At 29.9% G+C, this 72089-nt stretch overlaps 4 protein-coding genes and 1 pseudogene across 6 annotated transcripts; 2 read left to right on the top strand and 3 right to left on the bottom strand.

Moving 5' to 3' along the window:
• The first annotated feature begins 31887 nt into the window (after positions 1–31887).
• LOC118057185 (polypyrimidine tract-binding protein homolog 2) lies at positions 31888–39359 on the top strand. Of its 2 annotated transcripts, none has more exons than XM_035069685.2 (11): positions 31888–32045; positions 32507–32724; positions 32808–33017; positions 34278–34340; positions 34425–34498; positions 34839–34934; positions 35158–35215; positions 37337–37441; positions 37533–37614; positions 38295–38407; positions 38627–39359. In XM_035069685.2, the coding sequence occupies exons 2-11, from the start codon at positions 32539–32541 to the stop codon at positions 38981–38983; spliced, it is 1344 nt and encodes a 447-aa protein (XP_034925576.1). In that variant the 5' UTR covers positions 31888–32045; positions 32507–32538; the 3' UTR covers positions 38984–39359. The 2 variants fall into 2 exon arrangements, with proteins under 2 accessions (XP_034925576.1, XP_034925577.1); XM_035069686.2 differs by having other exon boundaries at positions 31892–32045; positions 32498–32724.
• Positions 39360–42560: 3201 nt separating this feature from the next.
• LOC118057186 (ATP-dependent zinc metalloprotease FTSH 11, chloroplastic/mitochondrial) lies at positions 42561–50830 on the top strand. 2 transcript variants are annotated; one of them, XM_035069688.2, is made up of 17 exons: positions 42573–43359; positions 43938–44091; positions 44197–44289; positions 44440–44525; positions 44616–44739; positions 45112–45231; positions 45586–45636; positions 46012–46073; positions 47287–47344; positions 47947–48072; positions 48151–48231; positions 48514–48643; positions 48741–48889; positions 49218–49499; positions 49638–49727; positions 49827–49880; positions 50382–50830. In XM_035069688.2, the coding sequence occupies exons 1-17, from the start codon at positions 42779–42781 to the stop codon at positions 50535–50537; spliced, it is 2397 nt and encodes a 798-aa protein (XP_034925579.1). In that variant the 5' UTR covers positions 42573–42778; the 3' UTR covers positions 50538–50830. The 2 variants fall into 2 exon arrangements, with proteins under 2 accessions (XP_034925580.1, XP_034925579.1); XM_035069689.2 differs by lacking the exons at positions 49638–49727; positions 49827–49880 and having other exon boundaries at positions 42561–43359.
• A 1614-nt stretch (positions 50831–52444) lies between these two features.
• LOC118057209 (F-box protein SKIP22-like) lies at positions 52445–54176 on the bottom strand (annotated as a pseudogene).
• Positions 54177–54357: 181 nt separating this feature from the next.
• Positions 54358–54692, bottom strand: LOC118057210 (uncharacterized). Its single transcript, XM_073405054.1, has one exon. It carries the CDS (start codon positions 54586–54588, stop codon positions 54358–54360), a length of 231 nt encoding a protein of 76 aa, XP_073261155.1. The 5' UTR covers positions 54589–54692.
• A 2602-nt stretch (positions 54693–57294) lies between these two features.
• LOC118057228 (abscisic acid receptor PYL8) lies at positions 57295–59910 on the bottom strand. The gene is made up of 3 exons (XM_035069743.2): positions 59548–59910; positions 58304–58519; positions 57295–57791 (listed from the first exon to the last, which is right to left on the bottom strand). Exons 1-3 carry the CDS (start codon positions 59686–59688, stop codon positions 57573–57575), a joined length of 576 nt encoding a protein of 191 aa, XP_034925634.1. The 5' UTR covers positions 59689–59910; the 3' UTR covers positions 57295–57572.
• Between the last annotated feature and the right edge of the window lie 12179 nt (positions 59911–72089).

Here is a 72089-nt window from a genome sequence, read left to right as displayed (position 1 = left end):
GTGGACCCAGTTTGGATTGTAGCATTTTTGTTTTATTCAGACAAGAAGATAAGGATTTTCACCAAGTTAAAAGTTGGCCACCCACTCAACAATTAGTCATCAAATCAATAATTTTGAATTTTGGCCTATAAAAGGAGGCATTTGCCATGCATTTGGTTGGCTTGGTTGTTCAGATCAAGTTCATGCTCTTTATTTCTCTCTTTATATTTTTTGTAATTTTTAAGTTTTGCTTTCATTAATATCTTGTTTATGCTTTTCATTTCCTTTCCTTTACTTAGTTAACTTGTATTTTTTTTATGTTCTTGTTTTGTTTATTTATGTTTCTTTTCTTCATTATGTTTAGCTAAGTTTATTATGTCAAGGTGAAAAGGTTACACTAATGGTGTAAGAATAAGTATGGTGTAAACTCAACATGGACCTTAATGTTTAATATTAACATGTCTTATCTTTTTATCTTACTAATTCTTAATACCTTGCTTGTTAAACGGTTAATCTAGATTTGTGTTGTATAACATTTGGTACAACAAATGCTTGACACTCTCATAGCCCAACCGTATGGTATTACCTACACCTAGGCTATGAAAGGAACTTGATTTGTTGTTAACATCAGTTAATATCATGAATTCCTGATAACATTTAAAAGTTTGGTGTTATGTAAATAAGATAATTAATATGATCATGTTAATAATTTATAATGAGCTATTAATGACAAATCATCCGATTGGAACCTTCTCCGTGTGAGGTTTTCAAATTAAGTAATAAGAGTTTACACTATACTTGTTTGAAATACTATTAGTGGATCCTCTAACCTTGACATTTGTTTTTATCATTGTTTAATCCTTACATTAATCTTCCATCTCAAAGTTCTCATTAATTTCTTCATCTTCTTCTTTTATTCGTACTACTACTACTATTAGTATTAGTATTAGTATTAGTATTATTAATAATATTATTATTATTTACATTCTGTTTATATTATATAATATATCTCTTTGATCTTTTCATACACTCAGTATATAGGCTGGAAACTTGTGACCCGATCTTTTAGATCATTCTCAGGTATAACAACGCCACGTACTAGGTATTATTATTATTGTTATTGTTATTATTGTTGTTATTAATTTTGTTGTTGTTGTTTTGTTCTTTATAATTTATACAATCAACCTCTCTGTGGTTCGACCCCGGTTTTGCCGGGTTATTTATTACTTCGACACTCCTGCACTTGGGAGAAGACATCAATCTTTTGGTCGTTTCAAATGCCACAGTTTAAAGGAGTAGTTTTCTACAATAAACTAGTTACATTACTCGCGCGATGCCGCGGGTCAATTATTTTTTACATTTAAAAAAAAAAACTAAGATCTAAAAGTGTTAGGTCTTTCTATAAAGTTATACCCAAAAATCTTAGATTTGATTGCAACGCCTGACCCAAAAGTAATATTTATAATATTAATAATAACATTAAACTTGCATGACCTAAATTTAAATGGGTTTGGCTGCAATACCATACCCAATAGCATGGGACGTGGGCCTGGTTGTAAGGTTGTGTCATAAAAATATAATAATAAAATAGATTCATTAAAAAGAAAAAAAAGAAAAAAAAATATATGAATTAACTAGGTTAACCCTTTTAAACCAAGTTAACCCGTCAACCCTGGATTCGCGTCGTGAAAGTTTGATAACTAAATAGAAAAAAACAAATTAATGGGTTAACCCAGAATTAACTGGGATAACTTGTCAAACCAGGTTAACCCGCCAAACGACTCAAACCCGGAATCCGTGTCATGAAAGTTTGGCAACTAAATAATAATAATAAAAAACTAACATTAACAATCTAAATTAAACGAAAAAAATTAATTAAAAAGAAAAAAACAAAAAAAAAACAAAAGGCATCAGTCTTTTCACTGTGGACTGCATTGTGCAGTCCACAGTCAAAGGCATAAAAACAACAACAAAAAAAAAAACTAAAGGCATCAGCCGAGAACTACATAGAAAAAAAATTAGTATTAATAAACTAAATTAATTAAATAAAATTAATTAAAAAGAAAAAAAAAACCTCTAAAAAGAAAAAAAACTAAACAGAAAGAAATTTAACATTAACAAACTAAACTAAATGGAAAAAAAAATAATTAAAAAGAAAAAAAAGTAAAAAAAAAAAATCTAGGTTAACTCATCAAATCAGGTTAACCCTTTAAATCCGAGATTCGTGTCATGAATGTCTGGTAACTAAATAAATAAAAAAATAAACGTTAACAAATTGAACTAAGCCAAAAAATTAATTAAAAAGAAAAGAAACAAAAAAAAAAATCTGAGTTAACTCATCAAACCATGTTAACTCGTTAAACTTATGATCTGTGTCATGAAAGTTTGATAACTAAATAAAAAAAAAATTAACATTAACTAACTAAATTAAACAAAAAAAATTTATGAAAATAAAAAAACAAAAACAAAAATTGACGAGTCAACCCAGAATTATCTAGGTTCACCCGTGAAACCAAGTTAACTCGTGAAACCCGTGATATGTGTCATGAAAGTCTGATAACTAAATAGAAAAAAATTTAACATTAACAAACTAAACTAAATAAAAAAATTAATTAAAAAGAAAAAAAGCAAAAAAAAAAACTATGGGTTAGCTTGTCAAACCAGGTTAACCCATTAAACACGAAAAAACGTATCATGAAAGTCTGATAACTAAATAAAAAAAATTTAACATTAATAAACTAAATTAAACAAAATTTTTTTGTTAAAAGATAAAAAAAAAAAAAAACCAAAAAACAAAATTCTGAAAGGCTTAAAAAAGAACAAGCTAAAAATAAAGACAGCTAAAAAAAAAAAAAAACAAAACATAAGGCATTTGTGTTTTACTGTGGACTGCACTATGCAATCCACAATAAAACACTGTTACATTTTAGTATTTGTTATGAGTTTTTTCTGATTTTAAATTTTTCTATTAATTCGTTGCAATCTATTTGTATTTTCTTTAGACTACTTCGATATAATAATTTTAATATAAACTTTCTCAAGTCTTATGCAATACATATCTTTCTTTCAATTTATTCTTTTATAAGTTTATTGTTTTTAACTTCGATATGCTTTTTTCATTACGTAATTTATTCGTCTTCTTTACAATTTTATTTACAACTTCATTTATCATCTCTGCATGATTATTTAATTTTCTTCCCATGCAATCTAACAATTTTTTTTTTGTTTTGCAAGTTTCTCGCTAAGTGCAAGCCTTCAATGGTTTAATAACATAAATATTTGCCTTATTCGATGTTGGCATGACCTTGATGAGGACAGTTTAGGAGTTCAAAAAAAACTAAAAAATTAATTAAATTAAGAAAACCAAGAAAAAAATAACAGAAAAAACCAAACTGTTCGATTTCAGTTTTATAAGCATGAAACAGAAAAAACTAAACCGAACCAAATCCAAACCAAAAAAACCAAGTCAAACCAGAAAAAACCAAGCTAAAACCGAAAAAACCAAGGCAAACCGATTTGAACCTATTTTTGTTCTAAAAAACTGAATTGAACTGAAACCGGTCGATTTAAATTGGTTTCACTTTAAAAAAAAAAATTTGGTTTGGTTATTTTTTTATATAAAAATTGAACAAAAAAATAATTACTCCTAGAACAGTTTATTAAAATTTCTTCTTTTTATTTTATTTGTTTTTAGAAAAAACGTAAAACTATTACGACAAGACTACACCTCAACAATTATTTGGTGAAGCACACAGATCTTCGATTTGTAGAATTGAGAATCAGCATGGATGACGAGAGGGTGCATGTTTTTGTACAACTCAAAAAAAAAAAAAAAAACAGAGAGATTACTCAGCGTTTTACTGTTGATTGCTACAGTAAAACGCTGAGCAGTTTTAGCTATTGTTACTAGTTAGATGACCCGCGTGATGTCGCGGGTCAATTTATTTTTGTATAAAAAATATTGAAAAAAAAATAATTTTAAAAGTATTAGGTCTTTCTGCAAAGCTATTGGCTATAACGCTTGACCCAAGAGTAATATTTATAATATTAATAATAATATTAAACTTGCATGATCCAAGTTTAAGTGTGTTTGACTGCAATATCAAACCCAATAGCCTTAGATGTGGGTTTGGTTGCAAGGTGTGTGATAATTAAATAGATTAAGCAAAAAGAAAAAAACATAGAAAAAAAAACCAACATAAAGAAAATAACTAATGAAGAAAAAGAAAAAAAAATCTAAATTAACTGGCTTAACCCTTCAAACCAAGCTAACCCGTCAAACATTGGATTCGTGTCGTCAAAGTTTGATAACTAAATGGAAAAAAAAAATTGACGGGTCAACCCAGAATTAACTGGGCTAACCTGTTAAACCCGGGATACATGTCATGAAAGTTTGATAATTAAATAGAAAAAAAATTTAACATTAATAAACTAAAAAAAACAAAAACAATTAATTAAAAAGGAAAAAAAAAACAAAAACAAACAAAAGGCATCGATTTTCACTATGGACTGCACTCTGGAGTCCATAGTCAATGGCATAAAAAAAAGCAACAAAGCAAAAAGAAAAAAACTAATTGGGTTAAAAGAAAAAAAAAACCCTACTGGGAGAAAAAAAAACTAATGAAGAAAAACAAAAAAAAAATCTAAAATAACTGGGTAACCCGTCAAATCTGAGATTCGTGTCATGAAAGTCTAATAACTAAATAGAAAAAATTTTAATATCAACAAACTAAACTAAAAAATTTTAGTTAAAAAGGGAAAAACAAAGAAGAAAAAACCTGTACGAAGAAAAAACTAATGAAAAAAAATGAAAAAAAATCTGAATTAACCGGGCTAACCTGTTAAACATGAGATTCATGTCATGAAAGTCTTATAACTAAATAGAAAAAAATTTAACATAAACAAACCAAATTTTTTTAAAAAAACTAAAAAGCAAAAAAAAAAAAAAAAACGCATAAGCCTTTTCACTGTGGACTGCACTGTGCAGTCCATAGTCAAAGACATAAAAAGGGCAAAAAAAAGAAAAAAAAAACTAAAGGCATCAGTCGATAACTAAACAAGAAAAAAATTTAATATTAATGAACTAAATTAAAAAAAAAATATTAATTAAAAAAAACTATAAGAAGAAAAAACTAATGAAGAAAAAGGAAAAAAAAATATAAAGTAACTGGTTCAACCCTTTAAACCAGGTTAACCCATCAAACTTAAGATTCACATTATGAAAGTTTGATAACTAAATAGAAAAAAAAAAATTAACGGTTTACCCAGAATTAACTCGATTAACCTGTGAAACCAAGTTAACCTGTCAGACTCGAGATATGTGTCATGAAAGTCTGATAACTAAATAGAAAGAAATTTAACATCAACAAACTAAACTAAACGAAAAAAATTAATTAAAAACAAAAAAAAAGCAAAAAAAACTTCGGGTTACCTTGTCAAACCAGGTTAACTCGTTAAAACCCGGAATTCGTGTTATGAAAGTCTGATAACTAAATAAAGAAAAAATTAGTATTAACAAAAGAAAAAAAAATGGATGGTTTAACCCAGAATTAACTGGGTTAACCCGTAAAACCTGAGATACGTGTCATGAAAGTCTGATAACTAAATAGAAAAAAATTTAATATTAACAAACTAAACTAAACAAAAAAAATTAATTAAAAAGAAAAAAAAAAAGCAAAAAAAACAAAATTTGGGTTAACTCGTCAAACCAGGTTAACCTGTTAAACTCGGGATCTGTGTCATAAAAATCTGATAACTAAATAAAAAAAAATAACATTAACATTAACAAAAAAAAAGGATAGGTTAACCCAGAATTAACTGGGTTAACCCGTGAAATCTGAGATATGTGTCATGAAAATCTGATAACTAAATAGAAAGAAATTTAACATTAACAAACTAAAATAAGTGAAAAAAATTAATTAAAAAGAAAAAAAATCCGGGTTAACTCGTAAAACCAAGTTAACCAGTTAAATTCGGGATCAGTGTCGTGAAAGTTTAATAACTAAATAAAAAATTAACATTAACAAACTAAATTTAAAAAAATTATTAAAAGAAAAAAAACAAAGAAAGAAGAAAAAAAAACTAAAAGGCATAGAAAATAAAAAAAATAAAAAAAAAACAGTTTTTTTTTTAAAAAACAACTTAAAAAAAAAAAAAGACAACTCAGCCTTTTACTGTGATTGCTACCGTGAAAGGCAAAAAAAAATTAACATTAACAAACTAAATTAAAAAAATTATTAAAAAAAATGAAAGGCATAGAAAATAAAAAAATAAAAAAAAAATAAAGAAAAAAACAGCTTAAAAAACGAAAAAAAAAAAGAAAAATGAAAAAAAAAAAAAACACAACGCAGCCTTTCATTGTGAATTGTTATAGTAAGAGACTGAGGAATTTTAATATATTTATAATGTATATATATAATATATAATAATCTTTCACTTTCAGGTGTTCGAAAGTAATTAGTGGAGAAGAACAGAACTCAGCTGATGATGATTGGTCAGAATTAGACAAGGAAAGAGAGAAGTGTTCAAAAAAGTGGGTAAAGTGGTCTTTGTGATTTTAGCGTCCAATTTAAGTACTTCTGAGGCATGGACCCTCGAGTCTCAGTTGAATTTTTTCACACCCTCCTGCGCACCTAATACTCCTCCACGCTATTATGGTGCGCGTTGCCCTAACTTGCCTTAAAAGAATTTTTTAAACTGTGAATTCCCGTTGCTCAGCCTTTCACTGTGGATTGCTACAGTGAAAGGCTGAGCAATTTTAGTATATTTCTAATAATCTAATCTAATAATTGCATGCACACACACTAACAGCCAACAATTGCAAATAAAGAAAGACTCTCTCTGTCACAAACCAAAATGACAATATTCAAATGCAATCCTTTAGTTGGGGCCATCGTTGGTTTATTATTATTAGTCCAGTATTAGTCAAAGGCATTGCGTCTTGATCCCACGCTGGCACACCTGATCCAATGAAAATTCTTCAACCTCAACATTGGTTTTAATTTCTTAAATGGGAAATATTTAACTAAAATTTGAAAAATATTTGATGAGATGCCGACTTGAGGCATAGGTTTCATTCCTGAACACCGAATCAAGTGGACACAGACGCGTGGGACCGCATTAAAAACCTTGCGAAAACTAATCGATGGTCAAAACTGCAGTCAATATTAGCATTACCACAATTATTATTATTATTATTATTATTATTATTAGAAATATTCACAATAAAAGGCTGAGCTATCTCTTTTTTTTATTTTAATTGTTTTTTTTTTTAAAAAAAACTGTTTTTTTTTTATATTTTTTTTTTGTTTTCTATGCCTTTCAGTTTTTTTTTTTCTTTTTTTGTTTTTTTTTCTTTTAATAATTTTTTTTAATTTAGTTTGTAAATGTTATTTTTTTTTATTTAGTTATACAACTTTCATGACAGTGATCCCGGATTTAACAGGTTAACTTAGTTTCACGACTTAACCCGATTTTTTTTCTTTTTAATTAATTTTTTTTGTTTATTTTAGTTTGTTAATATTAAATTTCTTTATATTTAGTTATCAGACTTTCATGACACATATCTCAGGTTTCACGGGTTAACCCATCCATTTTTTTTGTTTTTTTTTCTTTTGTTGATGTTAATTTTTTTTTATTTAGTTATTAAATTTTCATAACACAGATCTCAAGTTTAACGAGTTAACCTGGTTTGACGAGTTAACCCGAAGTTTTTTTTTTTGCTTTTTTTTCTTTTTAATTAATTTTTTTTGTTTAGTTTAGTTTGTTAGTATTAAATTTCTTTCTATTTAGTTATCAAACTTTCATGACACATATCTCCAGTTTTACGGGTTAACCTGGTTTTACGAGTTAACCCATCCTTTTTTTTCTCTCTTTTTTTCTTTTATTAATACTAAAAAAATTTTTATTTAGTTATCAGACTTTCATAACACGAATCCCGGGTTTAACGAATTAACCTGGTTTGACAAGGTAACCCGAATTTTTCTTTTTTTGCTTTTATTTTTCTTCTTAATTATTTTTTTTTTGTTTAGTTTAATTTGTTAATGTGAAATTTCTTTCTATTTTAGTTATTAGACTTTCATGACACATATCCCGAGTTTGACGAGTTAACTTGGTTTCACAAGTTAACCGAGTTAATTATGGGTTAATCCGTCAATTTTTTTTTTCTATTTAGTTATCAAACTTTCATGAAGTAAATCCTAGGTTTGATGGGTTAGCATGGTTTGAAGGGTTAACCTGGTTAACTTACTTTTTTTTTTTTTTTTTTTTTCCATTTTATTCATTAGTTCTTTCATCTTATAGCTTTTTTTTCTTTTTTTTTAATTAATATTTTTTTGTTTAATTTAGTTCATTAATATTAATTTTTTTTTTCTATTTAGTTATCGATTGATGCCTTTAGTTTTTATTTTTATTTTGTTTTTTATGTCGTTGACTCTTGACTGTACAGTGCAATCCACAGTGAAAAGGATGATGGGTTTTTTTTTTTTAATTTTTAAATTTTTAAATAGTTTTATTATGTTTTTAAAATTCTTTTAATATGTTGATATAAAAAACAAATTAAAAATAAATTATTTTTATATATTTTAATAAAAAATATTTTAAAAACCAACATTTATACTGCTCTAAAAAAGAACTCTTAAATATCAAATTATTCTATATACATGCTTATTATACACGAGGAGTCTAATATTTTTTTTTTATCCGCTGCATTGAAATTTTAGAGTCTATTAAAAAAAAACATGTATAAATGTTTAGGAAAGCGACCTGGAGGTGTTAACGCGTAGCGACCTGGAGGTGTTTAGCGTAGCGACCTGGACCTGGAGGTGTTAAAGCAACTCTTTCAAACATTTGGTGGACTGCTCCTATATGCTGTTGGCTCGATAAGATGGATAAGTGTGGATTCTTATATCCTTATCTCCTCATGCTGAACCAGAACCAGGCCTCTTGGGCATTTTAAAATGATAAAAGTGTGGATTCTGCCTTTCTTAATAGATGCGTGAAAAAAAGAATAAAATTTTTATTAATTGTTTTAAAAAATTCATTTTAAAAAAACAAACACAAATAAAAAACAGAATAAAATTTATAATTCACTAAAAATAATAAAAATATATCTCACCTAAATTTTTTTTTTTTTTTTAAGTGGAGTCCAAGATATAAATAATAGAATGACTTTAGTTACTAGCTCACCCACAAAGGATTATAAAATTTATTTGGATATGCCCAAATTTTATATATATATATATATATTTCCTCTTTAGAAACAAAATTAAAAAGAAAAAAAGTTTGGTAATTATTTAAAAAGTTTTGTTAAAAAACTACTTTGATTTTTAATTAAATATTAATGGTAATATCTAGAATTCAACGTTAAGAATCGGCACCAGTGCTCATAAAATATAGTTTTGTTCTCTGCATGTGTTCTTATATTATTTTTCTGGGAGTGATCAGAGTAGTGATGATCATCTGGTTCAGCCGATTTTTTCCCTTTTTTTATCTTTGAAGTTTCTTAATGTATGAAGACAAGTTTATTAATAAGAAAATACAACAATCAGATCTAAGAACTTTGCAAGTAACTAAGTTTTTGTACCCAAAAAATTAAATTAAAGCAGCAGTTGAGAAGGTATGTATAGAACTCGCGATCAGCCATAAGCCCTTTACCACAGGAAAAACCCAAATCAAGAATTGATACAATTAAGACAGGATATTTAAAAAGAGAGAAAAGAAGGGACGACGGGAACATGCCTTGAATAAAAATGAAAAGAGATAAGGGTTGCGAATATAAGCAAATAAAGACAAAAGGATATTGCATAAAATATTTTTATTTGATGGCTAATTCAAAGTTTATTTCTCTGTGTTTTTATACTTTTGATTATTTTTAAAATGTTATGCTATAAAAAAATTAAAATTTCGGTCATTAATTTTCTTAAAAATTAAAGGATGCACTATTTGAAGAGATAGAAAGTTTGATAAAAAAAAAAAAAAAAAAACTACTCTCACAATAAAATGAACTGTTCAAACCCCACCTTTTAGTTTCTTTTAATTTTAAGTTTTGTTAATAAATATATGTAATGGTGCTGCTAACGGGATGGGTTTCAAATCAGTGCTTCGGTTTCCTAATTGCATTACCAAATTAAATTAATTCTACTTTCTAGATCATTGATTCTGTTGATAAAATTTATTTTTTTTATTCTAATTTTGTTGGATGTTAGATAATAATATTTTTGCAAACTTAAAATAGAATTTTATTTTTAGACTACAATAATGCAACGTGATGCGTGTAAGTTTGTAACAATGACTATCCCTTGTAGCTTTAATTAACGTCATATTTAGCTATTGATTCAAAATAAAAGAGTAAGATATTTAGGATTAAAGGGACATCCTAAATAAATGATAAAAACTTTTTATAAAACTATTTGAAAGATAAATTTATTTTTATATTTTTATTTCTATCCATTTAACTAAATACTAATTATTTGACTAGTGCTTGTTAAGGATCGGTTAATGTTTTGGAAAAAAATAAATATACAAGCTTTTAATTTTTAAAAAAAATTGATTATAAGTGAAAAGATATAAACATGTATTTAATTAAATACATTGAATTATTTATGTCAATAAATAAAAAAATAAAGTATTAACATGTTTATTCAACTTGCTTAGCTAAAGGTTAAATAATTTTTTTTTGATCAAAAACATTGAGCAATCTTCCCATCTCTTCTCGCTCACGCTATTTGATCACATTGAGCAATCTTGATCAAAACTTTCAAATTAATATACTTCTCAATCTTTCTAATGTTTTACTACTTTTGAATCTCTTGTGTCATTCTAGCATTACCAATAGATTGTCAATTTTTAATGGGAAGTTTGCTATTCTTGGTTGGTTCCATTCTCAATATTCATGAGCAAGCAGGACGGGGCCATCATAGACTGAAGCTATTGGTAAGCTGTAAATTTGTTTAGTTATAGTTTAAGCAATCTGCTCGGGTTTTGGAAATAGCAGCAGTCTAATTGGATAGAAAAAACGATGGTTTTAACATCACAATCTAAATAGAAAATCTTGGAATCTTTGAGTACTTTTGCATGGTAGCTTTTTAACGCAAAACAAAGTTTCTTGATTAATGCAGGGCAAGACTTGGGTCTGGACAGGCATCTGTGGAAGTCTAATGATTTTTAAATGATATCTTTTCTTTCTTCTACTTGTTTTTTAAAAAAATATATATATATTTCTCTGCTCTTATAGTTTCCCATCTTTGGCCTCTGGCATATTACATGCTATTTGTCCGATTCCTATTCATGTTACAGGTGGCACGGATTTTCATCAATAGACATATGTGGAATTTTATAATGCGAACTATTTGTGTCTCTTGACATGGTGTTGCTGTGGGAATGGAAAAATTTTTGGATTTAATCATAAAATTATGATTAAAATTTAAAAGTTGTTATTTAGTATTATAATTACTAGGAATTTATGATTTGCAAAAATTTGGATAAATAACTAGTTATACAAAGAAAAGACCCATCACCCTCACTGGACCACCTTACCTAAGGTAAGTTGCATTATTATTTGATTATTTTTTTAAGTCGAGTTTCTATATATTCATTGGTTTTTTTCTAAGTCTAAAGTAGATCTTTCTTTGTGAGAGAATCTCTACTTTATCGAGTTTAATCATAACTATTCTAAAGTTTAAATTTTAGCATCGCGTTTATTTTACACCTTGTATTTTTAATACATGTGAGTGTACTCTATTGTGTAGTTTTACGCACCACTGATATTAAAGTTTACATCTAAATCCTAAAAAAATGATTAGTAAAAAAAGCTTTTGATATTTTTGTTCATCTATTTAAAAAAAAAAAACATGAGAAAGATGCAATATTTTTATGAAAAATATAATTTTGAAAAACATTTTAGGATTTGACCGTATGCACAAAAATAAAAATATTATTTATTTATTTTTTTTTAGGGAAATTAATTTAAAAGTTTTGAGATTTTTTTTAAATTTTTTTAAAAGTATTTGGGAGAAAACCAGGTATTTTAATACTGGATTTATATCATATAATGTAAAAAATACAACCCAATATTAAACAAAATTGGTAAAACAAAAAAAATGCAAGAAAATCACAAATTTTTTTAAGAGGATTGTTGAAATTTTTAAGAAATATAATATTATAATATATAATATAATATTATTATAATTAAATATATTATAAAATATATGGGTTGGGTCGGGCCAGCTAGCTAACTGGACCGAGCCCAGCCAGGTTGGGTTAAAATTTGTCAAAAAAGTTGGACAAAGATCGGCCCAACATATCTAACTTTTGTTTTTTTGATGGGTTAAACTTGGCTTAGCCATATTGATTGAGCTGAAACAAGTCCAGCCCACTCAATTTAGAAGGAAAATGCCATCTGCATGCAGAATTTCAGCATGCAAATGGCTATTCAGCAGTTTTCAAGGGGACAAAAAGAAGAGCAACCTTGCTTGGTTAGGGGTGAAGAGAGGTTGGGGCCATTCATGGTGTTGAAGGGAACATCATGCATGGTGGCCAGAGGTGGTAGTGTCGCCGGAGATGGAGGAAAAAAGGGGAAAGTATGGCCGGCAAAGGAGAAGAAAAAATCTGGAGATTTTAAGATTTTACTATTTATACTTAATTTTTAATAATTTTAGACAATTTATTGATGATTTGAATAAAAAATACATAGCTGAAAACTTTTTCAATCCTCTTTCTTATTTCTTCAGCTTTTTTTCTTCTCTTTCTTTAGCTTCTTCGTTGCGCTTTTTTCTTATCTTTCTTCTTTAACTTCTTTATCAAGTATCAGAGGCTTTTAGTTACACCCAAAATAGGTAGAGCCATACAATCTGCTGTGAGTCCAAGAACAACCTTGTCATCGCGTTCTAGCCCTTTTGCCTTGAATACACAAACGAATACGTATGCATAAGCTAGCAAGAAACTAGATAAATGCATTGGTCTTGTTTCCGTATCTAGGTGGAGTTTCTCAATCTGACAGAGAACCCTTTTCCTCAGATTCTTTATGTCTTCGCGAGACAACCTGACCAAGGCCCGAACTTTGCTGTAAGGATCTGTTATAGCTTGCTTAAAAGGCTTCAAGCTTCTATGATTGGTGTCCAAACCTGGCAGGTTGAGTCCCAACCAGCTGTTCAAGTACAGCATGTCAATCCCATCTGGATCTTCGATGATTGTGCGAGCAAGAAAAGGGGTTAGTTCGGGTGGCAAAGTGATTAGATCGGCATTTTCGTTTTCGCTAAATTGTTTGTGCACATGAGCCTACGTTTTTAGCATCAAGAACTCCATGGTGTACAGTGGCACCAATGGAAACGCCTTCATTAGGAAATAATTATTAATTGAAAAAAAAATCAGCCAGTACTAGCATTACCATTGTAAACTAAATGGCTTAGAATTTTTAAACAATGCATGAAAAGTTTATATACTCATGAAATAGTATTCACTTATTAATATTATTTATGAGATACGCTTATTATATTTTAATTTTTATAGTCTTAAAAGCTAATGTTTTGGTTATAAAATTTCATTTTTTATATGTTTCCACGAAGGATCCGAGCTATCAGTAGATTTTTCGAGTCAATGGAACAAGATAGCAAATTCCCCAGAATCATAGAGATAAGAGAAAGGAGGAAGGCCCCATTGCAAGGAAAAGACTTTTCTGCATAGTTTTGCTGGTCCCATTTGACCATCGAAGAATAACCTTGACTCCTGCTGGCAAGGCACCAAGGATTATACTTTTGCGGCTAATTTGGACACTTTCTGTAAAATTTATTGCAACTTTCCACTGCAACAAAAATAAAGGTCACATTATGTTTTTTGTTCTTTGAGAAAATATGTATTTCTTCAAAATGAATGGAAACTTTCCTCCCTGGTATATAAAATACGATAAATAAAATAAAATAAAATAACAAGAATTACCATACATTTGCATTCCTTTTTTTTTTTTTTCAAAAAAGTCTTATCTTATCCCTAAAAAAATATTCATTTTTGCCAATTATTAATAAAAAGAATTTCTTGGCCGCCCGTTTGTCTTCAATCCTGGATTATCATTTTTCTCAAATAGAAAACATTCCTCCCTTGAAAAAAATACGGTACACGACGTTTTGAAATAAAAACCATGCGTACACATAAGCTATTAATGTTCATGATTATTAGAAGTTAATTAGGGTAAGCATATTTTGTTATTCTAAGAATAGATCAAATAAAGACAAAAGGATCACATCATTAATTCTATTAAAAGAAACCAGATCAACCATACAGAAAACAAATTTGAAGATACCGCAGCAAACTGTCAAGTCTTGACTGCTAAGGTAGGCTTGCTGCTGCTATCAAATTTATTCATGTCGGAAAACAAAGAAACATAAGATTTACTTCACACAAGTTGCGTCCTTGATGAAGACCACTCCTCCTGCAATATATACACGTCAAAATAAATAAAAGTTTTAATTGGAACATAACCAATTCAATCATTTGTATGAAACAGAAGAGACATGCCTTAAATAAAAATTAATGAAACGAGAGAGAGAGAGTTCCAAATATAAATAAATAAATAAACACAATAGGATCTAAACATTCCATTACGATAAATACGATTAAATTTTTCAGTGTAACCATAAAAACACAAACATCAAGGTACTAGCTTCTTCAAACTGCCATTTTCGCATGGCAAAGCTGCTAAACAAGTCATTCTTAACAGAAACATCAAACATTACTTCATCCTTGAAGTCCTTTGATATATATATGTATAAGCCAGCTTGTTATCAGTATATCCTACGTACCTCCTTGTTTCAGGCTTCTTCCACTGGCCTGCTGGAAGCATCATCAGCTCTCACCTTGAAGATGATGGTGCAGTCGCACCTCTTGAGGAACACGTAGATTATGAAAGCAAGTAGAAAGAGCAGGCTCCCAGCAGCTCCTCCTTTAAGAGCCAAAGATTGGCCTCCGATGGTGGAGTCCTGGGCAGGCGGGTGATTGTTGTAGCCGTCCATAACTCAACTAGTTAAGAAAGAAAAAAAAGGAAACGATTAAAAGACAGTTAGTAATGTTCAAAGTGAGATCAGAAATCGATAGGATGCATTACCTAATTGAGGCAAATGCAGACCGGTTAGCAGAAGCAAAGAGTATAGACCAGAGAGGGTGTTGATAAATATTGGCACAGAAGAGAGGTCACAACGTCTATCTATATATAAGCCATGGGTTAGACTCGGCAGTAACCTGTAAAAATTGCAAGCTTGTGTGCGAATATTTTATTTTATTTTTTTTAAGGGGGAGACAGTCTCCCATGAAATAACAGCGAAACTTCAGTTCGATGAAACTGGACTTCAGTTTGATGACAAGAGAGTATTTGTTGATGTGTAAGTTAAATAAATAAATAAAAAAACCTTTAAAAAAAAATGAAATTTATCTTTTAAAGTATTTTTAATCATTTTAATATATTGATGCTAAAAAACAACTTGTATTACATATATGTTATGTAGTCTGTCATAACTTATTTCTGAATTATTCTCTAAATTTATTTATTTTTCTTTCTAAATACAATAATAATAACAAGGCTGGTTCTTTGACAAAAATAAGTTAAGAAGATTTTAAGTGTAGAGAAAGACCAAGCTAAATTAGAAATTTAATTGTATCTCATTGTACTAAAAAATAAAAGGATATTACAAATTCAAGGTTAAATAAAATGATTATTGAATGAATCTATATAAAAATTAAGCTCAGAGACATAATTAGATTTTTAAGATGCTAATTTGATTTAATCATGGGTCAAATTAAAAAAATTAATCATATTTAAGAGTTAATTTAGATCAAATTAAAAGATTCAATTATGTGTAAGGATTTAATTATACTTTAAATGAGTCAAATTAACTTTATTATAGACTTAATTGATAAATAATTAAGTTTGGGAGCTTAATTTAAACTTAATTAAAAAAATTAAAACTTTAAAAAATCAAACTTAGTTTTTACAAAGTTAATTAGTTAAAATTAAAGGTAAAATCATAAAAAAAATTAAAATTTAAAGTTGATTAGGGATTAAATAAAAAAAATTCATAGGAAAAAACTTTATTAAAAAAAAGTCAAACTCTAAAGATAATGGATTGGAGTTAGGATGAAATTAAAAAATAATAATAATAATTAAGAATTAATCTATATAAATCCAAGACTCAGGGTTGAAAAGGAGGTAGAAATTCAGAAAGATAGCAAATTTTCCAATGAGAGAGATAGAGAAAAGAGGAAGGCCCCCGTTGAACGGGAAAGCACCGCATTGCTATCATGACTTTTTATTGAAAGGCCCCCGTTGATAGGGAATCCTACTTTTTTTATTATTATTATTTACATGTCTTGATTCCTTGTTCCACCAGCTCTGTGCTCAGCATTATGTTCTCAAAGTGTTTTTAAAAGGATTTTAAAATTTTTATAAAAAAAAATTAATATATATTTTAATATTTTTATATTATTTTAACATACTAATATTAAAAATAATTTTTAAAAAATAAAAAAATATATTTTCATATATTTTAAAATAAAAAATATTTTAAAAAGTAATATTTACCATATTTTCAGACACCTAAATGCTTTTTTGAATACATTTCTCTGGTTATTAAAATGAATTCCAAGAATAACCTTGACTCCTGCTGGCAAGGGACAAAGGATTATACTGTTGCATTTAATTTGAACACTTTCTGTAAAATTTATTGTAACTTTCCACTACAAAAACATTATGTATTTCTTCAAGAAGAATGGAAACTTTCCTCCCTGGTAAAATTACGATACATCCACGATAAAAAACAAAAAAAAACAAAAATTACAATACATTTTCATTTTATTTCTCTAAAAAAATATTCATTTTTGCCTCCGAAATGCTCTTTTATTTTATTTTTATTAAATTACAACAAATTAAGAAGAATTTGATACTGATGGGGCCAGTCCCTATGGGCCCTCTCACTCAAAAGAGCCCGATATAATTCTCCTAGGACAGACCGAGCATGGACTTGTGTCAAGAGAACCCAAAGGTGATCAGTTGAGGGATTGGAACATCTCAATGGCCTGTATAAAGGAAATTCTATTGATAAAATTATTAAAGTTTTGAATCTCTAAAATTATAAAATAAATGAAGTTTCAAATTAATAAAAACTATGACTTTATAAATTTTTTTAGATTTAAAATACAAAAATGATCCAAAACCTTATATAACCAAAATTGTCTGATCTTTTCGATTATTGTCTGATTATTTTAATTAAATATTTAGTCGTTTCTCAAAACAATCTATTTATCAATATCACGGTTCTAAACCACGAAAATAAATTAGATATCATGGTTCAAAAACATAATATTTTATTAATATTGAGGTTTACAACCGTGACATGTGATACATACTATAATTGTAGACCACCATGTTAATTATTATAGTTCTAAAACATAATATATATCAAATACTATAGTTCTAAATTATGATATTATCGTATGACATTTTATTATATTTTGGTGTTGATTACCCAATTTATCCTATATTAGTGCTCAAAATTATTATTTTGTTCTCTGCATGTTTTTTTTATTTTATTTTTTTTGGGAGTGATGGTGTTGATTATGAGAATTTTAATATGTTTTTTTTTTTTATTAACATAAGTGTTTAGATAATTTTTGTGCACCTCAACTAATTCTATGAGCCTTGAAGTTAACAATCATATAAGTTTCCAGTGATTTTGAAGTTTTCGAGACTCGAATTAATAACCTTTAACGAATAAATTTAAAATTTAACCAATTAAACTATACCCTTTAATTATTTTAATAGGTTTTTTAATTAGATCTGTTGGCTCTCTGATTTTGGCTGGCGTTGGTGGCTATTTGTCTTGTTTATTAATGGTTGGTTTTCTAGTACTTTCAAATATTTCATTCTTTGACCCCTTTTCTAGAAGTTTTCAATTCAGTCCTTGTAAACTTTATATTTTGACCGTGTTTTTTTTTTTTTTCTTGGAAACTTGTATTTTCAATGAATTTCACTTGCATTTGGATTTAAATTTTCATCTCTTCCTTTAAAAAAATGCGAGACATCCGGTTTGTTTTCTCAAAAAAGTTTCGCATTGATCTAGAATAAAAAATTCATTTTTTTTGTTTATATAAAGAAAAAGAATTTTCAATCCTTTAATTATTAACTTAGATTGAATTAATGGATTAACCAACTTGATTTGAATTGATTTTAAAATTAAATTAGATAAAATTTAACCTGGTTAATTTTATTTAATTTAAAAAGTTAATCCATAAAAAAATTAAATTTATTTTATTTTTCAACAAATTTAAATTACTTTAATTTGTACAAAAATTCTAAATTATATCAATTTGAATTTACTCCTATTAATTTAATCATTCCTCCATGCTTAGATTGGATCATGAGACTAGTGAATTTGGATTTAGGTTCCGTTTGGTATTATAGCTGGGGCTGTGTATTGCCCCAAACATAATTTATACCTATTTTATTAAGAATTTAATGTGTTATTTAAAGATAAATCCCACTAAAAATTGAGGTTAAATCACATGTTTTACTAAAGCTAACAATTACTATTTCTCGTTACTTTACCCATCATTCCAACCAACCCCCTTATTACTGCTAATAAAGTCATGGCTCGACAAAAATCACCCCCTACATTAAACATATCCCATGCTTTGATGCTTGTTCCAAAAGCATGTTTTGGTCTAAATATTAGTTTATATATATTTTTATTGTGTATTTATTTGTATTTTTAGATTATTATAAAAAATAAGTCCATGGCCCACAAGGATCTTGATATTGTTTTGCTCTAATTTTTTTTATGTATTAATAATCATATACTTATGTAATTTAACATTATAAAAAAAATAGTTTTTTAGTTATTTTATTATCAACAACATTTTCAACAGAAAATTTAATTAAATATCGTTGAAATATTTTTTATTTTACTGAAATTTTAGTTTTAATTTTAACTAAATATATATTTAAATTTAACTAGCAGCAACTAAAGTATTTTTTTAATCTATTTTTTCAAGCTTTTATACTATAATGTTAAACACACACTCCATAAAATTAAAATTAAATATATATTTTAATTTAACTAGCAGCAACTAAAGTATTTTTTAATCTATTTTTTCAAGCTTTTATACTATAATGTTAAACACGCACTCCATAAATTACGCTAAGTATTAGTGACACGTAGGCTACTCGTCGTCTAGCGAGTCAAAAACATTAAAAATCTCCCTGCCCACCTTCTTTCTCGGTGCAAAAGTACATGCAAGACAACGACAAAAACTCGTAACTTCATCCAATCTTCATATACACGTGTCTATTATATAATTGACTACCATCCATATACACGTGTTTATTATATAAGATTGAGGTCCTATTGTCAGGGTGACTCAGCACTTTTTAGAAATTTTTGAAAGCATTTTTAATTATTTTTTTTATATTTTTAAAATTATTTTAATATATTAATATTAAAAATAAATTTTTAAAAATTAAAAGAACCTTTACAACACTTAAAGTCTCTTAACTATCAAATTATCCAATACACATGTTTATTATAATAAGAGGCGTCTAGTATTTTTGTTTTATCCGCTGCATCAAAATTTTAGAGGCTATTCAACTGTAAATATGGAATTGGTGTTCTATTCATTATTTTATGAATTTCACTTTTAAAAAAATAAAAATAAAACATATAATTCACTAAAAATAATAAAAATATATCTCCCCTAAGATTTTTTTTAAATCATTATTAAGTGGACTCTAAGATATAAATAATAAGATTACTTTAGTTACTCACCAACTAAAGATTATAAAATTTATCTGGATCAATGTGTGATGCCCAAAGATTTTTAAAATTCTTTATATTTCCTTTTTAGAAAACCAAAATTAAAAAAGAAAAAAAGTTGATAATTATTTTAAAAAATTGCTCAAAATCTACTTTTATTTTTAATTAAATATTAATGGTAATTAGTTTAACTTTGATATTATCAACTCAAAAAAACTCAAATTTTCTATTTTTATATTTTGAAGCAATGAACCCCACACGAAAGAGCCTTGGCCCCAAAGGATTGCTGCGGCTGGGAAACATCTAGAACTTGGAATATTTGATGGGCATGTCTTGCTGCAGTGGCAGCTTTGCTCTCTTTCGTTTTTTTCTTTAGGAAATGGTCTTGATTTCCCACTTGGTCTTCACTACTCGGTTATGCTTTTTGATTCGGGTATTATTTATTTTTATGTTTTAAAAAATATTTTTTATTTTTTATTTTAAATTAATAGTTTTTTTATGTTTTTTAAATTATTTTAATATATTAATATCAAAAATAATTTTAAAAAAATAAAATATATTATTTTAATATATTTCTAAATAAAAAAACACTTTAACAAACAATCACAATTATTTTCAAATACTTTTACTACTGACTAACTTTTGCCTCATTTTTCGTTCTTTTCTTTGCTTGTTCAGCTGGCATTCAACGGTGAGAATCGGCACCAGTACTCATAAATTTTGTTTTGTTCTCTGCGTGTGTTCTTATATTATTTTTCTGTGGAGTGAGAGAGATGATCATCTGGTTCAGCTGATTTTTTCCCCTTTTTTTATCTTTAAAGATTCTTAATGTTTTATTAATAAGAAAATACAATAATCAGATCTAAGAACTTTGCAAGTAACAAAGTTTCTGTACCCAGAAAATTAAATTAAAGCAGCAGTTGAGAAGGTATGTATAGAACTCTAATATGATTCTCAATGGCTTATTTTACATTAAAAAAGAGTTTTGTTAGTAAGTGCACAAAGTCATTCCCAAAGACGAACATGTCTCCTATATTCAATATTATATTCAGCATCCATTCGTTAAACTTTTTCAAATAAGCTTTAGTATTGAAATAAGCAATCGGTTTGTTGATTAAAAAAAGATTGAGTATGAAATGAGATTTCAAATTGTGATATCAAGTTCGTGCGGACTCACAAAATATGACTGGAAGAATCTTGCATATTATATATATATATATATATATATATATATATATATATATATATATATATATATAGTAAAAAGGCATCATCCTTTAAAATTATTGTCATAGATTAGAATAGTGTTTTTTTTTAGAAAAAATTCCCTTTGATCCTTGAATTTTTATTTTTCATGATTTGACCATTTAGAGCTCAAATTAGCCCCCAATTGATAGTGTTTTAGGGGGAGGATTGAATTGAAAGATAAGGGAATGGAGTGAAAATCACGGGTAACATGAGGGGTGACTTTAAAGTTTCGTTGAAATATTCATTTTAATCCCCTACAATTCGTAGGTATAACGTGACCCCCTTTGAATTTGAAAAAAATACATTTTGATATCTAACTTCATTTTCCTCTTTTTCAGTTCTTTTTTGCTGAGATGAAAAAGAGAAAGTCACATGATTCCAATCCAAAAAGAAAAAGTGGTCATCATTGAAGATTCTAACCACAAAAACAGTTAATTTTTTTGTCAAAATATTCTATAAGATGAGGGGGCTTAGGTTTAGGTGTATTTTTTTATATCTTGAAAACACCTAAAACAACACATCTAAGCTCGAGAAGAATTTTTATTCTGGGTGGATTTCAGGTTTTTGGGCGATTTTTTAACTTTTTGCTGGCCATATATTGGTTTAACAAAGTCTTTAAGTGTTTTCTAGGCGTTTTTAGTCAAAATGGGTTGAAAATAAGATTTTCAAGTAAAAAAAACAGACCCTGTTTTTTCAACCACCATAGTGGTTGGATTTTGGGTTGGGCCAGGCGACGCATCTTTTTTTGTTTTGCAATATTTAGGGTGAAGCAATATTTAGGGCGAATGACACGTCATTCACCCCATTAAACTTTAAAAGAAAGGCTCATGTTTGGGCCAGGTGTTCATTGCATCATTGGGTTAGGCACTAGGCCTGGCTTACCAGGCTCACAATTTGGCCTGGTTCTTTTTTTTTAAAAAAAAAAAAAATATAATGTATTATTTGTGTATATTTTCTTAAATAATTTTTTTGTTCATGTTTTAATTAGATTGTGATTATTTTTAAATGATATTAAGTGTGTTTGGTTTTTAGAGATGTGTGTATGATTTATTTGTGTTTTTTCTTGATTTTATATAGGTTAAATGTTTTTTTAATATTGATTTTTTATAAGTGCAATCTTGCATTGTTTTATTTTTATTATTATTATTGGTCAATAAATTTTATATGTTTATATACAGCCTTGTATTATTATTTTTATATATAATTGTTGTTCAATAAATTTTATGTTTGTGTCATTTTCTATTATAAATTTTATGTTTTTTTTTTATTAAAATTTATTCTGATAGAGGAATTTAGTAAACGATTAAATTTTCCATGTTACAATGTGAGATATTTTGATCTTTATTTTTCGCTTGGTTTTCTCAATTTCATTTTTGTTTATTGTTGATGAATTTTTTTTTCATTACTTTACACAATGATTACTGAGTTGTTTAATTAAAAGCGTGCATAATTTTTTCAATATATATATGTGTGCGCGCGCTCCCGTGCAAAATATGGTGGAGAAAACTATTTGGTAATGCTTACTCGAGAAAGTTTAAAGGCTTTAGATGGTCTTGGATTGCTTTCTCTTGGAGGAAAAATTAACTTCTAAGACGAGTGTTTAAGGCATTTATCATACTCATCTTATATATTGGGTCCAGACACATAAATCAGTATAAAATATTTATTCAAATACTAAACTAAGTTATTCAAGACCTAGCAATAACAAGAAGTTAACAAGTATTTGTTACTCTTTATTTAGTAACATTTTTTATACTTCATTTCTCACTTAAAAGTTAGGATTTCATACTCTTTTTGTTTATCATGCCGCTTTTGTTTTGAGTTGCTCAAACAATACCTATATTAGATTGATGTCTCTTTACATTTTACAATTTCATTCTTACATTAAATTTGAGACAGTTTAAGCAAGTTTTTCATATTACTTACTTGTTGCTTGAAAGCTAAATCATATACATTTTAATGTTATTGGCTCTTAATTGTATAGTTATTTTTTTAATGTGAAATTTGAAATCTATTAATATATATACTTTATATTTACAATAAAAAATTTGGATAAAAAATCTTGTTAGTTTAAATACTTCAAATTAAAAAAAATAAAATAATATCTTTTTAATATAGAATAAAAAAATATTTTAGTCCATATCTACATGAATTATTATTTTTAATTTTTTTATATGAAATATTAAAATATTAAAAAAAAAAATTTAATATTTTCAGATTGATTTGAGTTAACCTGCGTGATCCAAAACTTAACTTTTTAACCGGATTAACTCTGTAATCGAGTTTGATAAGTATACTCGATTGCATTTTATTTTTTAAGTTATCTTATAATTAAAAACAGTGTAAAGTAACTCGTGGCAACACGCAATCAACTTATTTAATGGCACTGTTATCATGCATCATCAACTCTATTTCGATTCTAATGTTTTGCACATTTTTCTAGGTTTGCTGTAACCATATGAGATATAACATGACAAAATTGACTATGCATGAGTCAATCCACAAGCCATGTTTGGGTTAGGCTCAAATAACTAGAAAAATCCTTTAATTAGTTTTTTTTTTTAATTTATATATATATATAATATATATATATATATATAATATATATATATATATGATCTCAAAAACCTCGATTTCTTTCTATTTGTTTTCATTCAACGTCAACAAATCTCAAGACCATTACCAATTTTATGGCTCTATCAACATTCTCCACAAAGTTTATCTTTTTTCCTTGTATTTACATGTTTTAAGCACAATCAATCAATGATTTTTTTTTCTTGTTTTTAAGAGCATGTTTGATTTTACATTTTAAAAATATTTTTAAAAAAAATTAATATATTTTTTGCTTCAAATTAATTTTTTTTTAATATTTTTATTTTTTTTAATATCAAACAAACTTTTGGGTCGTAATCATAAAATAAAGAAACTAATTCTTAAGTTCCGTTTATCTTAGTCTTCGAAATTAGTGGCTTCTTTTTTATTAATAATCTAATAATATTATTTGAGTATTTTTTCAATTTAAACAATGTTAATTGAGAGTAGATTTGAGTTGATTAGCTAAGTAACATGAATTCAAGAGAGAGTTTCAAATATAAATAAATAAATAAAATAAAATAAAATCAATCTATTAAGAGAAATATAAATATTTTATTGCAACCATAAAATACAAGTTTGAAGAATCGACAGCAAACTGTCAACTACCAACTGTCTATGCAGCCATGCAGCCATGCTGCTACAAAAAAAAAAAAAAAAAGATCATGACAGACAATTAAAGAAGCACAACTTCATAAGTTGCATACTTGAAAGGAACACATACACACACAGCTGTCTGTGCATTTCAGGCTTCTTCCACCGGCCTGCCGGAAGCATCACCAACTTTCATGTCGCAATTCATGGTGCAATTACGGCTCTTGAGGAACACATAAATTATGAAAGCAAGAAGCAGAAAGAGGAGGCCCCCAGCAACTCCTCCTTTAACAGCCAAGGATTGGCCTCCGGTGGCGAAGTCTTGGGCAGGCGGGTATAGGTTGTAGCCGTCCATAACTCAACTAATTAAAAAAAAGAACGATTAAAAGACAATTAATAATGCTCAAAGAGAGATTACAAGTAGATAGGATTCATAACATCATATCATTACCTGATTCAGACAAAAATGCAGGAGTTTAGCAGAAGCAAAGAGCTGGAGGGATTGTGGATCTTGTATGGTAGGGAAAGCTGGCAGATTGAGGGGTTATAAATACCCATTGCTTGACTGTATATATATAACGCACTATTAAATCTCAAAAAGCACAAGTGCCTAACTTTTCGATTGGAATAACGTTTTCATTTTTATATATTTTCAAGGAAAGAACAACGGTGTGGTTGTGGGGCTCCTCAAGAAATACTTCATAGATTCTGTACGACACAGAACAGAAACACTTAAAAATTAAGCCAATCCACACGAAAGCAGAACAAATAATTGCTGCGGCTCCCTCACATATGGATAGAAACATCTATATATTTTGGAATATTCGCCGGCATGATTAGCTGTAGTGGCAGTTTTGCTCTCTTTCTTTCACTTTCTTTACGGCGCCTCCCCCCTGTGTGTGAATGGTATCACCTTTAGATTTCCCACTTGACTGGTCTGAGCGATTTTGTTTCCGACGAGTGGAAAATTTGGAGATTTTTGCTTGAGGTTGTTGGACTGCCTTTCGATTCAGTTTGACTGATTTCCCCCCTCGTTTTCGTTCTCTTCTTTGCTGGCTCAGTTGACTTTCAACGTTAAGAATCGGTGTTCATCAGTGCTCGTCGCCATTGTTTTTCTTCTCTGTATGTGTTTTTTTTATATTTTTCTGGGGAGTGGTGTTGATGATTATCCGGCTAGAGAATTTTAATTGTTTTTTAATTGGATTTGTCGGCTCTTTGATTATGGTTGGTGTTGCTGGCTGGCTATTTGTCTCGCTGTTTATTGTCTGGTCTTCCTAGTGCTTACTAATAATTTATTCTTTGGCCCCTTTTTCTAGAAGATTTCAATTCAGTCCTTGCAGACTAAATATTTTAATTGTTTTTTTTCTCTCCTTCGGAAAGATATCTTTTCAATGAATTTCACTTACTTATGAATTGAGATCTTCATCCAGTTTCTTTTCTCCAAAAAGTTCTACACGGAAAACAATTATTCATTTTTGTCCCTATAAAGACAAATTAATTACCTTTCATCCTGTCCACTTAGTCAAAATTCATTTTTTTTAGAAAAATTATATCATTCGAACTTTTTTAAAAAATATTAAAACTATATGTTTTATATTTACTCAAATCAACCTTTATTAACTAAGTGATTCAAGACTTAGAGCCCGTTTGGCATTGCTGCCAAACCGGCGTTTTAACAAAATTTAAAATTTTTTTTTTTTTTGCTAAAATTGAGTTACAGTTGTACTTTTTGGATCGTTTTGATGTGCTGATATCAAAAATGATTTTTAAAAAATAAAAAAATATCATTTACATGTATTTCGGCACGAAAAACTATTTGAAAAGCAACCGCTACTACACTGCCAAACACGCTCTTAGTCTGGTGATGTGCGGACAACTTTGTCTCCAAGTGTTGGTGCATATAAGGCTACCTGTCGCCTACCAAGTCAAAACCGTACCCTCACCCTCACGTTCTTGGTCCATCTTGATTGATTTAACTGTCAAACTACTGTATACACGTGTTTATTATAGTATGTTTAAGATTGTGGTAATGATTATTTTTTTTGAAGTGTTTTTTATTTATAAATATATTATAATAATATTTTTTATTTTAAAAAATATTTTTAACATTAATGTGTCAAAAAAATTTAGAAAATAAAAAAATAAATTTAAATAAAAAAACTTAAAATTAAAAGAAACATTGTTTTTAACACAATTTATTTTGCATTTTAAAAGTGTTTTTGAAAAAATTAGATTATTTTTTGTTTTAAATTAAAAAAAGTTATATTTTTTTAATATAATGATGTTAAAAATAATTTTTTTAAATAAATAAATAAATTTTAAATAAAAAATATTACCAAATACACATGCCTATATATAAGATTTAACTGTCAAACCACCTAATACACGTGCCTATTATATAAGATTTAACTGTCAAACCACCAAATACACGTGCCTATTATAAACCACTGTATTCACCGCGGCAAGAGAATTTAATGCCTTTACATGCATTACAAGCATGGGGATCGTAGACTCGGTCCACACATTTATCAACTTCATTTTACTTCATCATCTTTACAAAGCATTTTGTCACAAATATCAAATGACATGAGACTAATTGTGCTTAACTTTAACTCTCTCTCTCTCTCTAATTATATATTTTTATTTATTATATATAATATTTTTAATTGATTTATACATTAAGCTAATTAAGTGGTAAAAAAATCAATTAAAATTTAAATCTTACTATTTATATTTCTCAACTTACATATAAATATATAATTAACTAATGGATTTCAAGCTGATTGATTTATTCTTATGATTTAGCTCTTAGAAACAATTATCTATCCATGATATAAAAAAATATAATTGAGAATAAGTTTTTTTTCTTTCTTGAGTAATATAATGACTGAAATGATAGTCATTAAATATGGACAGATTTGTTTTTCGCAAGAAACTAACCCTCATTAATCCGTCCATAACTGTCTCAAGCTAACACAGTCCACAGTCCAGCAAAGCTAATGATAAACTATGACACGAAAATATCAGTGCTTGATTTGAATAAAGAAAAAAATTACATTAACCAGAGCTAAAAAGAATATAGCAGCTTGTAAGTGAAAGTACTATTTACCGAAATAGTATTTTAACGGTTTGCACACTCAAAAATTTAACATTGACTCATTAATTATTACTAAATTGATCAAAAATAAATAAATTTTTTATTATTTTAATTGTATAGTGAAATGATTAAGATATATTTGAAATCATAAAATAAGAAGTATTTTTTGTATTTTAACAATAATTTTATAATAATTATCATGTTGGATGATGAATCAAACATGGAAAATTAAAAAAAAAACATAAAAGGAAACATTAAATTGTCCTTGAAAGCCAAAAAAACTAAAATTATCCTCATTGTGTTTTTTCATATTTTTACAAAGATTTTTTCATTACTATGATGTCAGCAAGAGGGTAATTTAATATTTTATCAAACATAAAAAAAAATGCTATGTCACGTATGACACACTCTTCAATATGTGGGAGGCGCCCCCATTCTTCAAGCTATGCATGTAGTGTCTTTTGGCATTAAAAAATATCATTCCACGATGTTTTTAAAAGGGTCGCCATGTTCTTTTCTTAGAGGTGCAACGTGTGTTGGACTTTGTTATCAATAGATCCTCCTCTTTTCTCTCACATTCCTCAAAAATTACAATTTTGTCATTTTTATTATTGATATTTTAACTTCAGTCGTTATGCTTTTTATTTTTAATTTTTGTTCTTAGCCCCATCACATTCCTTCATTCTTTTGTTTAATTAATTTTTATTTTCCACCATCCAATAAAAAATAAAATTTATTTTGATTTCAATTTTAATCATCATTTTTTTAATTGATATTTTTGTTTTTGGATAAATTTATGTAATTGACATTTATTTTCCAAGTTAATCCTTCAACATTTCATTGGGTGAGAATTGAGCTTTGTGGTTTTTTCAAATAAGATGCTTCCAGTCTAATATCTCAAGTCATAAGTTTGGAAAACTAACATAGTTTGAATTTTTTTTTTTTTACTTATGTTGTTTTCAACTTAGTGATTTTTTACCTTTTCTTTTATACCAGGCTATCTCAATTTCATAATCTAGACTGTGGGTTGAACTAAGCTGACATGCTTTTTATTATCAAAATTACAAGTTTGTCATACTAACTTGTATCGACTTGATTTGTTTCCCCCCCTTGTTTTATCTTATTTCATTATTTCATATTTAATAGGCTAACAATTAAGCAACATCGTTTATTTTTTTATAAAAAAAATTTCCCCTGAGGTATCGTTGTCATGTTTTTTTTAATATAATCCATTTGATATTATTATCTATTTTTTAGCACTTTATTAAAATAAAATCAATTTATTTTATCTTTTATCTCTAACCTGAATCCCAATTTTTTTTCCTTTTAAAAATGCTTGTGCGCTACTTCAATATTATATTTAGCATAAAATAGAACTTGTGGCATAGCATGGATAAGCGGCTAGTTTATATGCACGCACTTAACTATTAACTATTAAAAATTGAAGGGCTCTCGTGGTGAATGAAAAAGAAAAATTGAGAGATTTAAAGCAATAATATATATATATTAACATTTAAGAAATTAAAAATATATTATTTTAACTTATCGAACTAATTTGTCTTACCTCATGACAAAAATTTTAGACCATACTAGATATATGACCCGCGCAATGCCGCGGGTCATTTGTTTTTTGTATAAAAAATATTAAAAAAATAAATTTAAAAAATCTTGTATTTTTTCTGCAAAGCTATACCCAAGAATCTTGGGTTTGGCTGCAACGCTTGACCTAAAAGTAATATTTATAATATTAATAATAAAATTAAACTTGCATAATCCAAGTTTAAGTGAGCCTGACTGCAACACCGGACCCAAAAATATTGGATGTGGGTCTGGCTATAAGGTTGTGTCATAAAAATGTGATAATTAAATAGATTAATTAAAAAAAACAAAGAAAAAAAATCAACAAGAAGGAAAAAATTAATGAAGAAAAAGAAAAAAAATGAATTAATTGGGTTAACCCTTTAAACCAGGTTATCCCGTAAAACCTGAGATTCGCGTCATGAAAGTTTGATAACTAAATAGAAAAAAAATGATGGGTTTACCTATAATTAACTAGGTTAACCCATCAAACCAAGTTAACCTGTCAAGCCCAGGATACGTGTCATGAAAGTCTGATAATTAAATAGAAAGAAAATTAACTTTAACAAATTAAACTAAATGAAAAAAATAACTCGTCAAATCAGGTTAACCCATCAAACCTGAGATCTGCATCACGAAAATCTGATAACCAAATAAAAAAAATTTTAACATTAACAAACTAAATCAAACAAAAAAAATTCAATAATTTTTTTTTTAAAAAAGCTAAAATTGTAGTAATCCATAGTGTTTTTTTTTTTTAAAAAAAGCTACAAAGCTAAGTTCTCAACCATATCAATAAAAAAAAAACTGACAAAGACTATTTTTTTTTTAAAAAAGAAGTCAATTTTGGGTAAAATAAATGAAAAAAAAACATGTAAAAAAAAGGAAACAAAAGCAAAAAAAAAAAAAAAAAAACACGTGGGGAAAGCTACAATGTTTTAAAAAAATAAACAAAAAAACTAAATTTTCAACCAGCTCAATAGTAAAAAAATAAAATCAACAAAAATAATTCTAAAAAAATATATATGTAAAAAATGACAATTTTGGAAAAAAAAGAAAAACATATAAAAAAAACAAAAAAAAACATGTGGGGAAAGGTAAAGCTAGATTATTAGTCAGCTCAATATTGAAAAAATAAATTTGATAAAGATAATTTTTTTAAAAAAATATATGGGGAAACACTACAGAAAAACAAAAACTATGAATGAGAAACATTGTAACAATTTATATTGTTTTTTTTTAATTACAAAGTTAAATTCCCAATCAACTTAATATAAAAAAATAAAATCTACAAATACCATTTTGAAAAAAAATAGAATAAATAAATCATAAAAAAAACAATGTATGAGAATATTGTAGCAATTCACAATGTTTTAAAGAAAAAAACTACATAGTTAAATTTTCAACCAGCTCAATATTTTAAAAAATTAGTAAAAGATAATTTTGAAAAAAAATATTAAAAAAAAGAAAAAAAGAAGAAGAAGAAGTTAATTTTGGGTAAAAAAAAAGGAAAAAAAACATGTAAAAAAAAAAAAACAAAAGCAAAAAAAAAAATTGCTACAATAAAAAAAATTGCTATAAAAAAAAAAAAAACAAAGCTACGAATGAATATCCTACATATTTTAGAGTTCTTTAATGTTCCAGCTGGGTTTAAATTATGCTTCAAGGCCCACGTACACTTCAATTGTAGGCCGAGACATTATATTTTTTATCCTACATATTTTAGAGTTCTTTAATGTTCCAGCTGGGTTTAAATTATGCTTCAAGGCCCATGTACACTTCAATTGTAGGCCGAGACATTATATTTTTTAAAAAAACATTAATAATTCGTAGATATATCAATTCATAAAAAAGGTAGAGAGTCAATGATATAACTTTTAGAAATGAATGTGAAATCTTGTTTTTATTATTATTATTATTATTATTTATTTGTTGGTGTTATAAATAATTTTTTTTTAAAATTAATATATATATATATATATATATTAAAAAAACAACTATCGCTACCATCGCTACATTTTTAAATATTCTTTTAATAATTAATATTAAATAATTTTAATTATCTTGGAAATATTTCATAAAATATTAATTTATAAACTTGTAGTGTAACTCATCAAGGGGCAGACAAACTTTCAATTTTGCATATTTAGAGATGTGAATTTGGATGGTATGTTTAAAAACGTAAATCTTAATTAATTTTGAAACAGTCTAGGTGCTTAAAATTTATTAATAGTTAAAAATTAAATTAGTAAATAAGAGAGTTTTTTATTTGATCCTTAAAATAAACTAAACTTTAACTATTTCAATTCCAATTTTAACGAAATTTATAATTCAGTAATAAAATTAGATTGTGTTTGTTTTTTAAATAGCTTTTGTGGTTGTGTTTTGAAAAAAAATATATTTTTTTAAAAAATATGATTATGTGTGGTTAGTTATATTTAGATAAATGTATGGCAAAAATTATGGTTGAGATTTACGTGCAACAAAAAATATATATAAAATGTTTGGTAATTATGTGGGTGCGATTGCTTTTTAAAGTGTTTTTTACTTCAAAATATATTAAAAATATATTTTTATTTTAAAAAAATTATTTTTGATATCAACATATTAAAATGATTTAAAACACTAAAAAAAATATTAATTTAAAGTAAAGAAAAAAAAATAAAAAATTATCAAATGTTTTCAAAAAATGTTTTTGAAATACAAAAATAAATAATATTTTACAAAATTTGGTTAAAAAAACATATAAAAATTACATTTGAAACTTAATTTTTCAATTTTTTAATAGATACTACAATATAAAACATATATTTTATAATTATCAAATATTTTACTGTATATTTTTATACCGCAAACAGAGAAAGAGAACGCACGTTTAATATTTCTAATTCATCTGTGAATGATGAAATGGTAATTTAAACAAATTCTTCGCACGGACATTTTTACCCTACATCAAAATTTATCGTGACTCTCTTACCCTTTTATTCCAATCATATTACTCTTCCAGTGCCTAGTACTCTCAAGTCTCATCTACGGAGCTTAATACCGACCCGTCGGCAGAAATAGAAAAATCATCCGCAAAAGGTTGTGCATCGATTTTTCTCTCTGCGAAACCCTAAATAAAAATAATCGCAAAATCAATAGTTACGCTCTGTGAGTTTTCTGAGGTATTTCACTACTAATATTCTTCAATTTTTTGTTGTTGTTGTTGTTGTAGTTGCTGTTTAGTAATTGCAACAAACTACGCACAATCTTTTAATGAAAAAAAATATACAATCGCGGAATCTCTTTCTTTATTATTGGTCAAATTCCAATTTTGTTAATGTGATTTTGTGTGTTAACTATTTGTTTTATGAATTAAAGTTGCTTTTTTTTTATGGGTTTTTTTCAATTCTGTTTATTCTTCAAGTTTTCACTTAGAAAGGCACTGCCTTTTGTTACAATTTCGTCGAAGTTTTATTTCTTGACATCATTACCTAGTGGAAGATAAAAACTATGTTAATTTCATCTTGGGCATAAATCCCTGTTTTATTATGTACTTTAAAAAAAAAAATGAAAATTGATGTTTTTTATGGAGAATTTCTGTTCTGATATGGGGTTCTGTGTTGCATTTTTGGAGGGAATACAGATTATTGAAGTGTAGTGTCAGTCGGGGGAATAATGTCATCTGTATCGAGTCAGTCGCAATTCCGTCTTACCCAACCGCCATCTAAGGTGTTGCATTTGAGAAACTTGCCATGGGAGTGCACTGAAGAGGAATTGGTTGAGCTTGGGAAGCCGTTTGGTAATGTTGTTAATACCAAGTGTAATGTTGGACCGAATAGAAATCAAGCTTTCATTGAACTTGTGAGTGTAATTGGTTTTCGGTTCTTGTTGGTTCTTGAGAATTTTTTTGTTATTCTTAATATTGTTTGGTGGTGTTCATTTAGGCGGATCTGAATCAAGCTATTGCAATGATATCGTATTATGCATCATCCTCAGAGCCTGCTCAAGTTCGAGGGAAGACAGTTTACTTGCAGTATTCTAATAGGCAAGAAATAGTGAACAACAAAACGACAGCTGATGCTGGCGGAAATGTGTTGTTGATTTCCATTGAAGGGGCAGATGCACGCTTGGTCAGCATTGATGTCTTGCACCTGGTAAGAAAATTGTAGTTAGAAGAGGTAAAAACGTATTCTCCCGAGGATGTTGTCGATTCTGTTCTTAGGTTGTAGTTTGTCATGCTTTGGATAGCTTTTGTTTGACATGAATTGAATGGATCAGCAGGCCCATGTCAAGGGAATATCTTCGATGGCAGCTTAGTGCTTTGGGAGAAAGGCGCATGTGTGTTTGTCTCCTTTCTCCTTTCCTTAACACTGCCTCTTTCCTCCCTACTCTTCCTCCTCAACTTCCTATTGCTACCATAAAAATAGTTTAGGATGCTTCATTTCTTTTCTCCTCTGCTACCCTCTACCTTTAATTTCTGCATGATCTGTGATAAGTTTAGAGGTTTTTTCTTGTTCATGATGCATATTGTTCTGTTGTTTTGTGTATACACAGGGTAAGCCTATATAATTTATTCATGTTTTTTAAAAATCTTCCTTGAAAAATTAGGATTTTGCGTCCAATTTTACGCCAGCTTCATAATGTTGATTAGTTATTTTAGATCCTAATTTTTTATTTATGTTGAATGGTTGGATAAAACCATGACTTCATTTTCTTGGAAAAAGATACATAGGATGTTAAGTTTTTGTTTATGGTGGAGGATAGAAACAACTTTTAATGTCCTTGGATAAAGATTCATAGATTAGATGCAAGCAGTTTTTTGTTGGTGTTCAGAGTAATGTCATGCTGGTATTTATGGAAATGGTATTAATTTGATCCCTTGAATTGCATATTAGTTCTATAATCTGAAGTCGAGAAAGTAATTCATTCTGTGAAACCTTGGCATAAAGTGAAGTGGCCAACAACCATGCAAGCCGGCTTTTCTGATGGGTAGCATTTATGGTTTTCTACACATGTTTGATCTCTTACTGTTCTTGTTATATACTATTGGTTATGGCTGGGCTTTTTTGGGAGGGATATTTCTGAGCTCACAGTAGCACCACCTATAGGATTTCCTAGCTTCGTCTTGGAAGTTTAAAAAATTCTTCAGAGATCTTTAGTCTATGGCATCTATATTTTGAATAATCCTAGTTTTCCACTGAATTGTATTTTTAATTATGATATAAATGTTATGTAAAGTATATGTAGATGACAAAACTGCTGGTTTTACCTGTTTGTACAGTAGTAATTTTTTTTTTTTTTTTTTTTATTATTGTTATTATTGCTTTACAGATATTGGATCTTAGTAGCCTTCTTAGTTCAAAGATTGTTTTTGTGCCAGTCTAGTTCTTAAAAGAAAATTTTCATTGATGCAGGTATTTTCTGCCTTTGGGTTTGTTCATAAGATTACTACCTTTGAGAAGATGGATAGATTCCAGGTCTATATGTTAAAACTTATCCACAAATTATCTTGGCTTTGTTTTGGCTTCCACACAAGTTCATTTTGTGTGTGGTCTTTGTAGGCTTTGGTGCAATTCTCCGATGTGGAAACTGCCTCTTCTGCGAAAAATGCCCTGGATGGAAGAAACATCCCTAGGTGACAGTTGTTTAATTGTTTGACATGTTATTTAGTCTAACTGTTATGGGTGTAGATGAATTAAAAATAAACACTAATTTGCTATACTTTTGACAGACTGTCACCTTTGTGACAACCTATTCAACCTTGTTCAACACAGCTTTAAAAAACCACAGAATTATTTGCCTGAAAACAATGTTTCCACTCAAAAAGATGTCAACTCGGGCCATAAGTGAACGAACATTAAATGCTTCATAAATACACCTGTCCTTTTGATGTGCTTTATAATTGCACAGTATTTGTATTAGTTTTAACTGTCTGTGTTTGATGATCTAGTGACTTCTCTTGTCCTATGTTTCAGTTATCTGCTTCCTGAACATCTTGGGCCCTGTACTCTTAGGATCGCATATTCTGCTCATACAGATTTGAGTGTAAAATTTCAGAGCCATCGGAGCAGGTACTCCCTAGCCCTTTCTTTTTGATATCTTGACAATTGCAGGTATTCTATGTGCAATGTATTTTTGCTTTGGAAATCATGTCTTGCTGGTTGTTACCATGCTGTTTGTGGTGCTGCTTGTCCTCCAAACTAAAATTTCATCTATTTATGTTGTTTGTAGCTTGAACTCCTTGTTGTCATCCTGTTTTCCTGATTTTCTGTTTTTGAACTTTTGTTGATTCAGGGACTACACTAATCCGAACCTTCCTGTTGCACAATCAGCTATAGATGCAAATGGAATGGTAAGATGCTATAAACACACTTCACACTTCAAGAAGTGGCAGTTTGCTAATTCCATATAATGACAAGCCTTATGAATTTTTCTCTTTAAAAGTACCTGTGATTATGCATTTGGTGTATTCACAAGGGTTATAGTGGCTCCATTTCCTTATTTTGCCCCAGCCTCCCATTTGCATACAGTTGTTTTCTTCATTTATGGGCTAATCATATATTGTGCTGCTGTCTTGACATTTATTAACATCACCCTCTACCATATTTTTTTAATTAAATTCATCCTCGTACTCTAGAAAACAAAGAATTTAGTCTCTATATCTACCCCTATCAGTAATAGTGTTACTTTTCTGTTAGTTTGAGAAAGGGAAGCACCTGAAATAAAATATACAACCATGATTAAATTTTTTTTATGTATTTAATAAGGATGGAGAAAAAATGAAGAATGCTATAAAAAGATCTGATAAAAGAAATGACTGCTTGAAAAAAAAAAAAAAGAGACTCCAATTCCCTCATAAACACATCTCTCTCCCATCATCATCGTTATTGTCACTCTTCCTCAAATTGTTGTTACCACCTTAATTCGCTCACATCGCTGATGCAGTCTTGCTGTGCTGTTGGCGTCTAAGGTTAGGTCGACTTCTCTTTGATTGGGCAACTTTTCTTCTTCACTAGCTTGACAAAAGAGAGAAGTGAGGATCAAGGCAAACTGGGGAGAGCAAGATTTGTGGCTCTTAAAGGCCAGTAGGTCCTCTATTGGATGCCCTGTCTTGTTTGCAGCCTGTAAAATCAAAATTCTATGGCGTCATATCTGTGCCTGGATGGGTACTTGTGGTGAAAATGATTTTTGTGTTCAAAGTTTTCTTGGCCAAGTCTCTTTGACCTGGGTATCTTTTCCTTCTGACAAACCTGCCTCCAATCGCCATTACATAACCCTCTCACAATTTTCTTTATTTCTAATTTGATTTTTCTTTGTTTTCTTTGATTTTTTTTTTGGTAAATACTGATGAGGACAACATTTGGGTTTGAGCTTGCAACAACAATATTGTCCACACTATGTAGGACTTCCTACATGGCTTCTTTTTTGCCATGAATAATGTGCCAAAATGTTAACCTGAGATCTTTTTTGGATCTTTGAATTAGAGGAGACAGAATGGGTACATGTATCTTTTATAGTAGAATTTTTTGGTGAATAGTTTCTTGGTGGAGATATGGTAGTTGAACTGTGTTTTTGTGGGGTATTTTGATGGCCTAGATTCTGTGGGAACTACTGGTAGGGATGGCTGTGGTGTGTACGACAGCAGGCGGTTTATTTTGGGCCACGATGGTGGTTATTTAGGTTGGGCTGAGGTGGTACACTGGTAGTTGAGGATCTTCATGTATTTCTATTTACTGAATACCTGTTTTAGTTTCTGTCTTATCAACTTACTAAATTTATCTGATTTAATTTCTTTTAATTGGGTATGTTTTCTTTTCTAAATGTTTAAATTCTTGTTTCTTTATTTTCCTCTTACTAAATATGTATATATTTTTTTGTTATTGCTTATCTTTTGATACCTGCCTTAAAACTAACAGAAAGGTAACACTGTTAATAACCAGGGTCGACTGAGGGACTACATTTCTAACATCCCTTGGGTGGCGTTTGGTTATTGTCTCGAGACAAAAAAGATGGAGACAATGGAGACAAACTTTTTTGGTTGAAGAGGCAGAGACAAAATAAATCTGTCTTTGTGATAATTTTAGAGTGAATTCCTGTATTTTCAAAACAAGAAGAATAAGGAGACATGTCTTATCTACCCCCACTGTCTCCGTCTCTTATATTTCGATACAGTAACCAAACATGACCTTGAGTACAAGGATGAAGCTGATAAAAAAAATGTACGGATCACTTCAAGAAAATGTCAATGAGTCCAAGGATAAAATATACAATTATAAACATCATATGGCCCCATTTTCATTGTAAGATGCTTGTGTGCAACTTTTTCCTTATGCACAGAAGCATATAGTGACAATTAACCATGCCATGGTTTTCAGATATAAATATGTATTTTCAATTCCATGTACTTCTGTTAGCACATGCAGGCATTGTTATCAAAGTTGAAAACTTCAGTTTGATTTTTTTTTCACTGCAGTTCAGCATGGGCCTTGATGGGAAAAAACTAGAACCTGAGAGCAATGTTCTTCTTGCATCAATCGAGAACATGCAGTATGCTGTCACATTGGATGTTTTACACATGGTATAAACACTGCTTATAACAGTTGTGGAAATTCCTAGTTCACCAAGCCTTCCTCAGTGCTGATATTTTTTTTCCTTCAATGCTGTGCTAGGTCTTTTCTTCTTTTGGTCCTGTCCAGAAGATTGCCATGTTTGATAAAAACAGTGGGCTTCAGGCTTTAATTCAATACCCTGGTATTGTTCAAATATCTAAATACTTTTATTATTAGATAGAGTAATTATCAAGACGTCAAAAAGTGTAATTATCACGATGTCCCGAATCTTATTGCTCTTGAAACACTTGTTTATACATGCCTGGGATTTAACAGTTGCATTTCAGAATTTGTTCAGGGAATGTTTCCAACAGCTAACTTTGAGAGTATTTGAGGTTGTGGCCATGTAGTCATAAAGTAGGTTTGAAGTCACAAACTGCAATTTTTAAGGTGGTTTGATCACCTTTCTGTAACATGGCATAAGTTTGTACCACTATTTTTGAAAACCCAATTTCAAAACATTTTTTTTGCAAGGACATAGTCAATAGTAGAGGGAAGACTTGATGAGTTTCCATTGACGAAACTCAGGTGTTGGCCATAATTTTTTCCCCATTAGATGTTTTTACTAAATATGGATGAAGATTATAGGGAAGAATTGGCATTGGACTATCCCTTTGCTTTTTTGCTGGAGTTGGGGGAAACTATCTTAGTATTTTTCTTCCTTTTCTTCTTGATGTTTTTCCAGATTTTGGAATCCAGTATGAGTAATAAGTTAATAATCTTAAATGCTGCCTTAACGAAGTTGACTTGCAGATTTATTGTTACTCTACATGTAATTCTGAAGATACTAAATTGCTGTTCCTATGTTGCCATGGGTTGCAGATGTCCAGACAGCTGTTGTTGCCAAGGAAGCATTGGAAGGACACTGCATCTATGATGGAGGATTTTGCAAGCTTCACCTTTCATACTCACGCCATAATGATCTTAGTATTAAGGTAACCAGCCATGCCTTGGGAATATAATTTCATTTTTGTGCTCGCTATAATAGTGAACGCATTCTTATAAACTCACAGTGCTCTTCTGTCTAATTGTTTTAATCCTTTTGAAAGAACTGGGAGAAAATCTGATTCTAGACATACACGGAGATGTTTCTTTAAGTCTTTAGTTTAAACAGCACAGGCTGTATTATTCAAAACTTGGTACATTGATTACAGGTCAATAATGATAGGAGCAGAGACTACACGATTCCCAACAATGTAATGGTGAACCCCCAGCCTTCAATTCTAGGGCAGCAGCCAGTTGCAACACATGGTCCTCCTTCTCATCTATACACTGGAGCTCAGTTTGCTCCAACTACAGAGCATTCAATGATTCCTCAGCCTTCTTCTGGATGGGCCACTGGCTTTCCACCAGCACCCAATTCCATGCCTGGCCAGATGAATAATAATCCTTACGTGCCACCTGGAACTATGCCACCTCAAATGGGCAATGGAATGATGCAGATGCCTAGCCATGGTGGCCCACCACATACTCATGCAATGCCCCCATACAGACCTTATCATATGCAATAGCAAGTACTCTATTCAGTTCTATTAATCTATTTCACATCCAAGAGTTTGCAGAAGTGGAGCAAGCTATTCTGAGGAGAATACCACTGTTGAAAACCAGTTACTTACCGGAGATCTCAAGCTTTCAAAGCTGAAGTGCCCATAACATTTCTTCACCTTCAGCTATTTTGCAGGCGAGATCGATGTAAACAGCAAGCTCCGGCACCTTTGTTTGGTTCGGTTCAAGGATTGTTGTAAACTGTGGTTGTTGTTTGATTCCATTGTGAAATATTATGACTGCCACAATTTGTTTATTACTGGGAAGTTAATGGGCGCAAGTTGATAGAAATATTTTACTTTCTGTGCCCGCGAATGAGGCTGTATCGTTTGATTTTCTTCACTGGAAGCTTTCTAGCCAGCAAACTAATATGGTGACACTAGGAACTGAAGAGTTTTCCGAGGACATTACCAGCCATTCAATAGGATCTTGAAGAGGAGTGGCTGTGGATTGTGATCTTGCTTTTATTTGCACTTTTCTCTCTCTTTAGCATTCCTTGATTAGCAGTTTGCTAAATACAATTTGGTATTAAACCTGTCCATTTGTGATCCATTTCGCTCTGGTTAGGTGGCCCAATTTAATTTTACACATCTTAGGCATCACATTCAATTTTTATGGGTGGAAAGGGAAGGATTCTTTGTTCGGAATTTGGACAGGAAATGGGAAGGAAATGAATATAATTATTACCATTCTAGGTGGAAGAGAGAATGAAGTGTCAAGTAACTGGTTAAATGAAAGTTGATGTCATGTATAAACCAGCTCCATTATTCTCCATTTAACCTCAATTATAGTAAAATGATAATTTTACCATGTGAATCCAGGGTAAAACAAGAAAGAGTCTACGATATCTATACAATTTTATTTTTTAATAAAATTGAAGGATCACAAACTTCCCTGATATTAAATAATAATCACAACTATCATTCTCATGGATTCATTTGCAATCCCTAACAAACTCAAAAAATTACTTATTCATGGAGTTTGATTAATTTTACACTTGCCAGCTATATTTTTAAAAAATATAGTTTATATATAAACTTTATATACACACTAACACTTAACATCCTTGCTAATAAAAAAAATATTTTTTTAAAATTATATACATGATTACCATTATTTTTTATTTAATGATCAAATAATTATTTTGTGTTAAAAGAACGAAAATGCTACACATACTCTTTTCTTATTTTTTATGTTAAAATTATAAAATTGCCATAACTGCAATATATATTGCTATTTAATTTTGAACTTTTATCAACATGTGATTTTCATTGTGCCAAAGAATTAACTTTTCAGATTGTAGATTGATGGATCTTCAAACAAACATGCAAAGACCAGGTAAAGTCGCAGTCCAGCCAATCTAGAGGTCTTCCATCATCACTTGCCATGACTATGGCCATCAATGCATCAGCTTCCGTGATCCATGACAGTGGATTCCACATAAAACCCACAAACTTGAGAATCTTGCTCTAGTTTTCATAAAACGTGAAAGCTACAGTACACCACCGGGCGGCTCGCCTGAATGCCGAGTCTTTCTCCGCCGCCAACTCGACGTCGTCGTCACCTGCAAACCATGGGAATCTTGCTATCCCGATGAAAGCTAAAAAAAAAAGAGCACTCTTGTAACTGGCAAACTATTAATTCTGTGTCTTTTTCTAGATGTCTTCGTCACATTGAGTAACCCTTAAAACTAACAAATCCAAAGACATATCATTCAAAGCTTGCAAAAACACCTCCCCCTCCTGACAAATCCGAAGACAAGAGTTTTAAGGAGACATGCCAGCAGCTTATAGATCCTTCGCCATTGATTTCTAGAACCAGAACTCATTTTTGTCATCAATAACTACATAACAAGCCAATTTTATCTCTCCATTCCCTCTCTCAACGATTCAGATTTTAATTTCTCGCAACCCCTTCTGGGATTTGATTATGCCACGCCACTTTGGACAAGCCAAAACACAGTTGCTCATACGCTGTAGAAAACTCATCATCTCTTTCCTTGCTCACATTTTGCTCAGAAGACGACGAGAAGCTTGTCAATTAATGTAGTGAGTTCACAGACCAATTCAAAACTGACAAAACCCTAGGGAAATGGTCTAGAAATAAACATGTCGTCAAATAATCACCACCGATGAGGTAGGACAGCATTTCTTTCTTAAAATCATAGTCTGGATACATGGAGAGTCGAGACAGGCCCTCCATCGGAAATAACTTCCGTGATCCTTGCATCGCCACATTTTTCAAGCAACGAGAACATATGTTTGGGCAAGAGAACTGTCTGTAAAGATTTTGGGTACAAGATGAACCCGAGTACCTGATAAAATGTAAGAAACGTTTTAAGCACAGAACTAAACTGAAAATCTGAAAAGAGTGAAAAACCAACCATCTGCAGAAATGAGTTTTGAGGACAGAACACCAGACCGATAAGAAATTAGGGTTTAAAGGAGAGATTAATGGGTGGATTAAAATAATTGAACATGATTAAACAAATTAGGGTGCTTCCTAAGTTTCAATTTGAGGTTTTTATTTTTTAAGTCTTTTTAAACAACATGACTAATTGCTTTTTAATTAAAAAAAACATTAAATTTTGATTTTGATCTAGGTTTAGATCATAAAGAAAATGATATAAAACGAGAAAAAAAATGCTTGAAGAGAGGGAATTTTCGATATGATATTTGTTTGAGTTTCTAATTTTCTAATATATTATATGTGAGAGTGTTTTGATATTTTTATTTAAATTAAAATTTTATATTGAAACAAGATATGAATCGTAATTTTTCATAACTATAAAATTGACCTAGAGGATCAAAATATAATTTTTTTTCTTTATTAAATATAAACAACAACTATACTTTTAGTTGGTAGAAGTCATATAAACAACATATTATAACTATATAAGTACGTGAACATATAAACTTAAAATTATAGTTTTAAAACCTGATTTGTTTTAAGAATTAGGTTTAGAGTTTTGATTAGGTCATTGGATTGGTCAAATTTTTTTTTTTAAAAAAATCAAAATAAAGTTGTTTTTAGTAAAAAACTAAAAGTCAATAAGTTTGCAATCGGGTTTACCAGGTCCACCCAACTTAATTCCAGCTCCAGGTCTCACGTCGAGTATTATAATCTAATAATCTAGATTTAATTTATAATTATATAAATAACTTTTTTACATTAAAAAATAATAATTTTACCAGTAGCTTGGAGCGGGCCATATTCTAGCTCTAATATCAAACAATGACAACAAATTACTCTAATGACTTGGAATATTATACGCAGAAGTGAAAGTGCGTTTGTTTTTGAGTTGTGATCAATTTTTCAAAATGTCCTTTTATTTTAAAAATATTAAATAAATGCTCTTACATGATTTTCACATAATCATTAAAAACAAATTTGACCTCCAAAAAAGCAAATCATTGGAAAAAATGGCAATGCAAAATTGATGTGATATAATTAGAGGGGAAAAAAAAACTCATCTCTGGAGATAGTTTGAGTTCCAACTTCCAAGGTCAACCCAAAGTGAAAAAAGAAACCAAACTAAACATAAACGTAGAAAAGATTGCAATCACACAAAAAAGACGGCGCCAATTTCAATCAAAATCCAATTCCAAGCTCAAAGATAAGATAACTTTCCTTCCTTTCCTTTCCTTTGTGGTTCTCAAAACTCCCCCCTCTCTCTTCAAAACCATAGAGAGGGAACCCATATTTTTTTTCTTTGATAGATTTATTCATAAACCCTAAAAGTTTCATCGTTATCAACAATAATGGCTATCACTTTACAAGCTACCCTACTTTGCAGACCTTCTTTCTCTCTCTATTCTCCTTCAAAACGACGCAGCTTTCACCACCCCATCAACTCCCCTCTTTCTCTCTCTAAAACCCCATCTTCTCCTTCTTTAAACCTCCGACTCCGCCCTTTCTTAATACCTTGTACATTGCACCCTGACAATGCTGACCCTGTTTCGGAAACAGTCCCTCCGATTTCAAATTCCGATAAAACACAAGAGGTGGTGGATGTAGTGGAGAGCAATGAGAGTGGAAGGCAGGAGGAGGAAGGGCAGGGAGGTAACTTAGTGGAGGAGAAAGAAGGTGGTGGTGGGGTTTATGATAGTAATGGGAGAATAAGAGTGGCGGTGTTTTTAATGGGGTTATGGACTAAAATGAAAAATGGGTTTCAGAAATTGTTGATGTTAATGGGTTCTTATTCTTCTAATTGGTTTAGTTTTAGTTGGTGGCCATTTTGGAAACAAGAGAAGAAATTAGAGAAATTGATTGCTGAAGCTGAAGCTCATCCTAAAGATGCTGAAAAACAGACTGCTCTATTAGTTGAGCTTAATAAGCACAGGTTTGGCTTTAGATTTTGATAATTTTGTGTGGGTTTGTTTTGAGCTTTGGTTTCTGTTTGTTTTATGGAAGATTGATAAAGTAAATGAATTATTGATAACGGAAATGAATTTGATGGGTTTTTGTTGAAGTTATGAGCTTTAATATGTTTGGTTTCTGAGAAATTGGTAAAGGAATTGAACTGTGGTGTTTGTTATATTTTCGACTTTGCTATGTTATTTGCTCGGTGAATGAGAAATTGGTTAATTCATTAATTAAAATTACTGGGTTTTTTTTTTTTTTTTTTTTCTCTGGGGTTTCGAATTTTATCTGTATGGTTTATGAGAAATTTATAGAAGAATTGAATTTTATGGGCTGTTTGTTTAAAGTTTTAAGAGTACTTTTTTGGTTAAATATACTGTCTTCTTTTTGGATGCTTAGAAATTGATTGAGGAACATGTTTTGGCCCTTTCTTGTTAAATTTTAAGCCTCCTGTTTTTAGTTTAGTGTTTGTGTGATTGTTGAAAAATAGGTATGAAAAGTGAATTTGATTGTCTGTCTTTCATTTGCTGATTTTTTTTAATTAATTTTTTTTTGCAGTCCTGAGTCTGTGATTAAGAGGTTTGAACAAAGAGACCATGCAGTGGATAGCAAAGGAGTCGCTGAGTATCTTAGAGCTCTTGTGGTTACTAATTCTATTGCAGATTATCTTCCTGATGAACAATCTGGAAAGCCTTCCAGTCTTCCTGCTTTGGTAGATTAAAGCACATGTTTGTTTGTCGTTTGGTTAGTTGGATATGTGATGTTTGATGCCGCAGTTTTCTGCACTATATTTGATTGATTAATGTTTAATCTGTAGTTGCAAGAATTGAAGCAGCGTGCATCAGGGGACACAGATAAGCAATTTATGAACCCTGGCATATCTGAAAAGCAGCCATTGCATGTGGTGATGGTAAGAGTTAACTGTAAAAATGATTGTGCTGGCGACCTTGTATATGGAGCAAGGTGGTTTAATACTTTCTGCTTTTGATTTTAGAAGATAAATGTGAATAACTTATTGTTTCTAAAAGCTCTTTTTTTTTTTCCTGTTGGTTTTTGGTAGGTTGATCCAAAAGTATCCAACAAGTCACGGTTTGCTCAAGAGCTTATATCAACTATCTTGTTCACTGTTGCAGTTGGATTAGTTTGGTACGAGGTCTTGCATTTCCTCTGCGCACTTTGTTTCACCATTCCCATCTCTATTTCTCTACCTTATTAGATACGGAATTCATTATTCAGGATAATGGGTGCTGCTGCACTTCAAAAGTATATAGGGAGTCTGGGTGGAATAGGAGCTTCAGGAGTTGGCTCAAGTTCTTCTTATACTCCAAAAGAGCTGAATAAAGAAGTTATGCCAGAGAAAGTGAGTTTTGAACATTTTGTGCCTGAAGTATTTGGGGGTGTTTTTTAGAATCCTTCTACCTTCAGTTACACGATTGCTTCTTTTTTTTTTTGTATTTCTTTAAGGGGTGGATAGTAGATCAATAGAATTTGTTTAACTTGTTGGATGTGTTCCTGTTCCTGTGTCTCTTAGTAAGGGAGATAAAGCAAGATTAGATACATCAAGTTGGAATAGTAGGGAAGAAAAATGGGAACTTTGGTTTAGCGGTGAAACTTTTATCGCAAACCAACATTTGCTTGATTGGAGAAATTATTTCTTGGAAAGCCATATGCTTTTATTGTATATTACTCTTGTATTTAGCATATAATGGTTGGTCTTAACTTTTATTTGCAGAATGTTAAAACCTTTAAGGATGTTAAAGGTTGTGACGATGCAAAACAAGAGCTTGAGGAAGTAGTGGAGTATCTAAAAAACCCAACAAAATTTACTCGCCTTGGTGGGAAGTTGCCAAAGGTTTGTGCAAAATATTTTTTGTTATCATACGTAACATGTGGTTTCGTGTACTTTGTATGAACCCTATAGCGTGGAATATACTAGTCATAGTTCATATATTGGCCTAGAATGATAGGTTTTGTGTTCCAATTGTCATGAATAACTTCAATCATTTCCTTTCTGTTGCTATTCAGCAGTCACACTCATTTCTGTACATTGGAGAAATCAATTACTATTATCACGTCTTCTTGTTGTACTTTTCTCTATCTGTAAAAAACTCATTACAAGAGACGTTTTACTTCAGAATTTGAATTGCTGCTTTTATTTCTGCTAACTTGTTTCTGAAAACATGAGTTTAACAACATTCCAATGCAGGGAATTCTTTTGACAGGAGCCCCTGGTACAGGAAAAACATTGCTTGCCAAGGTAACTTTTACTTGTATATTTTTTAAGATGGGTTTTTGACTTGTGCATTTCTTGTCCTTTGATACTTTGTCTTCAGCTGTTGACCACTTTTATTTTCTGTTATTGAACTTCTATCTTTGAAGCTTGTGATGAATAAACAGCAACCCTTGTGTCATTTGATCATAAATATCAAAATGACGTGTTGAGAGAAAGTATAGATTCTTTTGGATGCTCACTGGAACAAATCAACCTTGTCATTTCCTATGTTCAAGATTGTATTTTACAAAATGTCCTATTGGATGCTCATCCTTTTTTGAATTTATGGTCATGAGTACTAGTCATCTATGCTTATATTCATGTACTTCTTCTGATAATTGTATTATCTTGAACCTCAAGGCCATTGCTGGAGAAGCTGGTGTGCCTTTTTTCTATAGAGCAGGATCTGAATTTGAGGAAATGTGAGTCATCTTTACCTTATATAGATTACCTCATTTACTTGTAATAATAAAAAGAGAATTTACATAGTATCTTATACCAATGCTGTTTTTTCTTTGGGAAAACAATGCAGCTAAGTTCTTTTATGCTCTAATTATTAATGGAAAATTTTTTAAGTGGAATAAAAAATTACATTTTTTCTGCTGATTAATATCTGGTAGAAGTGGAGAATATGATAGCTATCTTACTTGGCAGCAAGAATTAAGAAAAGATGCAGTAGGGTGCTGGTGAGATGGCCCTGCCATGTTCACCAACTGTTGTCTGTTGAGTAGCACTCTATGATGTTTGAGTAGTTGATGCATGTCTAGAAACAGCTAGAGATGAGCTGGTTCTTTCACTTGGTTGTGTTTGGTAGCAATCAGTGAAGTGTTGAAGAAATTGCTGGTGGAAAGAATGAGAAAGAAGTGATTTGGCTTGTATTTATGAGAAAAGCTGCAGCTTCAACATGTCAAGTTGCAGAAGAAGTTGCTGGTGGTAGAGGATGAGGTGACAATGATTTGGCCATGTATTTACGAGGAAAGGCTGCAGGGAAGCTGCAGAATCTGCTTTTTAATGCATAAAATTGAGTGATGATATTGGGTTAAACTGCCATGCCATCATGGTCCTTTGATTCTCCTGGAGCACCTAATGGCCAATCCAACAATAAAGTGGCCACAGCATTCTGGCAACATTTTAAATTGAACAATTGTATCAAGTATGGATGGTTTCTTGGACAGGAAGGCTGCTGGATTGTGGCAAAGATTGTTTGCATTTGTTAGGGTGTTTTGCATGATCTGGAGGAGGGTTTAACAATTTTTGTTGGTGTCTTTTGTGGGTTTGAGAAGGTAGATAGATTATAAGATTTTAGGAAATGTGCTGTTACTGCAATATCTTGGTGCATTTGGATGGAGATGGGTGCAAGGTTTTCTGATGATCTTCATATTGAAGCAGTTGTTGGGGGATTGGATAGTCTTTTTGGCACCTCTCTAGTGGATAGATATACAATGGGATTGGAGTGCTTTGTTACTTTGAACTAGATTGTTGTTTCTTTTCACCTTTGGGAAGATGTCTAATTCTCCTATTTTTGCGATTGAAACTCCATCTTCTAGTAAGATTAAGCTTGCTTTTAGGAGTAATCCCATCCTTCAGCATTCTCATATTAAAAGAAAAAGTCTCATCTTACTTTTTGTACTGCAGGTTTGTTGGAGTTGGTGCTCGGCGTGTAAGATCCTTATTTCAAGCAGCTAAGAAAAAGGTTTGTTGTTCTGTGATGTTTTTTGGCCGTTCAGTAGGGGAGAAACAAACAAAAACAGAGAGAAAATTTTAAAATCATCTTGGCAACCATTTGTAGGTCTTCTTCTCTTCTGGCTGAACAAATATGCACTTCTGTACATGACATTGCATTATGTTTTTTTTATGTATTCATGATTTCCTAGACGTACAAAATGGGTCTTCAACAGGCATAGACATCTTTGAGGGCATTTTCTTGAAATAAAGGAGTTTTTGTTATGATATTGGAGATCTGTGCACAAAGAATGTGTATAAAAATTGGTGTTATCCTTTTCCCTGTCTGCTTGTCAGCTAACTGTGAATAATCAATAGGAATATACAAATATACAAATTGTCTGCTTTGGTTTAATGAAATTTATAGCTAGCTGTATAATGCTAAAAAAAGAAAAGAAAAAAAGAAGAGTCTATAATTCAATAGGAATATGTTAGTTTCTAAGAGAATCATCTATACCTTGACTTTAATTACATCCATGATTGAAACTTTGTTAAATCTGAGCTGTATAGCGATGCCTTAATACTGTGCTTTTCCTTTTCATTGTATGATTAACACCATTTTTCATTTTGTAGGCTCCTTGTATCATTTTTATTGATGAAATTGATGCTGTTGGGTCAACAAGGAAACAATGGGAAGGCCATACAAAGAAGACATTGCATCAACTACTTGTTGAAATGGATGGTTTTGAACAAAATGAGGTATCTATAGATAAGCTTGTAATATAATGTGTCAGTTCACTGCCACCTTTCTAACCTTGTTTAATTTTTCCTCTGCAGGGAATAATATTGATGGCTGCAACAAACTTGCCTGATATTCTTGACCCAGCTTTGACAAGGCCTGGTAGATTCGACCGGCATGTATGTTATATTATTCTCTATTATTTCTTTGAGCTTTGAAAGTTAAAATGACATTGTGTTTCAAGGTGAATATGTTTTACTGAATCGTCACATGTGGTTCTACTTGTAAATTCTACTTTCTAGGTTATAGAGTTTAAGGATGAGTTTCCATAAATGGTTTCACTCAAATAAATACATGAATGATTGGACAAACCCAGAGTTTCTGTCCATGTGCTTATATGTCATCTATTTTTTATTTGAATTAATATCCTTGGTGATATGACTGACAAGAACTCTTTTTAGATTGTTGTTCCAAATCCTGACGTTAAAGGCCGACAAGAGATTCTGGAGCTCTACCTGGAAGATAAGCCTATGGCTGATGATGTAGATGTTAAAACAATTGCTCGTGGCACACCAGGCTTCAATGGAGCTGGTGGTTCATTTGATTGAAGCTGCATATTTTGTTTTCTCGCAGAAGTTTATTCAACTTTACCAACAAATTTTTCCATTGCTTCTTGTTTTGCAATCAGATCTCGCAAACTTAGTGAACATTGCTGCTATTAAAGCTGCTGTAGAAGGCGCTGAGAAGTTAACTGCTGCACAATTGGAGTTTGCAAAAGACAGGATACTTATGGGTACTGAGCGGAAAACAATGTTCATTTCTGAAGAGTCAAAGAAGGTATGTATAAATCAGTCGATAGGCAATCTCTAGAGTAGTAGGTTTGGATGATTTCCTTGCATGGTTGACAGTTTGCTACATATTCTTGGAACCCATCTTTGTAGTTCTTAATCTATTGGCCTAAGCTTGAACTATCTTGTCTCGTTCCACTTCCATTTTAAGTTTGTACAGACTTGGGGAGGGGGTTTATTATTAATTTATTATCATATATGGCAAGCAAACGAGACCTTTGCATGCCATGCATAAAGTCTTCAGCATTTCAACTTACTTGGAAACATCCAGTGAGATTCATCACTGTTAATTGCTATGCTATTACACTTGTTTCCAGTTAACAGCATATCATGAGAGTGGCCATGCTATTGTAGCTTTCAATACCGAGGGTGCACACCCGATACACAAGGCAACTATAATGCCACGAGGATCTGCTTTAGGAATGGTCACCCAGCTTCCTTCAAGCGATGAGACATCAATTAGCAAAAAGCAGTTATTAGCTCGGCTTGATGTTTGTATGGGAGGAAGAGTTGCGGAAGAGCTCATATTTGGTCAAGACCATGTAACCACTGGAGCAAGTAGTGATCTTCACACAGCTACAGAGCTTGCGCAGTATATGGTATGTGTTTGTATGCTAAAGTTGCATTTCCTTTGGTTTATAGAGCTCCCAAACCACAATGAGTAAAATGGTTACATCTAAGTTGGATTCAATCCATTGACACAAAATGCATTCCAATGCTATCTTCATCTTTCCAAGGTATCAAATTGTGGGATGAGCGATGCAATTGGACCAATACATATTAAAGAAAGACCAAGTTCAGAATTGCAGTCACGTGTTGATGCTGAAGTATGTTTTTGAATGCCTGGTCTTGTTTATGAAATTTTTTTTTGTGAATCCCTGGTCATGGTTTCAGAATGATTGTGATCTGTTTGGTCGTTTCTGTAGGTCATGAAACTCCTAAAAGAAGCATATGATCGTGTGAAAGCCTTGCTAAAGAAGGTTTGTTCATATGATTCAGTATTGTTTAAGAGGACACATCCACCACGATCAGGCATTATTACTTTTTGTTGTTTTTTCCCTTGGTAAAATGTGCACTGGGCACGTTATGTTAATGGAGGTTAGACAAGAGACTTTGAAACGCCCCTAATATTCTCTGTCCAGCTCCTTCACCTAGAATTGTTTTGGAAAGAGTTCCTTTTGAACATCATCATATGGTGGAGAGTTATGAATCTGTCAGCAGTTAAAATCTTTCTGCTGTCGTTCCCATGTACCCTCACTACATGAGATTCGTTGCTGATAGTTAACTTTCTAGTTTACTAGAATTAGATCCCTTGAGTGCCCTGCCATTCTTACGCTGAACCTTCTATTCAAGTTGTCCTGTCGTATCTTGAAGAAATAGCTTCTGTGTGCCTTGAGTGCTTGAATAGACTAAAGTAACCTTTTGAAGTTCTGTAAAGCAAATTCTAGCAGTCACTGACATTTTTGTTTGATTATTTGCAGCACGAGATGGCATTACATGCATTAGCAAACTCTCTTTTAGAGTATGAAACACTTAGTGCAGAAGAAATAAAGCGCGTTCTTCTTCCCTACCGGGAAGGACGGCAACCGGAGCAGCAAGAAACAGCGCAAGAAGAAGGGGAGCTTGTGTTGGCTTAATAATCATGTAATCTAATCGACCATGGGGGAGATTCTGTACAGTATATTTAAAGCAGTACAGGTGATTATTTATACAATCCCTCTCCAATCCTCCGCCTTCATGTTTCGTAATTCGATGCGTGATAGAAATTCTTTCCGTACACCCTCAACCTGACAGACAGCGATAGATCTTGTACTATTTTCTTACATGTATTATTTGAACGTTTGCCCCAACTGTGGGTAGAATTTTGAACATACAATATTCGATGTTATAGGCAGGGCGCGGCAAGCTTTATGGTGTTTTTTGAACTTAATCTTTAGTGCTCCTCCCCTTTTACCATTTCGGGTGCATGATTTTGCCAAGATCGCTGCACTCCTCGCTGTTCACTATCCATTTTACGTGCTTTGACGAGGAAATTGTCACCGGACTGCCGCCGTCATGAACTATACTAATGTGACCATTTGAATTATCCATACTGAGTTTTTCTCTACGGAGGCACTACCACAAAATATGTTTTATCGTAATTATCGACATAAGGATGGTCTAAAGCTCAATATCCTCCATCAATAATGCATAGTTATATAGAAGTATAATACAACATGCTTACAAAATAGCAAGATCACAATATTTTCTTGAACACACACACAAACACCTCCAAATTATGTGAAAGTCATCTATTCTTTTGTCCGTACATATATTTTACTCGAAGTATATATAATAAGGTTATTTAGATAACTAGATAATTTACAAATATTCTTCTGATGATGAAATGACCATAAATATCTGAAATACGATATTATGGTTGTTATGATGGATGAAATATACCTTGTAATATATAAAAACATTGAGAAATAGGGTAAACATGCTGTGTCTATTACTACTAATACCTTTAATATAACTCTAGAAATAAACACAACATCATTAGTCTTTTTCAGTATATTAATATTATGCTAAATTTTTAATTTGTTGTATTCCCTTCATCAACCGATAAACTTTAATTTCCTTTATTATATACATTAAATAATCACCGTTGTAAATACCTTAAAACCTCATGAATCACTTATAACTCGTGTTTTAAATTGATCACATTTATCTATTCATTTCAATACTCCTAACTCGTAGTTAATATCATCTGTGCATTTATTAATCTATTTCAATGATTATAATCCTAGTTCATGCTATAATCCAATTAAAAATTTATTAATTCCACACTATACCTATAGCTTTAATAAAATTATGCATTCACTAGTCCCATTCAATACCCTTAATTCATGTTTTAATTCAACTTCTAAATTCATTAATCAATTTCCATATTCATGGTTTATGCCTTAAAGATAACATATTCATTTACCCCACTTCATCAACCAGTTCCATAATCATGACATGATTTTTGTTCTAATATCATCATATTCATTTACTCAATTTATCTGGATACTCTTAATACATATTTTATATCAACTATGTATATATTGATCTATTGCATTTCTCGAGGCCTGTGCTCATGTCAACCATACACTTACAATTTCAATAATTATAGTTTGTGTTTTACATCAGTCATATTTATTGATTTATTTTATTATTTATGAAAATATAATTATTATTATTTTTTAAAATATTTTTTATTTAAAAATATATTAAAATAATATTTTTTTTATTTTTTAAAAATTATTTTTAATTTTAACAATGATCTAAAAATATCAAAAAAATATATTAATTTAAAAAAAAAAAAAAACTTTCAAAGATACATGGCATTATTGTCTAGTAACAACCCCCTCCATTGCGGCAGTTTAATTTTTACATAATTGCCATCGTCGTGGTGGCCGGCTTAATTTCAATTAATAACCCTCGCCGTTATTACTAGCTTAAATTTAATTAATATTCACTGCCATTATAGCCAACTAGATTTTTCAAAGTATCCCCCTGCTCATGAAGCAAAATTAATTTATATTCTGAAATTCGAATCGAGTTTATATTCCATACTTCACATTAAATTTATGTAGAAACAAATAGACAAAACATTTCTTTAAAAAGATGAGGTATCCACTTCCGATGTCTCTCCTGAAGCTCCCGGGGATTGTGCTTCTCCTGCTGCAAGTCCCGCTTTAGCCGCATTACAACTCCGAGCAAAATTTCAACGAAATCGAGGAAATCCTTGACCAGGACGACCATTGGGTGGAGGAATACCAAGCAAAATTTCTCCTGGTTGGGAAGAAAAAGGGCGGAACTTGATGATAATCTTGCCATGGCATTGACATCCCTCTTCCGCTTCTTCTTATTCTCCCAACATGAAGCAAACTGCTCTTTCCAATTTACAGTTCCCAGCGCTCCTGTCCCATCTCCAAACTCCTCCACAAATTTCTGCTGCCATGGATCATTGTTGAAGACAAGCATTGCATCTCTGAAGAAACACTTTCCATTTTTGCAATATCAGTGGCAGCTAGTGACTCTAAAATCTTGACCTTCAGCTCTGTTGGGAGGCGCATCAAGCATGGTGGAAGAAACAGGCCAACCTTCTTACAAAGATCTATCAATAAAGGCAAAAAAAGGCCATCCTTCACGATTTTCCACAACTCAAAATTTTCATTTTCAAGATACAACATGGATGACCTATCATTTTCATTCATCCCATCATTCTTACCATCTGCCCACACAAAATCTATAGTTGGCGCAACTATATATATATATCCAAACATGCACGATATAGCTCAGATCCACCCCTGGCCAAACACACAGACATTAAAAAATGCCCTAAGCTTTGGAACTTCAAAACAATCGTTTCAGACATGTTTTTATAACCCAAAAGTTCTGGAAGCGTGTAACAAAGTGACATTACCAAATTCTTAGAAGCTTGCTCTTCTGGAAGACGAAATTCATCCACTTGTGTCCCAGATATAGAATTGATCCCACCAAAACCAGATTCTATAAAAACAGCATGAACTGCAATATCCAGGAACTTGTAGCTGTAACCATCATCACCCATTTCTTTCCTCAATAGCTTCCTCGTGAAATACGGTTCAGAGAACCTCTTGCCACCAACATCTGCAGAACCAGTATCAATATCCATAGCTTCTACACTGGTCAATTCTTGTGTCTCTAAGGTTTCTCCACCCTGAGCTTTTGAATCTAGAGATCCATGTCTTTCAATAACTGCATCACTCGTATCGGATCCTCCAATCTCATGCTGCTCACCCTTCTGTCCTTGCACAAGCATATCTAGAGAAATTTCAGATTTAGTTTCTTGAGAATTGGCATCATTGGCTTGAACACCAGCATGCCCACGGACAAACAAATCTTGGTTTCGAGCTTATTAAAACCAAAAACTTCAGACTCTGGAAAACTCATCAATTGATCAGGCGTAGGCTCTTGTACATTACCTCGATGACCTCGAGCCTGTTCTCTTACAGAGGAACAAGAACCTAAACGCAGCAATGGGATTGACAGAGAAATAAGCAAGGTCACCAGACGTAATACCAAGAGATTGCAAAGAATCCTCTGGCGAAGATGCATTGAGCTCATCCTTTCTATTAAGAGACAAATATGAGCCTGCGGAAAAATATTGCTCGAGAGGGGGTTTCCTTTAGTTGCTGTAAAAAACACGAAGTGGGCACTTCTATTTTCACAGTTTCTTTAGATTGCACAGATCTCAATCTCAGTTTCATGGCTAAAACTGGTTAATCAATACAGAATAATTCTGAGATTGAACTGCCAAAAGCGAAAGACGAAACACAACAATCCTAAACGACAAGAAAGCTCGCAAAATATGAGAAAAGACACTGATTTTCTCTAACTTAACCTAGTAATAAAACACCATTCGTAGCAGCAGATGAAAAAACAACAGGATCAAGATTTTGGGTCGTCAACAGTTTCTATTACCTTGCCGTCTCTTGGAACCAAACAAGGAATTCCATCTTTTATAGGAAAAGAGACAGCAATAGAATCACTGAAGAGAGAATTTGTTTCTTTGCAATACCTTAAGGGCTGTTTGGAGATTGGGCAGACAAGAATTTCAGATAGTGTTTTGCTGATTCCTTCTCCTGCTCGTTTTAACAAGGGCTTGCTGCTTAGCCTCATCCTTTTCGATGAACTCTCACTCTATCAAACCAGATCTCCAAATTTTCTCTCTGATTTGTGTTTATTATTTGTTAATTTTAGACTCAGATCTCCACAAACACCTAAAACATTCAGCCCGTAGATTTATTTATTCCGTCAATTACTATTGTACCCTTTTCCTCCAATTATTATTCTTGTTTGGATTTTCAGGGTTTACAAAATAAAACAGGAGGTCTATACCATTAATTATAGAAATTTCCTTCATGATTTGTTTTTTCGAGTTTGATTAAAGTTAATTGTAATTAAATAAATAAAATTATGTATGAGATATTATTTCATTAAATACTAATCGATTTAATATTCTTTTCCGATTAGATTCTTGCCCCTGTTTTTTCCCCCTTTTTTTTTTTTCAAAAGATTTGAAATAATAACTTTTCATACAAGAAACAATTTTATTGCTATATAATTAGGAAAAATGGAAGAGCTCCATGCGTGCTCTTAGTATGCATCTTTGTGCCGGTTCAATCTTTGATTAGTTTCATAAACTTTTTGAGCATTTATTAATGGATATAATTTTTTATTTATTTTATTAAATGCATGTATCATTGTTTTGATTCACAATTAATTTATTTTTAATAGTGTAAAACTAGCTAGAAGGCTCGTTTTATATTACGGGCTAGACCAAATTTTTTCTAGTGCAAAAAAATATATTCAAGTGACATTGACGCTTTTAAAAAAACAAGAATAATCTAAGACTTAAGTAGTTGAAAAGGACCACATGTATTATTATAGCATCAACTTGGAATACAAATCAAACAAAATATTATAAAAAAAACATTTAATACTTACATTCATTCAATTTATATAATTTAATTAAAAAGTACTTTTTAAAAAAACTAAATTCAATAAAGACAAAAACAGAACTCTGAGATAACCCGTATAATTTTTAAATTTATTGAAAATCTAATATAAGCAAAAAAAAATAAAATAAAGCTCAATCTTTAATTAAATAAATGTTAAATGAAAAAAGGGGCTCGAATTGATCCGCCAACCTTGTCCGAGTAATTAAAAGAGATTGCACAGGTTGTTAGAGTAGCTAATCGGAAAGTAAACTAAATAAAATATTATAAAGTGAGCATCTAATGATTATATCCAATCAATTAATTTAATTTAATTTAAAAACAAAATTATTTTAAAAAATAAATTTCATAAAGAAACAAAAAAACCCATGATAACTCGTATTATTTCAAAAATCACTGAAAATTTTCATAAAAAGAAAAAAAAAGATCTAATCTCCGACTAAATAAAAATTGAATGAAAAGGATCAATCCGCTGAGCTGGTCCAAGTTTTAAAACAACAGGTCATGTGATCTTTATATAAGAATGAGTTTAAAAACAAGATGTAATTGAAAAAAAAGTTTTTTTAAAAAAAATCAAGCTAACTCGTTGAATATTTTAATCTCGGGTTAATATATTAAACATGTAACCCGCTAAATCTTAAATCCAGGTTCAATCAAAAAACTCAACACCCAATAAATATCATTTTTAATTTTTTTTAAAATAAAGATCAAATTTGATAAAATTGTAATAAATAAATAAATTTTAAAAACCATCTCAAATAAAAAAAAAACAATAAAAAAAATCAAGACCAATTCTAAAGCTAACAAATACTATTTACATGCCAACTTTATTTTTTAAAAAATAATTTTATATTAATAAAATGATCATTTTATCTTTTGATATAACATGAGAATTACAAAAGGACCGTTATAAAAAAATGAAAACATAGCTTATACCAAAGCTTATTAATTTTTTTATTCAAAGGGCAATGAAACAAATTTATTGTGCTCTTAGAGGCTGTTTGACACTGCAGTCCAAACAGTTTTTTGCAAAATTTTAATTTTTTTTTTCTAAAATTGAGTTTGATTTGTACTTTTTGGATCGTTTTGATGTGTTGATATTAAAAATAATTTTTAAAAAATAAAAAAATATTATTGGCATGCTTTTCAGCACGAAAAGCTATTTGAAAAGCAACCACTACCACACTCTCAAACATCCTCTAAATGAGTAATTTCACCATACATAAAAGTTAAAACAACCGATTTATCCCAACCAACTTGACAATGACTAGTGGCTCCCATGGAAATACCAATAATACTCTCATTGCTTAGGCCATTGATTCTTGAAATAAGAAGCAAATCAAAAAAAAAAAAAAAACACTTGTTTCAATCCATAAATGATACTCAAGCCATTGATTTTTATTTTTGAAATGAGAAGTAAAATAGTAAAAACATTGTTTATTGTGTTTTACCGATGTCTTTGAGGTTTTTGTTAAAGCGTTGTCAATGCCTATATTTTCTTTTAGTGTTGATAAAAAGATTTGAGCACAGACCTGCCGCGAAATGCAGGCAAGCGACTAACAATCTCTACTTTACGACCATTCCCCAGAATTTCCCTAGAAGGCTTCATCAACACTAGTGTCACCAGACAATACATGGATACAAAAATGAATATGATTTGCTGTAACAATGCCTATAAACTGTAATAGAAAATACCAGGACAGAGACTGAAGGACATGACACGCTCTCCATCTTAAGTTTCAGCTGTTCTTGATGTTCACCCAAACACAAGGTAAAAAGCAAAACACAAAAAGCCAACTCTTTACAGCATAAATTTATACAACCATAAATTATGCCACCGCCATCAAAACCATTCGATATCATAGAATGGAAACATAATAATCCTTCCTTTTCCCTTTTCATTCACAAGCATGAGAAACTTATAAGAGTGTGGTTCTTTAGCTACTGAAGATGTCCAGAACATAATTTAAAAGGGAACAAGACAGCATAACAATTACAAGGAAAAAGAGCGCAAGAGTGTCTGAAAGATGGAAGAAAGTACTACTGCTGCCAGTCGGTCTCTTGAGCCTCCTATATACAAAAGCCCCGGTAGCTTCATCCTTCACAACTGTAGCCTCCACCACATCTCTGGTCTGGAATTTTCTTTTATATACTGTCAATGGGCTCGGTTCGGTCCTGCACTGCAAGGTGCTCTGAGACATCGGCTAGTGATTTGAGATTGCACTTGATTAAAGCTTCGACAAAGTAGCATGTTTCATCCTTCGTGTTCCCATCAGGCACGTCCACCACAAAAGATTCAATCACCAGAGTCCCTGGTCGTCCATCAATGATCTCTGGATGGAGGGAGATGATTGAAGAATAGTTCTGGGGCAAAGTAGAAAGTAAAACCAGGTTGAGTTCGTTTGGGTTGATAAGAAAAGAAATCAGAGAACTTAGAAATCAAGAGTCAAGAAAGAGAACAGAGAACACGGACCTTGAGGCTTTGAATATTCACTCAATTGCAACTACCCACCAGCGAAAAATGATAATTTTTCTAAACAATTAAACTAAAGTCTTTATGACTTGGAAGCAAACAATGGCAGGGAAATCCAAAACTAGTTACGTTATTGGATTCCATTCTAGTGGAAACATTCATGAGTATAACTTCAAAACATGTCAACCACAGAGACTAAATTTCAATTACATGATCGTTTTGAAAATTTTGAAAGGTAAACAAATCAACTTCCCTACAAATTAATATATGTACTCAAGAACTGCAGATCACAAGGCAGAATGTGCACAAAATTTGCAGTTTTCAGAAGCTAAAACAAATTCACGGGGAATAGAGATCATACATGCATATCAAGAAAAAAGAAAAGAACGAACGGATTCCATACCTTAAGTCTGTGATCCCCACCAACTATCCTGATGCTGAGGATATGTTCATCATCATCGAGAAGTTCCAATCTTTCAGTACTTGTGGTGGCAGGAAGCCCTGACCTAACATCTACTTCTCTAAGACTCCCAATCCCAAGATTTCCCAGCACAACACACCTGCTGATGAAAGGCTTGTACTTCTGTGGTTGATCAAATCTTCTCACCAATGACCATACCTATTGGAATCAAAGAAATATTTCAGAAATGATTATGTAAACCATGAAAAAACAAGTGAAAGAAATTCGTTACCAATCAAATTCCAAACAGAATAGAAACCGAGACATTATTGAAGGACAAATCGTTTCCACAGATTTACTCACTATTGATTCCCCTTTAAACCTGCATATTCTTTTCAAAAAGGATTCTCTAATACAAACCATCCAGTTGGCTGGTAAGAACAGTGCATGAAAAAGACATCCGTGGCATTTCCCAAGCTATTCGTCCCAATTAGAAAAAAATAAAAATAAAAATAAAAGAATAGCTGCAATTAGTTCAATTATACTGGACCACCTTGTTTCGTTTAATTCAAACTTGAACACTTTTCTATTGAACAAAACTCAAACTTTTGGTTCAGCAGTTTCAAGAGTCTAAACAGTACAGTTTAGAAAAGAAAGGCAAAAGTCATAGCTGTACCTGACAAAGACCTTAACAAATTCTAACGCAAAAAGGAAACTAAAACAGAAAAAACAACTGAATTTAATCAAGAAACGAGTATTTCAGTTAATGAACAACTCATTTTCACTCTTTGCAGCTTGCCTTGAAAAGGAACCAAAAACAGAAGACCAATGCTTGCACATTCCAGACGAAAAGTTGTTACATTGAACTGTAAAAATTACATTCACACATCCAAAAAATTGAATACGTATGTCTCTCCTCTTTTCCTGACTTTTCTCAGCATCCAAACAGAGGTCAAACGAAGAGGTTGGTTAATCAAACACACCAAAATGAGGAAAACAACTCCATGGTCCATACACAACCATCTAAAATAAAAAAAGAAACATAAAACATAGATCAGGACCAATCAAAAAATCCAAACTTGCAGAATCTTCACATACAAAGCACACTTGAAATCGAACCATGGAACAACATAAAGAAAGCCCAGAAAACAAAATCCAAGAAGGAAACACACACATACATATCAATACATACAACACATATACACAAACAGAGAATAATTAAAGGGGAAAAAAGTTAGAAACTTTACAAGTTGAACTGGAGCTTTGATATGCTTAACAAGAGCAGAACTACACTGATGGTCAGCAAGATCATCATGTGTATGGTGCCTTCTTATATATTCACTCTCAACACATCCTATCCCTCCTCTTCCATTACAATTTCCATTCATTTTCTCTCGTTTTCCTTGAAAACAAACACGCCCTTTATTTCTCTCTTCCTCTGCTAACCATCAAAGATATCAATATAGTAAAAATAACCCACTTTGTATCTCTTCAAGGATGACTTTTCTCTGTCGCCGGAAGTCTTCTCTGGTCAATGGACGGTGGGAGTTGTAAAGAGGTTTATGGCGGGGTGTGTGTGAGGAAAGAACCTCAAGCCTCTCTATCATATCATCACCTGAAATTAAAGTATTAAGAGGTTAACTAAACGACAACTTGGAAATATCGTGTTATTATTTGTTGACGGAATTGCCCTTAGCTAAAATAAGAAATAATTCCTTTTTCAGATTTTTTACTAAAAAGGACAAACAAATCTTAAATCATTAGTGAAAAGTATGTCAATATATTGTTTTATTTATAAATCAATTCGTTGAATTATTGTGTATGTAGATTTAATGATATGATTTCACTAACATAATGTTTATCAATAATGTAGTGCAACCACCTTTGATATATAGTTGCATCCATCACTTAAATCAAATGAAATTATTCCTTAAATCAATTTTAATAGTTTTATTTTACCTTTAAATCCTGTTTGTTTTTACGTTTCAAAAATGTTTTTGAAAAATTTTAATTTTAATTTTATTTTTTTCTTTACTTCAAAGTAATATATTTTTCATGTTTTTAAATCATTTTGATACACTGATATTAAAAATAATTTTTAAAAATAAAAAAAAATTATCTTAATACATTTCTGAGTGAAAAACACTTTAAAAAGCAGCCGCAACAACACTCTTAAAAATTATCTTAATAAAATCAGAATAGTTATATTAATTATATCATAATTGTGAAAATATTGATAAAAAAAAGTTAATTGTAGGAAATATTATTGTATTGATACATATAACATTGGATTAATGAGCAAATGAAGGATTTTCTGTGTTATTTTGGAGAAAAAATGTTGTCTGGCGTTAATAAAAGCTGTCCATTTTACGGGAACATAAAGTTGTGGCATCATTTAATAAGGTATGATCCATATTGTTTATTGGTTTCACATTTGGGAGCTATGATGTATTAATTAATATTTATAATGCTAATTATTAATTTGTAGGGCCAATGATTTGCTCCTCGTAATGTAAAAGTCAACAATTCCTATTTATCTAATGTATTTGGTATTATGGTGTAAGATATTTTTTTAAAAGTGTTTATTTTTTAATTCATCATATTATTTTTTTTTTTATATATTTTTTTACATCAATATATAAAAAAAAAAAAAAAACTAAAGCATTGCCAGGCCAATGGAATTACTTAAATTATTCTCTCAAAACACTAGTACACTCACAATATTCATGCAAAGGATAAAATTGGCAAGTCAAAATATTAATAGCTACTTAAATAAATCAGCACTTATTAAATTGATTAAAAACAAAATTTTAGTTAAAGAGAGCCATCACTTAGTGGATTCATACAAACAAATTTGACAAATAAAAAAAAATTATAATAATATAAAATTATAATCATTGATTAAACCACCGGCCCGATGCGTTATACTTTGCTCACCAGCACATTTCTCGAACATTCGCTTAATTTATTGTTATTTCCGGGGACCCATCTTGGTCCCAAACAACAGTATATTAGAAGTTACGTCTCCAAGCTAACGAAGGCGCGTGTACAACACTCTCCCACCTACGAAAATATATTTTATACTAAAGTACAATATCTATAATAGATACGGTTAATTAATTCTGAATAAATTTAACCAACTTTATAAACAAACAAAGTACTAAGAAAATTTACAAAAAAATCATATTTTAATCGGCATTACATAATGGATGGCGAACAATCAAGATATTTTGATTATTTTTGGTTCAATTCATATGGCATAGCATAAAAAGATGGTATTCAAAAATATGATGGTGGTTTTTTTTTAAAAGTAATTTTTATTCGAAAATAAATCAAAATAATATATATTTTTTATTTTTTTAAATAATTTTTTATATCAGCACATTAAAATAATTTGAAAATATAAAATAATAATTTTAAATAAAAAAATTAATTTTTTTGCAAAACTACATTCCAAGCACATTTCCAAACAACCTAGAAATACATGAATATTGGTTCCATTTAAAAAAAAATGATTGGAATTTATTGAAAATTATAATAAAAGTTGTTGTCATGTAGTATAGAATAAAAATGATATGAAGAGAGTGTTTGAGAGTATGATAATGATTGTTTTTAAAAGTTTTTTTACTCAAAAATACATAAAAATAATATTTTATTTTATTTTTAAAAACTTATTTTTTACCCATGCATATTAAAATAATCTAAAAATATAAAAAAAATTAAAATTTTTAAGAAACCTTGTTCCAAACACGTTTCCAAACAACCTCGAAATACATGCATATTGGTTCCTTTTATAACAAAAGAATTGAATGGAATTTATTGAAAATTATGATAAAAGTTGCTCTAGAAGCTTGTTTTTCTCATAATAAAAAAAATAAATTATAATAATAATTCAAGTGATAATAAATGTTTACTCCATCTTTTAATTAATCAATTGAGATATATAATTTACTCTGAGAATTAAATAAAAAAATAAAAATAAAAATAAAAAACTATTATTTTCATAGTTTCAAGATCCGAACTGGTCCAAGGTCTGGATTCCAGACTTTAACCGGGTCACCAGGTCAATCGGGTTAAATTTTAAAAAAATCAAAATGATGTTATTTTAGTAGAAGAATAAAAAAAATAAAAATCAACAAGTTTGTAATTAGATCAACTCACCAAATTTTTTCTTTTCTTAATTTTTTTAACCTAGTTCAATTTCAATCCTACACAGGTCTGGTGCTCAAAACTATGTATAATTCTCATAGAATCAAGAGTTTATTGCACGTCCTACGAGAGAGAATTGAGAAAATACTTTTCTTTTTTTTCAACCCGCTTGACAGGTTGACATTATTTCAGGGGATAGTCACTCACGCGCACGTGGCAGATCTTAAAGAAGTTTTTACTCTATCCTAAGATTTAGGTACATGTTACCCTAACACACGGTGACCTCAGCTCGTGTTACTAAAAAGTATGTAAATTACTTTGATTTTAGTAACTCTTATTACATTAAAAGAAGAAATCTTACATAAAATGTCAATATTCATTTTGGATAAAATAATGAAGTGACTTCAACTAGTTATCCTAGTTTAAAATATCAATTTTCCATTTTTACCATTATTTATGTTAGATTTTGATTGCCTCATTTAGAAGATAATGTTAGTTTGGTCTCTGCTGCTTTTATTAAATTTTATCGGTGAATTTTTAAAAATATTTTTTATGTGAAAATATATTAAAATATTTTTTTAATATTTAATATCAGAATAATAAAACTATTATAAAACATTAAAAAAATTAATTTATTAATTTTTCAATTAAAAAAATACTCTTAAAACATATTTAAAAATAAAAAATTATGTATTTTCGATCTATCCCTTTAAAAATGTTTGAAAATACAATAGTGGTTAAAATTTAAATTATTTTTTACTTGAAAATGTATTAAAATAATATTTTTTATTTTTAAATATTATTTTTAATATCATTATATTAAAATGATTTAAAAATATAAAAAAATTAATTTTAAATAAAAAATTTAAATTTTAAAAAAACACAATTTCAAATTCATCTTTTGTCCGCACATGGATTTGTTTTTTTTCCAACCATTGACTTTAACTAATAAAGTGAAGAATTGAGCTCATGCGCGTCCTTAAGTGCATGCATGTTTCAGACGGGGATACCTACTAGGGTTAAATCATGTCTCAAATGTCAAGCAAGTTCCTATTTCACTCGGACAAAACCCCATCCGGCGTCTAAAAGACAAGAAAACAATCAACCATAACAGCATATAAAAGACAAGAACGCATGCCTACCTTTTCCTCTTTCTTTCTTTCTTTCTTTTTTTTTTTTTTTTAATTTTTTATTAATATAAATAACTAGATCAATTTATATGTATCTCGATAAATTTCATAGACTCTAAAATTATAACTATTAAAAACAAAAACTCAAGTTCTGACCAGTTAAGAATATCCTCAATGAGTGTGCTTTTTAATGAAGCATGTTGAGAAGATAATTTACCAATCTTTTTGGGAAAGAAAAATGTTGAAAGGAGAGTTATCAAGAGGCCTTAATTTGAAGGGATTGTAGATATAATGCATTTTCTAATTTTATTTTGGTTATAAGGAATTTTGATGTTTTTTTTTTAATTAGAACCATTAAAAACAAAAATTATTCAGTGATAATATCAAGTAAAATTGAAAAAAGTGTTTAGTGAGCAGATAAGAGTGGACAAAATAAAACTAATTATTAGAAACAACTGTGCAAAACAAGAATATTTCAATGAAAACGTATAGAGAGCATAAATAGTTAGGCCATGAAATGGAACAAAAATTGTATATATATAATTTCTCTCTGTGAAAAGAAAAACATCTTTGAAATTCTAATATAGCATTTTGTATAGTGATAAAAAAAAAAAAGGAATGCAATAATTCTTCTTTTAAAAAAAAAAAACAGCAATAATATTCACTTTGGTAGTTGACTGTTTCTTAAATTGAGTATTTGTTTTCTTAATTTTTTCAAAATGAAAAGGATTTCTCATCTTTCTAGTTAGTAGAGATAATTATTTTCAGTTTGATTCGGTTTTAATTAGAAAAAAATCAAAACCAAACTAAAAACCAGTTTAAACTAATTTGACTCGGTTTTTCAGTTTGACTCGGTTTTTTCCGGGTTTTTTTTTGTATAAATTCGGTTCAGTTTTTTCAGTTTCAGGTTTATAAAACCAAACTAATCGGTTTTTTCAAAAATTTTATCAGTTTTGTTTCATGATTCAGTTTTTTTTATTTTTTTTATTTTCTTGATTTAATCGATTTTTTAGTTGTTTTATTCAACGGTGCTCGTTACCTCCCTTTCTTTTTCTTTCTTTTTATGAAAGTGATATAGTTAAACTAATCCACGACTTTTTCAAATAAAGTGAATTTATGTTTCAACTCAATTTTGTTACACACTGTATAAAATTGAAATTTGGAGTAATTCTCCCCATTAAAGATTCATTAAATATCGAAACTATACCATAGCAGTATTCTCTCTCAAGGTGGATTTACATGACATAAAATAATCTAAATTAATTAAGCCTGGGCCTTAATGATAAAGAAATTGCATAATTATACTTTAAATTGAAATAAAAACGACGGAAATAAATGTAATGGAAAATCAAAACCTATATAACTACTCTTGGCCTTATTTCATAATTGATTCACACTGAAATTATATTACGATTTACCACTTAAATAATTTTATGTAATATTAACATAGCTAGATATGAAAACTTAATATTTTTTTTTATATATTTAGAGCGTTGATTGGCAAATTTATTTTTTTATATTATTATAATAAAATAATTTAAAAATATATTTTAAAGCTAAAAAATATGATTGGATTATAATGTTAATCAGAATCAAAGTATTCAAGTACTGCCCTGGGTGGTTGGGGCTCATTTTCAAGTTTTCAACGTCAGCTTCAGCATTGGTTTGCTGAATGCATGACTTTTTGTGATCTACGTACAACATAAAGTTAGTTGGGAGTTATTTCCATAACTTCATTTTCGCAAATTGTCTCGTGTAAAGGCTGCTGAAGATGATTTATACCTGTTTATTTTTATATTTTAAAATTTTTTTAAAAAAATTATATTTTTTAAATTAATATATTTTTTATATTTTTAAATTATTTTATAAGGCTAATATCAAAAATAATTTTTAAAAAATAAAAAAAATATTATTTGAATACATTTATGATTAAAAATCATTTTAAAAAACAATCACAACTATATTTTCAAACAAGTTTAATGAGCATTTGGCAAACGATACCACGAACAAGCATATGGTAAACATAAAATATTTTACAATAAAATAAAATAAAATTTATGACATCACTAAATTAATAAGTAATAACATAAAAAATATAAAAATAATGAAATAATGTTGATAATAATAAAAATAATAATAAATGGTGATGACAATATAAAAAAGAAGATGGTGATAACATTTCATGACAAATTAAGATATTAGAAGTGTTGGTATTTAAAATAATTAAATGATATTTTCAATTGATTATTGTTTATAAAATTTTAAGTGTTTAAAATGTTTTTCATTAATTGAATTAAGTTTATAAATTAATTATAAAATATGTTGTGTTTACTAGTTTTGTTATAAAAACATTTAACCCAAAACCAACAGAGAGAAATCAAATGTAAATATTATTTTATGCAAAACAAAAGAAAACATATTCAATTGAAATCTCTTTCTTTCAACCTGTTCTAGACATATTTAGCTGATTTTCTTTTTAATATTGGTTCAAGACCGGAATTCTCTTCTTTTAATTTTTTCTTAAGAGCTTCATGGACGTACCAAAAGCATGGCAGAACCCACCATTAAAATGTTTTGATAAATTATTGTAACGTTTTTTTTTACTGGAAGGGGTTATTAACAAGATATAAATTAAGGTCGTGGGATTTTCATTTTATTATGGGTTATTATAGTGAAGTTATTATTTTATCTTGAGTTAGAAAAAAACAAAAGCTTTGGTGGAGTTTAGTTTTTTTTAGAAGCTCATTAGTTATTAAAAGATTATTTAGAGGTTTGTTGGGCTTTTTCAAGTTTTTTGTATAGTGAAATAACGAATTTACTCCCGAGTTAACAAAATCTAGTGCTGTTAATTAATGGTTATTTGGTCTTTTAAAAAATTTTAAAATAGTAAAAATACTTATTTATCTTTTAGAGAAAAAAAATTGTTGACCAAGGATTTTTTTGGTTTTTTACTTCTTAAAATATAGTAAAAATATTTGTTCACCTTGAGAAAAGACAAAAAAAAAAAAAAAAGACAAGCTTGCTGGGGCATTTATGTCTTTTCATATTATTTTTTTTTTTTTGTAATTATCATGCTCATGGAGGCATTTTAATATTTACAACTTGAAAAAATAATTTTTTATTCGATAAAGTTGCTAGAACATGTTCATTATGTATCAATGTGTAAGTGATGTTTATGTCCTTTAGATGACATGTGCATTGTCATTGGATGACCAAACTTAATTTTTTATTGTGATTTTAAAAGTACCATTGTGTTCTTTTTCTGATAATGTGGTGTATGTCTTATTATCTGTAGTTGTTATTTTCCCCCCCTCTCTTCTAGAAAAAATTCATGTGTTTTCTCTTTTCAAATGGAGGTTGTAGCCACATTCATAGTTTCTGAGTGACCCTTTCCTGACTCTAAATTCCATGGGTGGAATCATTAATGGGTACAATTATAGGGTACGTAAGAGCTAAGATTGACCACTTTAAGACAGATGCCATGCCTAGCTAGAAGGTGAGGAACCATATCCATTTTCTAGTTGAAGGTGGAAGCTTGCATTATTGATGAGCATGGAGTCTGGAAGGTGAGATGCATGTATCCACTATATTAACCCTACAGCTTATGGGTCAAAAGTACATACTGTAGAGAAGCTTTACGGGGTGTTTTGAATATACTAACCGTTATTTTTTTAAAATATTTTTTATTTATAAATATATTAAAATAATATTTTTTTAAAAAAATTATTTTCACAAAGATTAATTTTTTAAAAAGTACAAAAACAAAAAGTCCCTATTACTGCCTATGTGGCTACCTATTGGGGAGGTGCATGATGGTGGGCATAGAGTGGGGAGTGAAGAATTTTAGAATGCCTACAACTGCCTATGTGGCTACCTACGAAATTACGAACAGTTGTTCCCAATTTCGTCGTTAGAAAAGAGGTGGCGATTTTGATTGGTGGATCTAAATGAGTTTATAGCCTCTGTCATATACTAATTGGATTGCTTTTAGAAATTTTAGTTAATGACGTCCCTGGTTGAGGATCGGAGTAAAAATTCTTGAGTTGTTAAGTTTTTGGATAGATCATAGGATGAATTTAGATTAACTAATTTTTATTAAAATAGTGTTATTTTGTTTTTCTATAAGAAAAATCTCTTGATGTTGATCTAATTAAGTTTGGTGGACTTAGCTATATTATAAATCAATTCATTCGGTCATTATTTAATTCGATTACGTTGATCTAGAAATAAGTTCAAATAAAAACATGGTCTAGAACATGAGTTTTTTTGGAGAAATCTATTGGATCAAACTGGTTTAATCAATTATCAATTTAAATTCTTTATGAAATGATTCATTTCAAGCCCAATGTTATGTTGTACAGAACTTGCTTGTATAGATTAGAAAAGTAATAAAAATATGTTTAGTTTGTAATCATAAAAATATATAAAGACATAGTAATCATGAAATTATTATTAAAAAAATAAATCTAGCATGCATATTAAACAAATATATAAACTTGAAAAAAATATATAAAAAAACAATTATAACATGCTAACTAAACAAGTATTGAAAATATACATAAATAAAACTAATTTAGAGTAATTATTTATTGAAGCTCTTAAAAGATATCCAATCTAAAATTTTATTGTTGTTAAGGATTTTTATTTTTATTTTTTGTCTTTAAGGTTTTATTACTCTTCATTTGATGTAAAAGAATTTTCTTCAACAAATCTCTTGGGATTCCAACAACTCTTCCTTGTTCAGGTACATTTTTAAATAAAGTCTAATGAACTCAAATAATTAATACTCAAAATTTATTTCTACAAAGACCAAACCTAAGCTCTAAAATATAAATAAAAAAAACAACAAAAAAAAACAAGCTTTTAGAAAAACCAACAACAAATAGAGAAAATAACTCAAGAAAAAACTTTGATCCTTTTCCACCCATCCAATACACCTATTTACAGGACTTGGAATCCAAAACATTAGTACTAATATTTTATAAATCATTATAGTTCATGAATATTTTATTGATTATGGTGTATGTTCATTGTTTATGAATTAATTACATATAATTCAGAAATATTCATATTTCATTAACTATTCATTATAACATTTTTATTAACAACAAATATTTTTCATATTAATCAAACTCAAATCCCGCTGTTCAATACACAAAACTATTAATTTTGAGCTTGTAGTTTTAGCTATTTAAGTATTTTCCAAGAACAATTTATCATTGACCCTTAATTAATTCTTTAAAAGCATACTAATATTCCATGTTGGGGGTACTAAAGTTAAATCACTGAATCTAACATGGTTTTAAACATGATATTTTACATATAATTTGATCCTGAAAAAACCCACTAAGTATATTATAAACCAATCCCAACAAGTGTTAGCAAGGGAAGTACTCCACCAGGTTTCTTTCTTCCTTTTCCTGTTCCTTCAGAAATGAAATCAATTCCCCAGCTCAGCTGGGCACCCACGAATTCCACAGGTGTGAGAGAGAACATAAACGATGCATGCCTTGCAATTTAATTAAGAAAAAGACAGCAATGAGTGATGCTTATTATCAAAAAATAAAAACTTAGTGGAGGGATCCACAGACCCTGTAGCCAGCGTGCTTCTTTACAGAGCATATTGTGGAATGTGGCTCCCTGCAAATCGACACGAGAGCTCCTTCAAAATATAAAAAATAAAAAATAAAAAATGGTTAATATTGACAGCAGGAGATGTGTATCATGAACTAGTTAGGTAGCTAAGCAAATTATCAAAGGAGGGATCTTAATTTGGAGGTGTCATTAGCAGCTTAAGAGAATCATTATGACTTAAACCCATCAAAAGGCATCCCCCTCAAGTGATATCATGTCATTAATTTAATAATCCTCGGAAATCTTTATCATGGTGAGAATTGGTGTACGTCGTGCTATTGCGAATCCCCACGATATATATATAAATTTATAATCTTGATTCCAAGAGATAGTTATCTGGCAGTGAGATTTTTTAGGCCACTAAAGAGCTCTCGTGGTCATTTACAAAAAAAAAAAAAAAAAAAAAAAGGGTATATGATCAGTTGATTGACTCGATAGCTGCGACCTGGAAATTTTTTGTAGTTATTGCATTTTAAAAAACAAGTAGATAAACTCTATTTTTAGTTTTAAATTAAATTTGATTAGTGTTAATAAGATATAACTTGATTAATTTATTAGATTTATTTGTGACTTGATTAATCTGGTTCTCAATTGTTTTCTTTTAGAACTATGTTGTTATATATTTTTTATTTTTTAAAATATTAATATAATAATATTTTAGATTGAGTAAGATTAACTTGTCTAATCAATGACTTGAGTTATAGGTTTGATTAGGTTTAATAATTTTATTTTATTTTATTATATAATAATAAAAATAAAATTAACAAGAAAAATAAAAAATAAAACTAGAAATGTATTTTTCTTACAACAAAATGATTTTCTATTAGTAGCATATTTCATTTTATGAAAAGCAACAATAATGGAAAAAGATACAGGGAAAAACATGTATTTTTTATTCATATAATTTCTTTTTGACAAAAACATATTTTTGTTTATGAGAAACATTGTTTTAAAATAAGAACAGGTTACGATAAATTTAGAAAAATTATAATAAAAATTAAATATTTTATTCTCATTCATTCAATAGTAATGAAAAAAATATTTTAAAAATTATACATATGAGATGAGGCTAATACATAATTATTTTTAAAACAATTGAGAATATTTTCAATAAAAAAGCCCTAAAAACAATGGCATAATTGGAGAATCTCTTAAATATTATTTTAATAAATTGATTCAAAAATTTTATTTTACCAAGAATACTTTTTTAAAAAAAAAGTGGACACTCCTTACATAACAAAACAAACCTAGGTGCTCATAAGCCTGAAAGTTCAGGCAGATACACCTGGTTGTTTTCTTTTTTAACAAATGGATGATACATCATCCACCTATAAATTAAAGTTGCTTATTAACTTGTATCCTAAACTTTATGCGAACACTTAATTTCCTCTTCAAAAACAAAGTCAACAAAGAAATCTGATTATTTACGTAAATAATATTATTTTTCATTTAAGGATTATAAAGTTTTTATATTAAATATTATAACTTTGCCAATAATTAAAAGAAAAAAAAACTTAGCCACCACCTTCAACATTTTCTAAACCCTAACCCTAACACGAAAAGCAATTTACAAAAATTCAACCCAGTATCCAAAAAATCGTAGCATACGTCCTCACTTTGATAACAATTATTTGATAGCAAAATTGAAACTATGTAATTGAAGGGAATTTTTAAAATTTGTTCTAATAGATTTTTTAGTGTGACATGCATCATATTGTTTTATGATGGGAAAGTGTGGCTAATCCAACAGTATCATTGAGATTTAAGAGTATTGATTGTTTTTTAAAATATTTTTATTTAAAAATATATTAAAATAATATTTTATTTATTTTTTAAAGAATTATTTTCACATCATCTTATCAACACAATAATAAAATATTAAAAACTTTGAAGTAAGGAAAAAAATAAAATAATTCAACTTTTTATAAAAAAAATATTTTTAAAACATGAAAATAAACGGATTCTTAAATATTATTTGGGAACATAATCTAAAAAGTATTTCACAAAAAATAATTTTTTGTTTAAAATAATTTTTAATATGTTTTTAGATTGTATTAATATAAAAAATACTTTTAAAAAATAAAATATATATTATTTTAATATATTTTCAATCAAAAATACTTCCAAAAAAAAATCACACTTTCAAACACTGTTGAAAGCAAGTAGTATATTGAGAAAGTTGACATGAAAATGAAACAAAAAGACTAAGAACTCACTGTTGTTTACTTGGCATCGATCGTATTGAGATCCAAATCTTGGTATCTTACCCATGTATAATACATCTTTCCAGGAATAACAGCTCATCTCTCAAAACTCAAGTGATCGCCTTTCTCATCTCAAATTTGCTTGTTATAGTACTGGAAGCCCGTTCCCAAATGACCGAGCATGTTCCGGTGTCATTTGGAGACAGAGGTGGCGTGATGTTCTCCGGAGCGATCAGTAAAACAAGAAGCATGTGTGATGTAATGATGTCATATTTGTGATCGATGGTTCGTTGCTTAAAGTTCTTGCCATCGTCCTGGAGGAGTGAAACCAGGACAACAAGAAGATTCTTGTACTCTAGCTGTTGGTGGGGGAGAACGGGAGGAGGAGGAGGAGGAGGAGGTGAAGGGCTGTTGTGTTTGGTGAAGGAGAGAGATGAGGGGTTGACAGTGTCGAGAGCTAGGGTTTGAATGAGAGAGAGAATGGGAATTCTTGATATAATATATATAGGGTAGTTTTTACTTTTCATTGTTTTTGAAAATTTGTATTAATTCAAGATGTAAATTGTAATTTTTAAAAAATTTGATAAGTAAGTATAATTTTAACTAAACTATAAGATATTAAATGTAATATTTCTTTATTTTTTGTATATAAAAAATGATGCATTGATTATC

Source organism: Populus alba, chromosome 15, assembly GCF_005239225.2.
Source record: "Populus alba chromosome 15, ASM523922v2, whole genome shotgun sequence".
Classification (NCBI taxonomy): domain Eukaryota; kingdom Viridiplantae; phylum Streptophyta; class Magnoliopsida; order Malpighiales; family Salicaceae; genus Populus; species Populus alba.
This window is presented reverse-complemented; position numbering and strand designations above follow the sequence as displayed.

Coding starts and splice junctions, on each gene's coding strand:
- LOC118057185 (XM_035069685.2), top strand. CDS start 32,539: ATGTCATCTGTATCGAGTCAGTCGCAATTCCGTCTTACCCAACCGCCA. Junction 34,341..34,424: donor AGAAGATGGATAGATTCCAG/GTCTATATGTTA, acceptor TGGTCTTTGTAG/GCTTTGGTGCAATTCTCCGA. Junction 37,615..38,294: donor GGCTTTAATTCAATACCCTG/GTATTGTTCAAA, acceptor CATGGGTTGCAG/ATGTCCAGACAGCTGTTGTT.
- LOC118057186 (XM_035069688.2), top strand. CDS start 42,779: ATGGCTATCACTTTACAAGCTACCCTACTTTGCAGACCTTCTTTCTCT. Junction 44,290..44,439: donor AGCCATTGCATGTGGTGATG/GTAAGAGTTAAC, acceptor GGTTTTTGGTAG/GTTGATCCAAAAGTATCCAA. Junction 48,644..48,740: donor ACCAGGCTTCAATGGAGCTG/GTGGTTCATTTG, acceptor TTTTGCAATCAG/ATCTCGCAAACTTAGTGAAC.
- LOC118057210 (XM_073405054.1), bottom strand. CDS start 54,588: ATGAGGCTAAGCAGCAAGCCCTTGTTAAAACGAGCAGGAGAAGGAATC.
- LOC118057228 (XM_035069743.2), bottom strand. CDS start 59,688: ATGAATGGAAATTGTAATGGAAGAGGAGGGATAGGATGTGTTGAGAGT. Junction 58,520..59,547: donor TCAAAGCTCCAGTTCAACTT/GTAAAGTTTCTA, acceptor TGATTCCAATAG/GTATGGTCATTGGTGAGAAG. Junction 57,792..58,303: donor GTGGGGATCACAGACTTAAG/GTATGGAATCCG, acceptor ACTTTGCCCCAG/AACTATTCTTCAATCATCTC.